The sequence below is a fragment of the Staurois parvus genome, unplaced genomic scaffold, assembly GCF_062004578.1.
Source record: "Staurois parvus isolate SC_StPar_1 unplaced genomic scaffold, SC_StPar_1.0 ptg000277l, whole genome shotgun sequence".
Taxonomy (NCBI): Eukaryota; Metazoa; Chordata; class Amphibia; order Anura; family Ranidae; genus Staurois; species Staurois parvus.
The window spans coordinates 1,558-73,646 of record NW_028318073.1 but is presented as its reverse complement, the minus strand read 5'-3'; the positions used below and the strand labels follow the sequence as shown (position 1 = coordinate 73,646).

Genomic DNA, 72,089 nt, shown 5'->3' with positions numbered 1-72,089 from the left:
AGAGAATAAATTCAATTCCTCTAATCTTTCCTCATAGCTGAGCTCCTCTATGCCTCTTATCAGTTTGGTTGCCCTTCTCTGCACTTTCTCCAGTTCCCCAATGTTCTTTTTGTGACTTGGTGCCCAAAACTGAACTGCATATTCCAGATGAGGTATTACTAATGATTTGTACAGGGGTAAAATGATATCTCTCTCTGGAGTCTTTACCTCTTTTAATACAAGAGAGGATTTTGCTCGCTTTAGAAACTGCAGCTTGATATTGCATGGCATTATTAGGCTTGTGATCTACCAGAACCCCCAGATCCTTCTCCACCAATGATTCCCCCAGTTGTATTCCCCCTAGTATGTATGATGCATGCATATTCTTAGTCCCCAAGTGCATAACCTTACCTTTATCAACATTAAACCTCATTTGCCACATAGTTGCCCAATTAAACAGTGCATTGAGGTCAGCTTATAGGGGCTCTGGTTTGAAGTGGTGTTAAACCACTTCAGCTCCAGAAGAATTTACCCCCTTCATGACTAGACCATTTTTGTTATTTTGCACTGTGCTACTTCAGCTGGCAATTGTACGGACATGCAACACTTGACCCATGCAACACTTGACCCACTTGACATTTATATCATTTTTTTTCACACAAATAGAGCTTTCTTTTGGTGATATTTGATCACCACTGGCTATACATATATATATATATATATATATATAGTGACAGTAGGCAGGTGAAATCACCTGGTTGCATCCAGGATGGCAGGTACATTTGTCTGAGATTCAGGCTCTATGTGGATTTGTTCCACTAGGGGGAAATGCTGAGCCCTTCAGCAGTGAGGTAATGAGCCCAGCTGAAGGTAGTGGGCTCCTTAGGGCCTCTATAAAACTTCCCAGCCTGCTTAGGGAGTTGCTCCATCCTGGAACCAGTTCTGTGCCTGAGTAGACTGGGGAGCTTCATATCTGTCTGTGCGGAGAGACAAACGTCTAAATAACAGGGAGATTGGGACTGCTGTTTTGCTGTGCCTGTTTTGTGTTGTGAACTCATCCAGGGGGTCACACACACCCACTGCCGAGCTAACCCCGTTAATATATATATATATATATATATATATATATATATATATATATATATATATATATATACAGTGGGGATCGAAAGTTTGGGCACCCCAGCTAAAAATTTGTATTATTGTGCATAAAGAAGCCAAGGAAAGATGGAAAAATCTTCAAAAGGCATCAAATTACAGATTAGACATTCTTATAATATGTCAACAAAAGTTAGATTTTATTTCCATCATTTACACTTTCAAAATAACAGAAAACAAAAAAATGGCATCTGCAAAAGTTTGGGCACCCTGCAGAGTTAATATCTTGTACTGCCCCCTTTGGCAAGTATCACAGCTTGTAAACGCTTTTTGTAGCCAGCCAAGAGTCTTTCAATTCTTGTTTGAGGTATCTTTGCCCATTCTTCCTTACAAAAGTCTTCCAGTTCTTTGAGATTTCTGGGCTGTCTGTCACGCACTGCTCTTTTAAGGTCTATCCATAGATTTTCAATTATGTTGAGGTCAGGAGATTGTGAAGGCCATGGCAAAACCTTCAGTTTACGCCTCTTGATGTAATCCCCCGTGGATTTTGAGGTGTGTTTAGGATCATTATCCATTTGTAGAAGCCATCCTCTCTTTAATTTCAGCTTTTTCACAGATGGCATCAAGTTACCATCCAAAATTTGCTGAAATTTTATTGAATCCATTTTTCCTTCTACTTGTGAGATGTTCCCAGTGCCACTGGCTGCAACACAACCACAAAGCATGATTGATCCAACCCCATGCTTAACAGTTGGACAGAGGTTCTTTTCATTAAATTCTGTGCCCCTTCTTCTCCAAACGTACCTTTGCTCATTCCGGCCAAAAAGTTCAATTTTAACCTCATCGGTCCACAGAACTTGTTTCCAAAATGCATCAGGCTTGTCTATATGTTCATTTGCAAAGTTCAAACGATGATTTTTGTGGTAAGGACGTAGAAGAGGTTTTCTTCTGATGACTCTTCCATGAAGACCATATTTGTACAAGTATCTCTTTATAGTGGAATAGTGTACCACAACTCCAGTGTCTGCCAGATCTTTCTGGAGGGATCGTGCAGTCAAACGTGGGTTTTGAATTGTTTTTCTCACGATCCTGCGAGCTGTTCTATCTGATATTTTTCTTGGTCTTCCAGATCTTGCTTTAACTTCCACTGTTCCTGATGACTGCCATTTCTTAATTACATTCCGAACAGAGGATATTGACATCTGAAAACGCTTTGCTATCTTCTTATAGCCTTCTCCAGCTTTGTGAGCGTCAACTATTTTCAGTTTCAGTTTTCTAGACAACTGCTTAGAAGAACCCATGGTGCTGATTGTTGGAGCAAGGTCAGATGAGTCTGGGCATTTAAAACCTTTGAGATTGACATCACCTGGTCTTCCCAGATGATGATTGAGAACAATCCATGACACTGGCAGGTCTCAGCTTGGCAAAGGGGGCAGTGCATGCTATAAATTCTGCAGGGTGCCCAAACTTTTGCAGATGCCAATTTTTAGTTTTCTGTTATTTTGAAAGTGTAAATGATGGAAATAAAATCTAACTTTTGTTGACATATTATAAGAATGTCTAATCTGTAATTTGATGCCTTTTGGAGATTTTTCCATCTTTCCTTGGCTTCTTTATGCACATTAATACAAATTTTTAGCTGGGGTGCCCAAACTTTCGATCCCCACTGTGTATATATATATATATATATAGGAATAACATTTTGAAAAAAAACACCATATTTTTTATTTTCTGACATCTCCGTGACACTAATACAGATATCAGTGCTGATACTATCCTGGAAACTATCACTATACTGACACTGGCTGGTCAGGGGTTAACATCTAAGGGCAATCAAATGGTTACCTGAGGGCCTAACAATGTTTACTGTGTGTACTGTGTGCTGTTTTTACTAAGCAACGTGCTGTTTTTTACTCCCTCTTTGCAGGGAGAAAACAAATGGCACATCGCTGCTGTCTCTAGAGAGCCCGATGTTGTTAAATAGCACAGATATTAATTTTCAGAAAGTCTGCAGCCTCAGTTTTTATGATGACAATTTGCATATACTCCAAAATGTTATGAAGAGTGATCAGATAAATTGCAAAGTCCCTTTTTGCCATGGAAATTAACTTAATACCCCCAAAAAAATTTCCATTGCATTTCAGCCCTGCCATAAAAAGACCAGCTGACATCATGTCATCTCTTTAACATAGGTGTAAGTGTTGACGAGGACAAGGCTGGAGATCACCCTGTCATGCTGATTGAATTAGAATAACAGACTGGAAGCTTTAGGGTGGTGCTTGAAATCATTGTTCTTACCCTGTTACCCATGGTTACCTGCAAAGAAACGTGTAGTCATGATTGCTTTGCATAAAAAGGGATTCACAGGCAAGGATATTGCTGCTACTAAGATTGAACTTAAGTCAACCATTTATCAGATCATCAAGAACTTCAAGGAGAGAGGTTAATTGTTGTGAAGAAGGCTTCAGGGCACCCAAGAAAGTCCATCAAGCGCCAGGACCTTCTCTTAAAGTTGACTCAGCTGTGGGATTGGGGCACTGCCAGTGCTGAGCTTGCTCTAGAATGGCAGCAAGCAGGTGTGGCTGCCTGTGCTGAGCTTGCTCTGGAAGCTACACGCCCAGTGAGACGAAGACTTTTGGAGGATGGCCTGGTGTCAAAAAGGGCAGCAAAGAAACAACTTTTCTCCAGGAAAAACATCAGGGACAGACTTATATTCTGCAAAAGGTACAGAGATTGGACTGCTGAAGACTTGGGTAAAGTAATTTTCTCTGATTAATCTCCTTTCCGATCTTTGGGGCATCTGGAAAAAACCCTGTCTGGAGAAGAAAAGGTGAGCACTACCATCAGTCCTGTTATGCTAACAGTAAAGCATCCTGAGACTATTCATGTGTGGGGTTGCTTCTCATCCAAGGGAGTGGGCTCACAATTTTGCCTAAGAACACAGCCATGAATAAAGAATAGTACAAAAACATCCTCCGAGAGTAACTTCTCCCAACCAGCCAAGAACAGTTTGGTGATGAACAATGCCTTTCCCAGCATGATGGAGCACCTTGCTCTAAGGCAAAAGTGATAACTAAGAGGCTTGGGGAAGAAAACATTGAAATTGTGGGTCCATGGCCAGGAAACTCCCGAGACCTTAATTCCAACTTGTGGTCAATCCTCAAGAGGTGGTTGAACAAAAACCCCCCACAAATTCAGACAAACTCCAAGCATTGATTATGCAAGAATGGGCTGCCATCAGTCAGGAAGTAGCCTAGATGTTGATTGACAACATGCCAGGGCGAATTGCAGAGGTCTTGAAAAGAAGGATCAACACTGCAAACAATTGACTCTTTGCATAAACGTAATATCAATAAAAGACTTTGACACTCATGAAATGCATGTAATTATACTTCAGTATGCCATAGTACCATCTGGCAAAAGATCTAAAAACACTAAAGCAGCTGACTTTGTGAACATTAATAATTGTGTCATTCTCAAAACGTTTGGCCTGGGTTGTATTTAAAGTCTAGCCTTCGTCTGTCAGAGTGGGCATACTTCACTGGGTTCCATAGTAACCAATATTTAACTGGTGAGGCTGGTTTCTACTCAAAGGAGAAGAGCCCTATCACCTACAGACACTAGCATAAAACTGTGAACTCATGGAGTGGGATAGGGTTATAAGTGAGGTGCCCCAGAGGGTGGCATGTCCTTAAATGCTTGCCGGTGGCCAATGACCTGATGGTACTTTGTCTATAACCCATGGTGTATGAATAAGTTGCCTGTGTCATGTACTGTATGATTAAGATAGTTTCTTGTTGATTAGTTTCTTAGTTTCTTAGTTGATTAAGATAGAATACTTCCAGTGCAAAACCCATGAAAGTTCAAAGAAGTCCATTGAATTTACCTGGCTCAAGGATTTACCTGGCCTCTCTCCAGTCAGAATGTCTGGGTAAAGTTAGTTTTACCTGGATGGAGAGATTCCCTAAATGGCTATCTACTTTATGCACTGACCTTTATTGTGCCTTATGTTAAAAGTTTGTTTAAAGCCTTTTTTTCTAACCTAAACAAATACTACCAGAGAGATTGAAAGATTTAACTTATATTACATGTTTTCATTTTGAGGCACCCTCCAGTGCTGATCACGTGATGAAAAACCTAACCATTTGTTCATGTGACCTGTGCTAAAGAGGCCAGAGCAGAAAAGGCAAGTAAATCTTTTTTTGGTTGGAATTCCACTTTAAAATACGATTGCTTTAAATCCTATCAGCATGCAGTATTGCTGCTTCACAGAGTTAAGATCACAACCTAAAAAGAAAGACAAAACGGGCCCCACGCATTTATGTATGTGTAAAAACTTTTATTGTTTTTAGACAATATCAGCACCATCTTGGAAGTTTCAAAACAGATATATATATTTATTCTAAACTAAAAAGTGCCTACAGAAATAACAATATATAAAGCAATATTTATTATTCTATGCCATTAATATTCAATAATTCTCGTAAAGAATGTTAGCGTTATAACAGTCCATTTGTTTTGCCACATTTGGGTTTAAAGACATTGCATGAAATTTTTGTTTACTAATGCCTAATCTTCTTGCTTCCATGTTACCCTTCTGAAAAATTGATTTGAAAGATATAAATAAAATGTCAATGGTCTCTATCGAGTCTTTAAAATTAGATTGGCATATACTCTGAATATTACTTTCTTTGTGCTTTGTTAATGTTTATTAAAAAGTTTTACAGAATACCTGTGCTGATAAAAATTGGTAAACTACCATTGCTGACTTCTCTCCTTAAAATGTCAGCTGCTTGGCTCTCCTGTTAATCTAGAATATGGGGACTTGACCTTAAACTAACTGGAGGAATGTTCAAAATTAATCTCAAAAAGTCCTATTTTACTGAAAGAGTAGTTGATGCTTGCAATAAACTTCCAGCAGAGGTAGTGAGCCAGTCAACGGTAAATAGCTTCAAACGTGTGGGACAAGCATAGATCAATACTCAGACAAAAAAGTTAATAAAAAAAAATTGGCAGACTCGATGGACCACTCGATCTTTTTCTGCCAGCGCTTTTCTATGTTTCTATGTTAGTTGGCATCAATAAAGCTGGCCATACACCAGCAGAATTAAATCTAAAACCTTTATTTTTTGAAATGCTAGTTTGATTTTCTAATAGATATTGTAATATTGTTTGACTTTATAATGGATCGTGTAATATTGTAATAAAACCTGTTTCATACATCTGGGATTCTGTTCAAATAACAGATCTAGATGAAATTTTAAGGGCTTTCGAATAAAATTAGTTGACTTAGTGATGGCAAGAAAGAATATTTTGGTGAACACTAACTATTTATGACCATCTCGATAATAATGGCAGCCAGATAACTAGGATTTTTTAGGAGATGGTGTTGGCAATGGCAGGTTACCAATTTTTCTTGGCACAGGTTTCCTCTAAGCGTTAGGTGACTAATTGGAAAGTAAGGCAAAAATTACTGTGCCTATGTGAAGATGTTAGGGAGGCCTAGTGACATGTATGGCAAGGCATTTCGCTCCTATGACCAAAGCTTACAAACAATCTTTTTTTCAGTTATTAGTGCTATTCTTATGGAATTCACAGAGAGGTTGCATGCCTTTGAGTCATAAGTCATGGCTCCTGCAACAATCATTTTACCAAATTCAACTGATGAATGGAGGTTGTAGATGTTCAAACAATGTTTGCTTGCTCTTCTTTACATAAAAAAAACTTTTGGTGCAATCACTGCTTTCAGTTATCGGGCACCTCTACATGTTTAAAGGGAAATAGTTTGTGTCAGTTATTTGATGTCTATATATATTTAAACTGTTTTATATGGGTTTTTTTTTTTACTATGTATATAAAATATGTACTTTTATAAATAAACATTTACAGGATACACACAATAGTTTTTGTTAGAAGATGTGTTTCTAAAGAAAAGAGCAACCAGAGCTGGGACAAGGGGCGGGGGGCAGGAGGGACAGCTACAGAATGTCTGCCAGCCCTGAGCCAAGCTTTGACAGCTGACAGGATGAGCTCTTAGCATGGCTTCTCATGTCTGTCTCATCTTCAGGTTTTTGGGGTAAGGTAACAAACAGTAGCTCTAGCTGTGAGTTGTGATTAGTGAACCAGTCATGTTCTGTATCTAGGTAAGTGTCTACATGAGAGAGCAAGATGCCCTGCATTTGTCTGCTCATTTGCTTCCACCCCAGGGTCTGTGCATCCTCAGGCTGTAATACAACCGCAATATATGCATTTCCTACAGCATGCTCTACAGTATGGGTATGGTAATGTACATTTAACATTAGCATTAACATACATTATACATTAACAATAACATATAAAGCCATTTACAACTCTGCCCCAAATTACATCACCAATCTTGTCTCCAAATATCACCCAAACTGCACTCTCCGCTCCTCACACGACCTCCTGCTCTCTAGCTTCCTTGTCTCCTCCTCTCATGCTCGTCTCCAGGACTTCTCCAGAGCTTCCCCCATCCTCTGGAACTCTCAACCCCAATTTATCAGACTATCGCCTACTCTGCCCACTTTTAGGTGATCTCTGAAAACTTATCTCTTCAGGGAAACCTATCCTGCCCTCAGCTAATAATGGAATCTTCTACTCCGTCTACTAGTCCATCCCCCACAGTTACTACCTTTTGTACCTCTAGCCCCTCCCTCTTAGATTGTAAGCTTCAAGGAGTAGGGCCCTCCTAACCCTCTTGTATTGTTACTGTATCGTCTCTCGTTATATTGTAAAGTGCTGAGCAAACTGTTGGTGCTATATAAAATCCTGAATAATAATAATAATTTACGCACATATGAACATTTGCAGGTGTAAGGGAGCTCTTGTGTAAAAGTCCAGTGTTGTCCCTTACCCCCAGAGCCCCAGGTTACAGTCAACCATATACAGTTGCAAGAAAAGGTATGTGAACCCCTTGGGATTACGTGGAGTTTTGCATGAATTGGGCATAAAATGTGCTCTGAACGTCATCTAAGTCACAACAATAGAAGAACACAGTCTGCTGAACATAATACTACATAAACATTAGATGTTGCCATGGTTTAATGCACATAACATGTAAACATTCACAGTGCAGGGAGGAAAAAGTATGTGAGGCCCTAGCTTCATGACTTCTCCCAGAGCTAATTGGAGCCAGGAGTGCGCCAACTTTGACTCCAATCAGTGTGACGATATTGGATGTGTTGCTGACAGCTGTCCTGCCCTTAAAAAACACACACCTGTTTTGGGTTTACTGGTTTCAAGAAGCACTGTCTGATGTGAACCATGCCTCGCAGAAAAGAGCTCTCAGAAGACCTACGATCAAGAATTGTTGACTTGCATGAAGCTGGAAAGGGTTTCAAAAGTATCTCCAAAAGCCTTGATGTTCATGTGTCCACGGTAAGACAGACTGTCTACAAATGGAGAAAGTTTAGCACTGTTGCTACTCTCCCTAGGCGTGGTCATCCTGTAAAAATGACTGCAAGAGCACAGCGCAGAATGCTGCATGAGGTAAAGAAGAATCCCAGAGTGTCAGCTAAAGACATACAGAAATCTCTGGCACATGCTAACATTTTCGTTGAAACATCTACAATAAGGAAAACATTAAACAAGAATGGAGTACATGGGAGGACACCACGGAGGAAGCCATTTGTGTCCAAAAAGAATATTGCAGCACGTTTGAAGTTTGCAAAAGAGCACCTGGATGTTCCACAGCACTACTGGCAAAATATACTGTGGACAGATGAAACCAAGATTGAGTTGTTTGGATAGAACACAGAACACTATGTGTGGAGAAAAAAAGGCACAGCACACCAACATCAAAACCTCATCCCCACTGTAAAACATGGCGGAGGGAGCATCATGGTTTGGAGCTGCTTTGCTGCCTCAGGGCCTGGACGGATTGTTGTCATTGATGGGAAAATGAATTCCAGAGTTTATCAAGACATTTTGCAGGAAAACATACGACCATCTGTCCGCCAACTGAAGCTCCGCAGAGGATGGGTGATGGAACAGGACAATGACCCAAAGCATACAAGTAATTCAACAAAACAATGGCTGCAACAGCACAGAATACGCCTTCTGGAGTGGCCCAGTCAGAGTCCTGACCTCAACCCGATTGAAATGCTGTGGCATGACATTAAGAGAGCGATTCACACCAGACATCCCAAGAATATTGCTACACTGAAACAGTTTTGTGAAGAGGAGTGGTCCAAAATTACTCCAGATTGTTGTGCAGGTCTGATCTGCAACTACAGGAAACATTTGGTTGAGATTATTGCTGCCAAAGGAGGGTCAACCAGTTATTAAGTCCAAAGGTTCACACACTTTTTCCTCCCTGCACTGTGAATGTTTACATGTTATGTGCAATTAAACCATGGCAACATCTAATGTTTGTGTAGTATTATGTTCAGCAGACTGTGTTCTTCTATTGTTGTGACTTAGATGACGTTCAGAGCACATTTTATGCCCAATTCATGCAAAACTCCACGTAATCCCAAGGGGTTCACATACTTTTTCTTGCAACTGTAAGTGCATGGAGGTATGTGCTTCTACTCGGATAAATGCTAATAGTCTTTTGCATCAGTGTTAACTGCTCATAGGTGTATGACGTGCTACCTGAATGTGGACGTTTAGAGTTTGGGAAAATATGCCGTATGCGCATTTGTGGGTAAACACTGATGCACCAGAGCATTTGTGTTTACATGAGTATAAGTGCATACACCCATTTACTTCTGTGGCTGGCTGTGCATGGTACCTGCGGATCTTGTTGCATCAGAAAATGCTGCTCCCTTGTGCCTGCAAATGTTCGTGTACATATATACACTTACAGTGGAATGGCGGTTTTCAGCAGTTTGGTTTCTACTGCTGTATCTGTCTTTGGTTGGTATGTCAACACTGCTGTGCAATGAAACATGTGAATGCAAATAGGACTGTTGCCAATTACATGCAGGGGACTCCCAGCTATTAGCTGCAGGTAACACCCCCATTGAAAGCAATGAGTGGTTGACCACTCTGACAGCTAATTGTGGCTGCTCATGTATAATCGTTTATGAAGTGATTACCTGCAATGTTTGTTTGGTCCTGGATGCAGAGGGGTTTATTTACTAAAGCTGGACAGTCCAAAATCAGACTTCCTTCTGCATAGAAACCAATCAGCTTCCAGGTTTCATTGCCAAAGCTTCATTGAACAAGCTGAGGTTAGAAGCTGATTGGTTTCTATGCAGAAGGGAGTCTGATTTTGGACTCTACAGCTTTAGTAAGTAAACCCCAGACTGTCTGTGTCCAGGGCCAACCATTGCAGGTATTCATTCCATATGCGATTGCATGAGAGCAGCCACAAATTAGCTGTCAGCCTTTCATTGCTTTCAATGGGGCAGCCACTCACAACTAATTGATGAAACCCTTGCTGGACCTCCTGCATTTACTTGGCAATGACCCCATTTGCAAGTGTGAATGGAGCCCAAAAGATATTTTAATGCATTTATAGCTGACATGTTGCACTAATCATTGGGCTGCTTCCTGTAATTGGCCTTGGGAAAAAACAATGAAATGTACATTGACTAACTGATAATGGGACTAGCGTGAATAAGTCCTAAGGTACTGACTGAATGCGGACAGGCTCTGCTTGTGGTGCTGGACAATGTTTATTGTTCAGTGCAAGCTTGCAGGTTGTAGCACCATGGTCTGGATACAGGCTACAAACCATGGTATTTATACTGGAATTTTTATTTGTTTATTTTTTAATCTTGCAATGGCAGTGATCAGCGACTTATAATGGGACTGTGATAGGCAATCTGACACTAACTGAGGCTGGGTGGGAACTGACTAAATGACACTGACATCTCCAGTAACACTAATACAGCGATCAGTGCTAATAATGTACACTGTTAGTGTACTAATAACACTGACTGGGAAGGGGCAATCAAAGAGTTAACTGTGTGCCTAACAATGTTAACTGTGTGCTGCTTTTACAAAGTAATGTGCCAGTTTTTACTCCCCGCCTTGGATAAAAAAAAAGACGACACAAGCTGCTATCTGTAGAGCCCTGTGCTGTTTACCAACATAGGGCTCTCTTCTGTCATTCGCTCAGCCGATCAGCGGGCTCCAGCCATAAATTACTGGCTGGGACCCGCTGATTGGCTTGTGCTCTAGTGAATAACAGCACAGCCAGGACGGCAGACACACCCCATACCAGGAAGAGCCAGATCATGTACATGTATGTGATCTGGTGCAGTGGGGCCAATCTGCACTGTGGTGCAGTTAATGTACCACAATGACCCACTTTAGTGTGAATAGGCCCAGACTCTTTCAAATGAATTGTAACAACTGCTAAATTATCATTTTAAAGCACTCCGTTTGGTTATATAATAAAAACTGTTAAAACGTGTGAGTGAGCTCTATGTTTTTAATATTCTGTTATCTTGAAAATACTGACTTGTGAAAAAAAAAGGGGGGGGGGAAGGGGTGTGTGCACAGTTTGGCAGCTTTGCCCTGGGCACTTGATGACCTTGTCCCAGCACTAAGTACAACGGTAGCTTTTCCTGACTAATCTCTCTGTAATTGAAACTCTGGATACCATCCTACAAAGTAGACAGAAGAGAGGGTGCGTATCAGTCACTCTGATTCATACAGCTGTGTGTGTAATCGGAGTGTCCCCTATTCAGCTATAAAAAAAAAAACAGGCTTTTTCACCATATCAGTTACAGATAAGTTGGTAAACTTGCAACAAGGAACCAAGAGCTCCACCTACTAATGGAATATTCTAAATATTTGCATGCATTATTCGATATTAGGCTAAAATTATTTGTTTTATTATTTTAGAAAGAAATGAAGAAAGGGCCAGTTCACATCACATGCAGTCCAGTGCATTTTTTCTACATCAAAAATGCATTGATAGTAGGTTACGCAGTTTCTAATGGCATAGTTCACACCAGTGCAGTCAGTTCCAGTTCCAGAAAAAAAAAGTAGAACATGCTGCATTTTTTTTCTGCACTGTACTGGAATGCAGTGAAATGCACCAGAAATCACCTAAATGTACCAAAAATGTACTGGAATGCACATGTCCTTATTTAAGTTGAAGAAAAAGAAAGCGGAAAAAATTAACCAGAACCCATCAAAAATGCAGTGGAACGCACCAAAAATGCGTAAAAAATGCACCTACAGAAATGCCATCGCATCTGGACTGCATTTCTATGGTGTGAACCAGCCCAAAGAAAGAATGAATGCAATAACATTAAATATTCCCAGTTCAATCAGTCATATCAATTGTTCTTCTTAGGCCATGTATGGCCAGCATCATGTTGACTCTAAGCATCATTATAAGTGATCAGTCAATCATATATTCAGTCATTTCAAGTGATCTTTTAAATGAAAATAACTGACACATCAAAGAACATTAGTTTGGTCAAATTCTTTTTTTTTTTCACCAAGACTAATTGTTCTCTTTTCTTTTCGAATAATTATTTATTGCTCAAAACATTTAGTACAATTGGTTTAGGAAAGATACATAATACTTTATTCAAAATGATAGTTATATCAAGTGACCACACCATTACATCCATATATAGCTGGCATTACTCATGTTACTAATTAAAACAGCTTTGCCCCACCTAGACTGCATTCGCATGGGTGTTTAGCCACACTGCAAATCCCAGCGGCAAGAATCAATCGGTTCCTCTAGCTGGGATTGACAGCTGTGTGCAGATATCTGTAAGCGTCGAGTCCGAATAATTCAATAACAGGCTGTTGGCAGCTGCAACTATTCATGACTGAGCCAGAGATGATCTGCGGTAAAATGATTTCAGGTATATGGGAAAAATATAGAACAAAGTATCTATGCTGTAGATGGTTTTTCTATATGTGTTTACTACTGTATATACACACAAATTGAAGGTTGTGTAATCCATAATTTGTCTGAATTGTTCTTTTACTTGTCAAACCAAGTGCAAATATACAAAACACATTTTTTGGCTGATGTCGACAAAAACTGTAGCTGCCGACTTTTAATAAAACACACACTCACCTGTCCCAGGATCCAGCAATATGCTCACCCACACCGTCCCCTCTCTACCTCTTCTCCCCCTGGCACTGGCATCTCAACTGTGGGTACCTGACTGTGACAGCTTGTGACTTCACAGCCGGGTATCCACTGTGCATGCACGAGATGTGCTGTGCCTCCTGAATGGTCCAGCAGTCTTCTGGGACCTGCGGGGGGAAGGAATGGGGCCTAATTTCCGGCTCAGTTCGCTGCGGCAAAGAGGTACCTGTCAAAACTGTGTACCCGCTCCCCACAAAAAAGTGCCAAATGTGGCATTGGAGGACGGGGGAGGAGGAAGACAAGCGGAGTTTCCTTTTTTGGGTGGAACTCCACTTTATGCAGTGGATGTACAGTGAGGAACAGAAATATTTGAACACCCTGCGATTTTGCAGGTTCTCCCACTTAGAAATCCTGGAGGAGTCTGATATTCACATTGAAGGTGCATTCCCACTCTGAGAGACAGAATTAAAAAAAAAAAAATCAGGAAATCACATTGTATGATTTTTAAAGAATTTCCTTGTCTTGCACTGCTGAACATAAATATTTGAACACCTAAGAAACAGCAAGAATTCTGGCTCTCAAAGACCTGTTACTGTGCCTTTAAAAAGTCCACCTCTACTCCACTCATTAGTCTTACTTAGTAGCACCTGTCTGAGCTCTTTAAAGACACCTGTCCACCCCACAGTCAGTCAGACGCCAACTACTACCATGAGACCAAAGACCTGTCAAAAGACACCAGAGACAAAATTGTGGACCTCCACAAGGCTGGAAAGGGCTACGGGGCATTTGCCAAGCAGCTTGGTGAAAATAGATCAACTGTTGGAGCAATTGTTAGAAAATGGAAGAGGCTAAAGACGACTGTCAGTCTCCCTCGGACTGGGGCTCCATGCAAGATCTCACCTTGTGGGGTATCACTGATGATAAGAAAGGTGAGGAATCAGCCCAGAACTACAAGGGAGGAGCTGGTCAATGACATCGAGAGCTTGGACCACAGTTTCAAAGGTCACTGTCGGTAGAACACTACGCCGTCATGGTTTCAAATCATGCATTGCACAGAAGGTTCCCCTGCTCAAGTCATCACATGTCCAGGCCCGTCTGAAGTTTGCCAATGACCATCTGGATGATCCAGAGGAGGCATGGGAGAAAGTCATCTGGTCAGAAGAGACCAAAGTAGAATTTTTTGGTCTGAACTTCACTCGTCGTGTTTGGAGGAAAAAGAAGGATGAGTTGCATCCCAAGAACACCATCCCTACTGTGAAGCATGGGGGTGGTAACATCATGCTTTGGGGGTGCTTTTCTGTGAAGGGGACAGGATGACTGCACTGTATTAAGGAGAGGATGAATGGGGCCATTTATTGTGAGATTTTGAGCAACAACCTCCTTCACTCAGTCAGAGCATTGAAGATGGGTCGTGGCTGGGTCTTCCAACATGACAACGACCCGAAGCACACAGCCAGGATTACCAAGGTGTGGCTCCATAAGAAGCATATCAAGGTTCTGGAGTGGCCTAGCCAGTCTCCAGACCTAAATCCAATAGAACATCTTTGGAGGGAGCTGAAACTCCGTGTTGCTCTGCGACAGCCCCGAAACCTGACAGATCTAGAGGAGATCTGTGTGGAGGAGTGGGCCAAATGCACCTACAATGTGAATTTCAGACCCCTCCATGATTTCAAAGTGGGAGAACTTGCAAAATTGCAGTTTGGTGTTCAAATACTTCTGTTCCTCACTGTATATGGCTTATATTTGAAGAATAAGGATATTGTTTAGTGTCATTTTAATGTTTCCCTCATCGCAGGTGACTTCAAAGTAGATCTCCAATCCAAACCTCCTGTTGGGAATAGGAGGTGTAAGCAAGTTTCCTGCTGACAGAGAAGAAAAACCTGAACATATATTTAATCTAATCCTTTGCATTTAGGGCTCCCATGGGCTGCTCGATTTATGAGAGAGAGGTAACTGACCCTTTAAATAAATCATGGTGCACCAAAATGCATGGCACTTTGTTACCATGCATTTTATCAAGATGGAGGTGCCATTAAGAATTGGGTTGCATGTTTTTATGCAGTTTGCGGGAAAGCGCACTATTTTGTACATATTCCCACAATGTACACATATGAATGTAGCCTAATTTGCTCCCTATTTTGATTTGCTAAATCTACTGTTTTTTTACATATGGGTGGTGTCAACAAGGCCACCCACAGCTCAAACTTTGGCTGATTCAACAGGAATGTGATAGATCTAATGTTTATTTCAAGATAAAATCTACCTAATACAATACAATTAAATTTTTAATTTGCGGTTTTAAGGTGTTTTGGTGAACCCTGTTTTAACATATAATTAACTTTCAAGACATCACAGTTTGGATTGGCAAAAGAGAATCTTACACTATATGAGGAAACTGATTTGCCACTGGCAAATTCATACAGAGGACATTAGCTTTATACACTGCTCAAAAAAATTAAAGGAACACTTTGAAAACACATAAGATCTCAATGGGGAAAATATCATGCTGGATATCTATACTGATATGGACTGGGTAATGTGTTAGGAATGTAAGGATGCTTGATCGTTTGATGGAAATTAAAATTACCATCCTACAGAAGACTGAATTCAAAGACACTCCAAAAAAAACAAAGTGAAAAAATTGTGCAGCAGGGCGCACTAGAGAATGTCGTGCCCTCAGGCCACCTTTATGAAGTCTGTTTCTGATTGTTTGGTCAGAGACATTCACACCAGTGGCCTGCTGGAGGTCATTTTGTAGGGCTCTGGCAGTGCTCATCCTGTTCCTCCTTGCATAAAGGAGCAGATTCCGGTCCTGCTGACGGGTTAAGGACCTTCTATGGCCCTGTCCAGCTCTCCTAGAGTATCTGCCTGTCTCCTCCATGTTCTTGAGACTGCTGAGAGACACAGCAAACCTTCTGGCAATGGCACGTGTTGATGTGCCATCCTGGAGGAGTTGGACTGCCTGTGCAAACTCTGTAGGATCTAGGTATCTCCTCTTGCTACCAGTAGTGACACCGACCCTAGCCAAATGAAAAACAGAAAAAAATGTCAGTGGCCTCCACCTGTAAAACCATTCCTGTTTTGGGGGTCATCTCATTGTTTCTCAGCTAGTGCACCTACCTTTCATTAACACCAAATTAGCTGAATCTGATTAACAACCCCCTCTGCCACTTAACTGACCAGATCAATATACCAGGAGTTTAATTGACTTGATGCTATACCAGCAATGGGCAAACTACGGCCCGCGAGCCGTATACAGCCCGGCGGACCTTTTAATCCGGCCCGCGGAGCTAGGCTCCCGCTAGGCTCCTCTCACAGTCCGCCCTGAAGACCGGTGTAGCATGAAAATCTGTCTCTTGAGGATCTGTCCCCTCGACGTATCTGCGCATGTGCCGGAGATCGCCGATCGGCTGCTAATGCCTGAAACTGGCACATGCGCAGATACGTCGAGGGGGACAGATCCTCATAGGAGACAGATTTTCATGCTACACCGGAACGGCGCGGGAACACGGCGAGAGGAACGCGCGGAGCAAAGGTAAGTGAATTGACACAGGGGGGACTTGGGGACTTAATATGGGGGATGAATTAATATGGGGAATGAATTACTATATGGGGGATGAATTACTATATGGGGGATTAATTACTCTATGGGGGATGAATTACTATATGGGGGATGAATTACTATTGGGGATGAATTACTATATGGGGGATTAATTACTATGCTTCCTATGGGGGAATATTACTATACTTACTATGGATGACACATACACATCATTCATCTACTCTTGGTCCAGCCCCCGGGTCCAATATATGAACCCATTGCGGCCCTCAAGTCAAAAAGTTTGCCCACCCCTGTGAATATACTCTGATTAAAAAGTATTCCTTTAATTTTTTGAGCAGTGTATTTTAAGGGTAAACTTTCCTATAGCTTTTAGACCTATTGTGGCTGGTACTCAGCCGGTCATTTCAGGTCTATTACTGCTGGATAGGTGTCACAGCCAAAGATACCTACAGAAGCCTTTTTTTTCAAGTTCCTGCATCAACCCCACTACTAAGACGAGGTTGCAAAACTTTTTTCTAACACTCACCTAACCACTTGCCCCCTGGACCCTATTCCATCGCAAATGCTACAGTCACCCTCTGGCTCTATCCTAAACTCTCTAACTCATACCTTCAATCTCTCCCTTTCTTCCGGCATCTTCCCCAATTCTTTAAAACATGCACTAGTCACCCCCATACGTAAAAAGCCCAAACTAGACCCCACCAATCTTAACAACCTACAACCCATCTCCTTGCTCCCCTTTTCCTCCAAACTCCTTGAACTCCTGGTATACAACCAGCTGAGCAACCACCTCACTGAGATTAACCTTCTTCATCCCCTTCTGCTTGGATTTCGCTCTCAGCACTCCACGGAAACTGCTCTCCTCAAACTTACAAATGATCTACTAACGGCTAAAACCAATGGATACGATTCTGTACACCTACTCCTAGACCTCTCTGCTGCCTTTAACACAGTGGACCACTCCCTCCTCCTCAAAAAACTCTACTCCTTGGGTCTCCATGACTGTGCTCTTTATTGGTTCTCATCCTACCTATCCCACCGTACCTTCCGTGTCACTTACAATACTACTTCCTCTTCTCCTCTGCCTTTTTCTGTTGGGGTTCCCCAAGGTTCTGTTCTGGGACCCCTCCTATTCTCAATCTATCTCTGGGTCAATTGTTTGCCTTCCATGGCTTTCAGTACCATTTCTATGCTGATGACACCCAACTCTATCTCTCTACCTCTCAGCTTTCTCCATCAGTCTCCAAACGTATCACTAATCTACTAACAGACATATCAGCCTGGATGTCACACCACTTCCTAAAAATTAATCTATCCAAAACTGAGCTCATAATATTTCCTCCCCTACGTGCCCCTTCCACTGACTTCTCTGTCAAAATCAACAGCTCAACCATCACCCGGTCCCCACATGCCAGGGTGCTAGGTGTAATCGTGGACTCTGAACTATCCTTTCGGCCCCACATCCAATTGCTGTCCAAAGCTTGCCGCCTCAACCTCTGCAACATCTCCAAGATACGCCCCTTCCTAACCAATGACACCAAAAAGCTTCTAACTCACTCCCTGGTTATCTCCCACCTTGACTTCTGCAACTCCCTCCTCACTGGCTTACCTTTGCATAGGCTATCCCCCCTCTAGTCTATCATGAATGCCGCTGCCAGACTTATCCACCCTACCAATGTTTCAGTATCTGCCACCCTTCTTTGCCATTCCCTCCACATAAAATTCAAGATACTTACAACAACTGTTAAAGCCATCCACAGCTCAGCCCCTGGCTACATTGCTAACCTGGTCTCAAAATACCAACCAATTCGTTCTCTTCATTCCTCTCAAGACCTCCAGCTCTCTAGCTCCCTTGTCACCTCCACCCATGCTTGCCACCAGGATTTTTACAGAGCCGCCCCCATCCTATGGAACTCTTTTCCCCAATGTCTCCCACTATCTCCATCTCTGTCCACATTTAAACGATCCCTGAAAACTCATCTCTTCAGAGAGGCCTATCCTGCCCCCACCTAACAACTGTACATGTATTTTGTCCATCAACCTATCCCCCACAGTCATCACCTTTTGTATCTCTTGACCCTCCGTCTTAGATTGTAAGCTCTAACGAGCAGGTCCCTTTGAATCCTCCTGTATTAATTTCTATTGGAATTGTACTGTCTGTCCTTACGTTGTAAAGCGCCGCGTAAACTGTGGGCGCTATATAAATCCTGTATAATAATAATATAGTTGAAATTAATCAATTTGGTGTTCTGCTGCTGTATTTAGATCAAGCTAAACATATGAGTAAAAAAAAATCAATTACAATTTCAAAATATATGATGCCAGAATACAGTGTTATTGACCCTACCTTTGAACATTGTAATATACAACTCAATCACATCTTTCAAGCATGCAATGTAAAATGTTGGTATTTTTCCCATATAGCCCTTGTGGACTGTATCCACTCACTTGAGTCTGCTCTCTGTGTCTTCATTGTGTATACTATAGCTTAGCAGGTGTTATAAACTTTTTAAGATAAAATATAGGGCATAGTGTTTTTCTTTACATATTATTCATTTACATTGACTACAACCTGATTTTTTTCTTACACAAGTGAATGAGTCAGAGCAGTGACCTCCTCAAACTCCTCCCTTCGGTGGTAGGGTGACCAGATGTTCCCTGAAATCTGTGTTACCTAATACTAACCTCTGCTTTCTGCATTACATTCTACTGAACTCTGAACTCTGCATTACTACAAACCCTTGCACTTTGTGCTACTTACTACTGGCCCCTGTACTTTGCATTGTTTACTATGACCCTTGCACTTTTACGTTAGTAGTGGCCTTTGCACTCTGTGTTTTTCCCTACCCCTGAATTATGTGTTATGGACCGCGGTCCTCTGCATTACTACTGACCTCTGCACTGTATGTTATATAATACTGACCTCTTACCTTTGCATTACTTTCTAATGCTCCCTGTAGTCTGCATCCCCACTGACCCTTGCACTTTTCCATTCTTACTACTGATTCCTGCACTTTGCATTACATACTAATGACCCTTGCACTCTGAGTTGCCTAATACTGACCTCTGTACTTTGCATTACTAATATTCCCCACACTCTGTGCTACTTACTGCTGATCTCTGTGCTCTGTGTTACTGCTGATGTCTGCACTCTACATTACTTACTACTGACCCCTGTACTTTGTATTACATACTACTGAATTTTAAACTTACTACAGACCCCAGCGCTCAAAGCCTGTTTACCTAACTGACCAGTCTATGGTGAGACTCCAGGGGTTATCAAACCCCCAATTTACCCTCTATAATTATTGTTACAATTGCCTGTTTGTTGTTCTATTGTCAGAGTTACCCATTTGGTGCCCATTTATTCTAACAATTGCTGTACTGCTATAAAAGTGACATATAGAAGGCAAGAACTGTGGATGCTTGTGGTGTTGTGACCCGGGGAAGTCACCAGTAAATGCAATGCCAAGGTCTGGTGAATATGATTCAGGGAGCGGAGGGGAAGTCTGTGCTGGGCTTGGTTTTGTGCTGGAGGGTGGGGGGTTGTTTTGGATGAAGATGCATGGGATCACACCTGACCCCTTAATTCTGGGCATTACATACTCCTGACCCCTTCACTCTGTGTATTATGCACTCCTGAGTTCTGCACTCTGTTATGCATTCCTGACCTACAGTCTATGCATTATGCACTACTAACTTCTGCATGCTTGACCCAGCACAAAGTAGGCTTAGTTTTTATTTAACCATACTCCTTTAGTCTCATCCCACTGTGCATGGCACAATTCATGTGCGCTGCTATTAGCTCTTTCCCTCTCCAGCCCCATTAAAGGTTGGTGTGGTCAGTAGGCCCTGGATTTAATTTTGAAAATCTGGTCATTTTAGTAATCTGGTCATTAAGTGAGCTTCTTTCGAATTTTTTGAGAGACAAAATGTCTGAAAAGAGGAATCTTCTGCGTGTCAGCACAAGTTTGATCATTGGAGGAGAGCAGACAGCAGCACAACTAGACCAGAACTGACCAGGCTGTGCTCTCCTGCCTGGCATGGTCCATTTTAAATAGGAAAGCAGAGGGAATGGCAGAATGAGGTATTTCACACAAAGGAAGCAATACAAAGAGAACATGACACTTTTTCATACCAGTACATGGTACAACAGGCACATATCAGGAATATGAAATGTTGCGTTTACAGATTCTTTAAGCCTTAAGGATAATCTTATCTACTTCTTTCCTACCCCTAGATCTTTACCAGAATCCTCCTTTTTACAAAAATTGAATAGCTTATTTTCTTTGATGAACAATAAAGCAGAACCTCTGTCTAAATGGTTTTGACTATCAATAAATACCAGACTAGATCACCACAATGTATCCCCACATGATTGCAAATGCTGATTCCATACAAAAAAGGCACTCTGCTACAGATTTTCTGTTAATTCCCAATTTGGACCCCATTGTTGCAAGGAATTACCAACATTTTCCTGTACATTTACTGGCAGATACTAAGAAACCCAATGTAATCCTACTGCACCTTACCCTTTTGTCCAAGGAAAGATCCATATTTTAAAATAGTAAATTGATGACATTGGAAACTTGCATAAGTGATGCTTTAGTAATTAAAATGTTTTATTTGTTTCAACCAACATTACGGCGTTTATTTTGTCATTATTTTCTATCCAAATTTATAAATCATAGTCTTAGTCCATAAAAGCAGGTCTCATGGTTTCTTAAGTCCTAATGAAAGGGACCCCTGAAGCAAGTTGGTTTTTCCACTCTGTATAAGTTTTAGATTGAAACCTTACTGTGGACTCTATTTTGTGGTGCTTAGATTTATGAATTTATATACAATCTATATTTTATTGGCAGCCAAATCCTGCAACTATACTGAGCCAAAGCCTCCAACTATGGAGCAATGGTTCATGAGGATAAATGATGAAATGCTGGTGGAAAACCTCACAGCTGCCCTCAGAGACAGAATGGAGAAAAATTACCAGAGTCAACAGACTATGCACTATGCAGTCAACATAGTTAGCGCCTCAACACAGTAACTGCCAGAACACAGATTCTGTAGATCTTTATATGAAAAAGACCCTCATTCACCTCATCTCGTACACTCACTTACTCCCCCCTTTTATTTTTCTTTGTTTCTCTATACCTCGATCATCTCCTTAATCTCACTTCTTTCACCTTGCGCACTCCACCTCTGCCCAAGTTGCCTTCTCCATCCATCTCTATTCCCCTCTCTTGTGCATTGGAATATTTCTCTCATCCACACTTTCCTAACGGTCCTTGCACTATCAAAAGAGAAAGCTCTCCTGAATGTTAACTTGTTTGATTTTAAAGCGAGCACACGAACAATAAGAAAAACCAGGCCCATAAGCTGACTGCTCTTGTAAATTGTCTTTGCAAATGTATTAATATTCCAATATTATTTTGTGATGTACAGTATTTTTACAGACTATGGAGCTGATTTACTAAAACTGCAGAATGCAAAATCTGGTGCCGCTGTGACTGGTAGCCAAACAACTTCTAACTTCAGCTTGTTCAATTAAGCGTTGACAAAAAAGCCCGAATTGGTTTCTAAGCACACAGATTTTGCCCACTCCACTTTTAGTAAATCTACCCTTATGCTTGACTTTTTTGTTGACTGAATATTGTGGATATAACTAATTCCTGGGATGTCCATGGCGTAGCACTATGGTGGGGAGTCACACAACCATTCGAACTTGAGCATGTTCTGACATGTTCTAACTTGTATGGGTCACAGACAGTCGATTCAGTCTTTGTGGAATAATAGGAGAAATAATACGAGTGCATTGCACTGTTGGCGGAAAATGAGAGACAAGTATCAAGCAACGGATTAACATCAAATTTTGCATTAAATTTGGCAAAAGTGCAAGTGAAACGATAGCTCTTTTAAGGAGGGGCAAGAAGATGTTCATAATGACCCAAGAAGTGGACAGCCAAAAACGCAAAGGAGGGATGCAAATGTAGAAAGAGTACATACCCTTGTATGCTTGAATCAAAGATTGAGTATGTGAATGATGGTAGAAGAATTGAACATGAACAGACCAGGGAAAAAGTGCAGTGGATTGTAACTGAGGATTTGGGAATGAGAACGGTTTTCCTCAAATATGGTGCCTCGAATCTAGACAGAAGATCATAATGAACATAGTCTTCAAATTTCATCCAATCTTTTGAAGAATGCAGAGGTGTTATTACATATTGGCGAGTGGAAATAACGTGGGGGCAAGTGTGGAGCCCAGCCCAATGTTCCAGGACCTCCTGAGTCTCCCACATCCCTCATGTGCACAGAGTCCTGGTGAAGCAGAGTCCTGCACAGCCCTACGGAGGACACTGCAGCCCCGCCCCCACCACACAGCTTCCCTCCCTGGAGAGCCCATAGAGCAGGGAACGTGGCCTCCTGCACCGACCGCCCCATCCACAACATGGACAAGTGCTCAGAGGGTGGCCAGCCACACCCCAGAGCCCATCAAATCCACCTTCGACTGTGGTGGCGCTCCCCACCAGAGGACTGAAGTCATTGGGACCACCAAGTTCCACCACCTGTGTGACAGCAGACAGCCCCACCTCTGACATAGTGCTGACCCTCCCCTACCGACCACAACAACCAGGTGAATCCAAGACTCTGGCACCAGATCCTATCCACTGACACCATCTGGAGGAGTTGCTGCTGGACAGGTGAGAGCTGTGATGCTGCCCCACCTATCCCACTGCCCCCCTCCTGTGATGTTGCCCCCCACCTATCCCACTGCCCCCTCCTGTGACACTGCCCCCACCTGACCCGCTGCCCCCACTCCTGTGACACTGCCCCTCACTTATCCTGCTGCCCCCCCTCATGTGACGCTGCCCCTCACCTATCCTCCTGCCCCCCTTCCTGTGATGCTGACCCCCCACCTATCCTGCTGCCCCCCTTCTGTGATGGTGCCCCCCACCTGTTCCCCCTCCTGTCCCACTGCCCCCCTCCTGTGATGCTGTCCCCCCACCTGTCCTACTTCCCCCCTCCTGTGACACTGCCCCCCACCTCTCTCGCTGCCCCCCTTCTGTAGGGGATTTTACTCGGGACAGACTGACCTGGGGGAGGGGAATTTACTGGGAAAAGACTGACCTGGCAGGGATTTTACTATGGACAGACTGACCTGGGGGGGGGGGTATTTACTGGGGACAGACTGACCCTGGGGGTGGATCTGCTTTTAACAGTGTAATTTTATGAGATAATTTACAAGGGTGTGTTTAGGGGTGGTGCAGGGTAGGTGTTGGGAGGGGCAACATGTAGCAAGTAACTCTTAAGGCCTGGCTAGTAGCTCAGGACTTGACATTTTGAGCCACATATTCACTATATTGCCAAAAGTATTGGAACACCCCTCCAAATCATTGGAGTTCCAATCACCTCCATGGCCACAGGCTTATAAAATCAGGCACCTAGGCATGCAGACTGCTTCCACAAACATTTGTGAAAGAATGGGTCACTCTTCGGAGCTTAGTGAATTCAAGCGTGGTACTGTGATAGGTTGCCACCTGTGCAAAAAGTCCATCCGTGAAATCTCCTTGCTACTAAATATTCCACGGTCAACTGTTAGTGGTATTATAACAAAGTGGAAGCAACTGGAAACAACAACAACTCAGCCACGGAGTGGTAGGCCATGTAAAATGACAAAGCAGGGTCAGACCATGCTGAAGCGCACAGTGCACATAAGTCGGCAACTGTCCACAGAGTCAATAGCTATAGACCTCCAAACTTCATGTGGCCTTCAGAATAGCACAACAACAGTGCATAGAGAGCTTCATGGAATGGGTTTCCATGGCCAAGCAGCTGCATCCAAGCCTTACATCACCAAGTGCAATGCAAAGCATTGGATGCAGTGCTGTAAAGCATGCCTCCACTGGACTCTAGAGCAGTGGAGATGTGTTCTCCGGAGTGACAAATCATGCTTCTCTGTCTGGCAATCCAATGAATGTGTCTGGGTTTGGCAGTTGCCAGGAAAACAGTACTCGCTTGACTGCATTTTGCCAAGTGTAAAGTTTGGTGGAGGGGGGATTGTGGTGTGGGGTTGTTTTTCAGGGGTTGGGATTGGCCCCTTAGTTCCAGTGAAGGGAACTCTTAAGGCATAACTATAGCTAGACATTTCGGACAATTTCATGCTGCCAACTTTGTGGGAACAGTTTGGGGATGGCCTCTTCCTGTTCCAACATGACTGCGCACCAGTGCACAAAGCAAGGTCCATAAAGCCATGGATGAGCAAGTTTGGGGTGGAAGAACTTGACTGACCTGCACAGAGTCCTGACCTCAACCCAATAGAACACCTTTGGAATGAATTAGAGTGGAAACTGTGAGCCAGGCCTTCTCATCCGACATCAATGCCTGACCTCACAAATGCATTTCTGGAAGAATGGTCAAACATTCTCAAAGACACACTCCTAAACCTTGTGGACAGCCTTCCCAGAAGAGCTGAAGCTGTTAGAGCTGCAAAGGGTGGGCCAACTCAATATTGAACCCTACGGACTAAGATTGGGATGCCATCAAAATTCATGTGTGTGTAAAGAAAGGTTTCCTAATGCTTTGGCAATATAGTGTGTACATACTGTGTGTGTACAGAACTTGGAAAGGGAATAGGACATGGGTACATGGGATGCCCCAAACTGAAGAAATATTGCCAACTATTTACAAACAGTTGAGGACCTGCTAAAATCTCTGACTGTTGTCGGCAGCTTCAAATTGAGTTGCCCACCAGTGGGAATGATGACACAGCGTGTAGAATGAACAAAAACTCAAAGTTGTAGATACAGTACCTGGCAGTAATGCACTGCACCTGGCTGTTCTCGATCTAAGCTAGAGACAATGATAGGTACTTGTACTGCACTCAAGCTGTCCCTTAACTCTCAGACATGTACGGTATTGCACTACACTGTCTTCTCTAAGATGTTGGGTTTGTTGGCTGGTAGGTACTCACTCAGTCTCTATAAATGACTTCTTGAGCCCTGCGAGCTGCTGCACGGGCCTTGCTGCGCTACAGGCTGATTCTGGCTTGGAGTCCCCAGCTACGCCTAGCTTGAACTGTGGCTGAGTGAAGTCCTGGAGCCTTCTTCTCCCCTGTCTCTCTCCTGCTGCTCTTTCTCTTCCTTCCACCCCAGGGGCCAGTACAGATGACTGGACCCTGGATTCTTCTTCCCCAGACTACCAGGCTTCTGAGTATTAATGGGCTGTATCCACCCCTTCTGGGTCCTGCCTCCTCAGGGATTGGTGGAAACTCCCTAAATATTCAAGCTGCAGCCCTGTCCCTCCACCCTCTCTCTCTATATACTGTATATATATATATATATATATATATCACACTATTGTGGGAATGCCTCATGTTGTATGTTAACATGTACTGTAGTAGCACACCACAAATTACTTTATACCACACCTGCCTCTTTTGTTTTCAGCACCGCCCCAAAGCACAGATGGTTCACTTCTGATAGCAATTCCGGCAGACCGCCAGTTGATCACAAAACAGGGTTTTAGATCATCTTGGTGTCAATTCACTTCCAAGCCTTTAACATGAATACTGTAGCTGTAGATGTTGAAGGCTGGGAAGTGAATTGACACGATGATCGAAAACCCTGTTTTGTTATCGATTTGTGGTCTGCCAGAATTGCTATCAGAAGTGAGGTCTATTGTTGTCTCTTAGTGGATCTTTTATCTGACCTACCAAACTTACATATTGTGCACATGGTTGGGGTTTGGAATTTTAGGGGACCCCGTAGGGGGTCATCATATTTTTTTATCTAGGATATGATGCATGAGCATTAGCAAGAGATACACTGTTGTGATAAGAGAGGGGACAGGTGGGTAATTAATACATCTGACTGTGTGGTCTGAATGAGAGTATACTCATTGGTCCATAGGCCAAAGTCCAAGCTTTCCAAAATGCCTAGGGGCCTCTACAGAGTTTAATCTGGCACTGCCTACAGGCATACCTGTCCTTAATTTACCCACTGTTATAAATGCTCCATCTTGAGGACTCTCCAATTTAAGAGTTAGAACCACACTTTACAGAGGAGCCTTGGTGGCTTCCACATATATTTGCAAATGTGTGCAACAAAAATCTCTGTTTTTAACGTAAATTGTTAAACTTTGGGTTTCTTTTTTTTTTTTTTCTTCAACCTCCCACTCCCATCATGCAGTTTAGTGGCAAGCAATGGTAGAAGTGAATCTTGAGAACAGAGAGGTGGGACCTGTGTTTTGTAATGTACTCCAAGAAAACAATTTTACAGATAAGACAAAATCCATATTTTCTAACTGGTGCATTAGAAGACATAGGATGAAGTATTCTGGAAGACCCCCTAAAAGCAGTACAATAGCAAACACTTAACTAACAGAGCCTCAACGAACAAACCAACATGTTACCTGGGGAAGATCAAGGTAACCTACTACATTATCTGAAGAACCCTACAACCAAAGCTGGCAGTAGCTGAGGCCTAATTGTCAACCTGGTAAAACTCAACAAAATGTTTGAACAGAAGACTAGGTGGCAATCCTGAAAATCTGAGTAACTTCAAGTAAATTCTTAGCTTTCAAGAGCACAGGGTTAACTGAATCAAGTAGGTTCCTATCCCTTTAAGACCTGGGCTTCAATGGCCAAGCCATTAAAGCTAGTGACCAGGCATGGGTGTAAATTGATCCTTGGGACAGAAGATGTCTCCTAGATTGTAAGCTCGAAAGAGCAGGGCCTTCCAACCCCTCGTGTATTGTTTCTGTCTTGTCTCATGTTCTGTCCCACTTGCTATTGTACAGCGCTGAGCAAACCCTTTGGCGCTATATAAATACTGTATAATAATATTAATAATAATGTGGATGATATGGGAATGCTCACAAAGAATTTATCACAAGCCAGATGAGGTCCGAGTACCACCGCCACCTGAGGCAGTTTGGTGCAAGGAGAATTACATAGATGCCTTCTATCTCAATCCTGCAAAGCACATAAGGAAGGAGCTTTATTTTAAGTATGGCATAAATCATAGATGCTATGGTGTCACCAGAGTCTATTGTGTGTCAGAGGATCCCTGGAATGGGAAATAAACCTGTACAGTTTCTTGGTAAACCTAAAAGCCAGAAGGTTCCATGTTCCCACCTTTGACATAGTTCTAGAAACACCGTGGGGTGAAGAGGCCATCCTCTAAAGTCCAGGCATTGATGACTGAGAAAGTTCCCTTTCCAAAAGTGGAGGGTTACCTGGCTACAAGCATGGGTGTAGAGAGTCTGGAGTTTTTCCTGTGGAAGGAAGACCTTGGACTGAGCTACATCCAGGACCAGGCCCAAATACTCCAAGTAATGAGATGGTTCCAGTGCTGATTTTTGGTGATTTTGGATCCATCCAAACCTCTGTAGAATTTGGAAGTTGGTTTAAGGAGCCTGCACTTGCTGTTCTTGGAGAAAACATTAGTCCAGGTATCCCACAATGGTTATACCCTAAGAGCGAGGCAGAGCAAGAACAGTGGACAGCACCTTAATAAGGGTGCATTGGACAGGCCAGAGGTAGTAACACAAATTGGTAATGTCTTGTGCCCACAGCAAACTGCAGGTAGCACTGATGAACAAAAAGATGAAGATCTTTGAGGTCTACAGAGGCCAGGAAATTTCCGAGCTAGAGGGAAGCAATGACTGACTAGGTAGATTCTATACAACCTTTTTTTTTAGTTTTTATTGAATAGTTATGTAATATAACAGATATTTTCAAGGTTTACATATAGTTCAAGAGAAAAAAATCTGACATATCTTGTTATAAGTTGAAATTCAGTGAATTCTAAACATGTTTCAATAGAATATCAAAAATATGAGAAAAACAGCACATATCTGACAAAAGGAAAAATGTCCCAAAAGAGCATAAATAGGGATAGAAGTGGGGAAAGAAAGAGAAGATCCAAAGGGGGAGAGGAGACTTATAGAAAAGTTCATCTGAGGAAGGGATGTAAAAGTAGAGGGGTAAGACAACCGGGTCCATGGTCACAAGTCTGTTAAAGGCCTAGGAGGCTAGCATTGTTTCTTGTAGGAAGACAATGTGTGGACCAAAGATATCAATCATGTACTTTTCCATGTCAGATAGCCTTGCCTCTATTTTTTCACTGAGCATAATCCGAAGAAATCTGATCAGAATTTTGATCATATCTAGGGGCAGATGTCTCCTTTCACTTTGGGGGCATTGAACAGGTTGGAAAAAAACTCAGAAAAATGTCACTTTTTCATTAGTGGAGCAAGCTGTACCTCTAATGGTTATCATCCTTGGTCTAGATCGTTGCTGTGCACTGTAAAATTCATAGTTTCTTTAAAACTGGAAAATAAATCCAGCATACATCCAGCGCTGCAGCTGAGAGCATAAGCTATCATACAGTGTTTACACTTTTATTGCACTCCCCTTGTCTATTCACAAAATGCCTTGTATTCTGTTCGCAGAATACAAGACATTCTGTAAATGGACAAGCAGAGAGCCTGTCATATAACAGCCTCTCCTCTCCCCTTGTCCATTCACAGAATGCTTTGTATTCTGTGAACAGAGCACAAGGTATTTTATGAATGGACAAAGGAGGAGAAAAGGGTGGGCAAACAAAAAAATCTCTTTGCTGTATGAGAGCTACAGCCCCATACCTGTAAATATTATTTTTACCATACACAATCCAGACCTAGGATAAATCATCATTAAAGATAACTTGCTTGACTTGTGGTATGTACAAAAACACTTTCCATGAGATCTAAAAGTGCCATTAAACCCATATTACCAATTACACATGGATCATCATAAAATACAATAGTTTAATCAAGCATATATAGCACACATGAAAATAAGTACCGAAAAAAAATTTTTTGTCTGTTTCATATACCAGGGTCACATGACATCTGTTACTTGCTCTATGCTGCACTGTGCAATATGGGGAGGAGCAAGGAAGAATCTTCTGATGAAGCTACATGTGTCACTCCCACAAATGTAATTTGATTTCCTGTGCTTGGACAGAGCTGATTGGCTAGAAGGGAAGACACCCCATCAATCATCTCTGCTAGAACTGCCTACAAGGAGACACAAAAATCATGTGGGGCGGAGAGGAGGGGAAAAGGGAGGACGTCATTCAGTGGGTTGGAGCCACCACCCAAGTGAAGAAAGAGTCACGTGAAGAGGCCTCCTGGGGTAAAATAATAAGAAGTGAACCACTTCCTCTAAGTATATTTGCTGAGAGTGGCACTGCAGCAGCCACAGAACCAGGTCATTTACAATAAGGAAGCAATGAAAATGGCAAAATCAACCAGGTATTTATGAGTCTGGACACCTTGGATGAAAGAAAACTTCTATAATCCGGTACAGAACATACACATAGAAAAAAATTGGCTTTAATGACACTTGACACAATTCTTTGGCAAACTCCTGCAAAATTGTGAATTGATGTTACCGTAGTAACACAATGAAAACCTGTATTCAGATAATACAGGGCCCAGTATTTCAAAACTGGAAGAAGTAGGTGAAAATTGTAGTCAGATTTCATCTCTCATTTGAAACTAAGAACAGTTCACTACGGTGCAGGACTTCACTTGTTTGTGCCCAGTTTTCATAAATGAGCCCTACAATACTGTGCATAACAACATCCAATAATGTATAGAATAGGAGTATATGGGTATAGTTAATGCCTATTTTCTCCATAAGAATGGCCCAATAAGTGCACATATTGGAAAGTTAGAATCAGTTAGAGACAGTTTGTATAAAGTTGATAAAGAGTAGGATCTATATCGCTATCCATTCATAGTGCCTGGATTTAATTTTTACATGAATCCAAATATATTTATCAGAATACACTTCTGGAGCTAATACATATAGGCTTGCGCTGGCCATACATGGACTGATTGCCCTACAAATCATGGTGACATTAAAACTTTATGGTTCTTGAACTCTTTGCAACTATAATGAAACAAGATATAAATACCAGTAATTGTGTTACATTCAAAAGATGTAGCTGTAAACTCTACAAAGAGTTATAAGTGGCTTAATACTAAAGTTAATTCTATATAATGCTTTACACTTCCTAACTGTTCTTGTGTGAATGTGGTAAAAGTGTTCTTGCACTATAATATTCAGCAGCTTTGTTTTTGAAATACAAAGAGTGACAAGATACCAAAAACCGTTTTGGCTCTGCATATTCTCACAGCTTCTTACTATACAGCTGTTCCACGGTCAAGCTCATTGATAAGAGCAGAGTGAACTCTGAAGATCTCCTGCCTTGTTGGAGACTGGTCTATAGATGATTTCTCACTTGTCTTCTCCTTGCCGTCTACTCCACAGTACCTAAAATCTCAGAGCACAGTAAGGAATACCAGTTATTTTTTCACTCATTGTCTTTTCATTTAGGTCATCAAGAATTATTTTCACCTTAAAGTGGTTGCAAACCTCTTGAATGAAAAATGAACAAAGCATTTCATTCTATAGTATGTACTTGCCTCACTCCAAAGCACTTAATTTGATTTTGTCTACTATCTCCTTCCTCTGCTATCTGCAAGAGACACATCTGATAGGTTATGCTGACTCCAAGGATTGCAATGGAAAAGGGAATACAGCTTCAGCACACAGCCTGTGATTGACAGCCTCAGTTGTGCATATTTCCCTTTGAGACTGTGTAGAGGGGGTGTGTCCATTCCCTCAGTTCAGGTCTCAGATTACACTCAGTTCTCTGATCAATGCTGTGCAGTGTGTGACATCAAATGCCTGCCTTCTGAAAATCAGAAATGCTGTGTAAACTGTACACTTTGAATTGCTGTGGATAAGAGATGGCTACAGATAAACAGCTACAACGTATGTAGGAGGATTTGTATCATCTCTGTGTATCACCTGTGGCTAATCACTTCAGTGGGTATATGTAAGGGTTTACAGCCACTTTAAGGCTCATGTCACACTGGTCATTCTGTTGTTGGCAACAAGTTTCCAGTAACAGAATTGCTTGAGAGGGCAAAAAAAAAACCTGTTTCAGTCATTTCCTCAATGACTAAACTACTACATAATTTGACCAGCTACTTTCCCCAGGGAAGAAGTAACACTGTATAAGTGAGTGAGTTGAGTGAGTTGTTTTTTTCTTACCTTCTCTAGTGACCTTGTTGCTTGTTTTTGCTGGTTCAGCACTGGGCCAGTCAGCATTATGACATGGGGAATCAATAGTCCTGCGTAAGCTACTATTCCAATGACTCATAGCTTACACATGTCTTTACTTTCGCTCCTGGCAACTGACTGGAGCAGCATGGGAGCAAATATAAGATAAGTATGTGCTGTAAAGTGATGTATTAAATTGAACCTTTTGCTTTTTCATGTATGGGCAAACCACAGGTTCACCAAAGGTTTATGCAAGAAGCAAGGAGTAAACTGCAAGCTAAAAATGGTAGACCTAGAAGAGCGAAGTGATGTAGATATAAGTAGCAGATCTGTGAATGAATATTACCAGTACTGTTTGAATGATGCATATCTGCTAACATGTAGCTTTTTAAAACAAATCACCACCTAAGCATATTACTTCATTTTGATAGATTGGGGGCCATTATCCACCCCTGGGGGTGCAGGGAGGACATCTTCCTACCAGAATGTCTGAGATCTTTGACAGTTTTAAGATGAACAATCTTGATTCTCAATATTTTTTGTTTGTTTGGCCTTCAAGGGTGGAGGTGGATAACTTTTTCTGGGATATTACATGGGTTTTTTGTGCTGTGTATTTTAATATAGTTGATTCTCAATATATTTCTATGAAAAATCCAGTATCAGGCAATAGACACCAGTGCGCCCCCTCCCTAGTGAAATCTCAGTAGAGCTATACTGTGAATCCACTCTAGCAACTGATACTATAAGTTAAGTTTAAAGATACCAAAGGTCCACCATGGCTGTACAGGTGATGGAGGAATTAGGTTTCCATATATGATGACAAAGACTTTAATGACCTAGCAGGGGATAAAACTAATGGAATCCACCATCTCCTCAATAATTCACTTTGAGTGGAGATCTGATACAAATTTAATCATAGGAGTGTCTTGACAATTCTTTAAAAGATCAGATACAGCCACACAAAAATCTGGCCAAATTCTTAGTCTACTGATCTATATGATATTTTAGGCTGTTGTTTTGTCCTTGTTTTCTTGGAATACAAAACATATTATAGAAAGTTATATATATCAAGCCTACAGCGTATAGGACTCTTTCAGAAAATTGGCTTTCTTTTTCAACTCACTTCTTTTTAAACAGCTTACGGAAGGAGCTTCGGAAACCTCCCTTTTGATCTGACCTGGGATGGTGATCACTGAATGATGTTTGCTCAGTTTCATCTTTTTGATAGAATTTTGCATTTCCGTCCATATGAATTTCCTATGACAAGAGCAATAATAATATTACATAAAATAAAGCATCTCTCATTTTACAAGCTTTTCACCTGACTTTATATAGCAGTTAAACATGCGGGCACAATCTACCCTTCAGACGATCCTATAAAAATGGTTGTGCATGTTTAGGCCTATGGAAGAGAAAATGGGTTACACTGGCTAGACACTCCATGCACCAGTTTAGGAGGATAACATTAGTAACTAGACAGAAAAATCCCAGAAAATTGATGCTTCCTCCAATAAAGTTTACCTAGTGTGTCTAGCTGAAATTTACTGGATGAAGGAGTAGGGTGTCTGGCAGCGTAAAGGGCTCCTTATAGAAATATGGTTGTTGTCCAAATCCCCAATAACCAGCTAGATAGACACATTTTAGATTATGCATGCATGTCCTTAGATTTTTCAGCAATTACAGCTTAAGTGCACTCTGAACATCAGTTTATATATGATATGGGGTCTATTTATTAGGCATTCACCGAGAATTTTGCCCAGGTAAACCTTTACTAGAATTCATCCAAGTGAGACTCAATGGCATTCACCTGGCATTTCACTAACAAATTCACCCTATTTTTCACAGGATAAATGTGCACGAGGCAAATGCAGCAGCTAGGAAACAGCTGTTCAATCTCATATATTCAATAAATGCAAAGGCATTTTGTAACCTGCAGGCATATGTGCCCAAAGAAGGTCTCCATGGTGTTGAAACTATTTATACAGTTTTAACACCAGAAGAGCAAAATTTTTTTTTACATTTTATTTTTACAAAAAAACAGCATGTTTCCCCCATCCCACGGCTAACCTGCTTGGCATGCCAAGATATACAGTATTCCCATAGAAAAGGAAAGGTGAGTGAGCTGATACCAGCTTGCATGTCCTATGCTGATAAGTGCTTATGTATCACACTACCTGACACCCATTGGAGTAAACTAGATGGTCGTTCCCTTCTTCACAAACTGGTTTCCTTGGACCATTAACAAATTCTTGGTATGTGTGGTATGAAGTTGTAAGTAAACAAACACATCAGACAGGTTTTAAAATCATTTATTCACATTTTTACTGAAATGTTCAGGTTCCAGGTTCCCAATGTGTCTTATCAAGTGCTGAATGAAGAACAACAGGTCTTCAGTTGTCACTTCAGAAACTCATGTTTGAACACTGAGGGAGTTCCCGTCACTGGCATGACTTTAAATGCACATGCACAGGAAGTTCTGGGGAAGATATTTCCAGTGACTTCATTGCCCATATTTGGTATTAGTCCAAATATGGGCAGTGACATCATGAAGAATCCCTGCTTTCCTGGAGTTCCCTGGGCACTTAAATTGATGGTAGTGGTAGGAACTCCCTCAGTGATCATGGAGGGAAAGTAGGTGGCCCACAAGCACCCCTTGTCACCCTCCATCTCCAGGCAAAGACCATTAGCATAACATACTGGTGGTTTGAGAGGAAGTTTTGGGGGGAACCCCTTTTAAAGCCCTCCTAAATCCTGAAGGACAAGGATGCTGGTGTCAGCATAGCAGGGGGGTTGCATGTTCTCTCTCTTGGTATGGCATGGGCATATATATCTGGTGTTCCAGGTTCTGGGAAGGATAAAGTTCTAGGGAGAATGTTTAATTTAAGAGCTTTTCCTACTGAAGAACAGATATTACCAAATGTCAGGAAATGCTATTTTCTCAGGGCAAATTCTTGGTGAATTCCCACTCATTTTTGGTGAATGTGAATCAGAGTTTGGGACAAATGTTGGCTGCATTGCCCATCAACTTATATATATACCCTAATATCTTGCAATATTATAGATTATATAACATTATATATAATAAATTACTAACAACATTCCATCTTTGCAGCAGTTTTGCTTAAGTAACCCCCTGTCTTAGAGAATAGAATAGTATGCTAGTAGCAGGGGCGGACTGACCATTTGGAAACTTGGGCGCTGCCTGAGGGCTGGGGGTCAGTAGGGGGCCCCATGAGATGCCCCTGGTACCTTTTTCATAGGCTTTTTTGAGTTTGGGCATGGACACAGGGGCCCCATGATCCCCTATTGCCCGGGGACCCCATGAAGTGTCAGTCCGCCCCTGGCTAGTAGTTAGCAAAGGTAGCTCAGTGAACTATATACTTTCTTTTTAATACACAAAAAGACATTTAAAATAAACACTGGTTATGAATATACATTAATCTGTAAAATGTATTTGCATTTTATAGCAGTTAATTTCTTACTTCTTACCTCCAACAGGGATCTACTATCTACATGAGGCCTCTGTGGATTATAAAAGTGCCTGTGGGGAATGCGGGATGAGGCTAATAGAGGATGGTACTGGGTGCTTCGATCCTGCTTGAACTGCATCCTATTAGCATTGGTGCTTCTAGTGCTGTATAATCTGGTAGCCACTGCCTCTTGATTGCGAGGGAACTCCTTAAGAGATCGACTCAAAGGTTTGTTTTTCACATGGATTCCTTCATGGCGATAGCTACTGTTACTCACAGGGGAAATGCAACTTCTTGCCAAGGGCTGCTGAGAACGATCAGTTTTGTTGGATTCAAGTGTGAAGTTGATAGGCTTCAAAAAGCAAATATCAAGGCTAGATTCAGATGAACCTGCAGAACATGACTCAAAGAGAGGTCTGTTATGAAATGTCTCTTCTTCATATGGGGTGGACACACCTATAATTTCATCACCATACTCAAATTGTTCATAATTGGTTGTAAAAGTACCATCAGGTAGAATGTTTGATGAAGTTCTTATGGATCTTTCTATATCAAGCACTGAAGGATTACTTTCATATTCCATCTCTGGAATAGATTGTAGTGGGGCCACTAGTGAACTAACTTCTTGGTCTGTCCTGCTGAAGGAAGCTGGCGCTGATAAGTTCTCTGACCTGTCATGTTTTTTTCCTTCAGCTTCCCATTCTGATGTCTTTAATGGCTGTATAGCTTCTATGGGAGTTTGTCTGCTCTTTTTCACATGTGGAACCAGATGCCTTGAAAATAATTTACAGAAAAGAACATGGTTAATCCATAAACTGCATTTATGTTTACTTCCAGAGACTATTTAATATGCAACTGCAGCCAAAACTTGTTTTTCTGGCTTTAGATAGAATAGAGCAGATTTCTGCTCACTTTCTGTCCTGGAGATAGTGTTATAACTATACAGCAAAAGGAAATTACCAAACTCTTTAACGGTAATATGGAATGGAAGTTCAATCTTTTCCTCCCTAAGCAACACTAAAACAAAATTAAGTTTTTCCTGGAGTTGCACTTTAAAGGAATACAGTCAATTCCTTAGGGACTGCATACAAGTTTACAAGTGTTTGGCAAGCTGGGAAAAAAAATATTGGGCAGGCCAACAAACTTTATTTAGCAGTTAAATCTAGCTATATACACTTTTTGGGTGACATACAAGTTAAAGGAAAGGCATAGCTAGCATTGCTAGTATGAAGTTGGAGGATCAATTTTTGGTAAATATGAGTTTTAAAAAAGCATACACTTTTGTGGACTCCTGCAGAAAGATATCCTTGCCTGCTAGGTCTGACATTACAAACAAGTAAAATTTTTCTATTAACCAAAATGACCCAACTTGATTATGTGACTAATATAGGACCTCAAATTATGCAAAATTTGCCCAAATAGCTTTCTCTAGGCTGGATTCCCCTGCAATTGAGGGTCTTGTCTACCATGTCTCATGAAAGTTTTGTTTATCCAAAATGTATTACTAGCTGTTAAGAAATACTATATACGATGACATTGTGGACATTTTAAACTTTCATACATATTTAACACAAGGCTAGACATTTTGCTGCACAGTGTTCTTTTATCTGGGGGCTAATTGTTTGGTCACTTACATTTTTCAATGTACAATGTCAGTGTATCATTTTGTGTGATAATATGTACATGTCAAAAATATAGTTTACAACTGTGTATATATTTCATTTTGACATCCTGTAGTAGTCCCATAATCAGGTTGGGTCTTGTGGTTTAATGATCACATAGTTGTTTCTTATAGTCACTTTTAATGTTTGAATGACTACTTATATTACATTACAGATAACAGCAGAAGTAATACTCCTGCTAGATAAAAGTAGCCAGTTGGTAATTCAGTTGACCTGCATCTACCTTTAACCTAAAAAAAAGCAATTTGCCCTATATTGAGACTTTAAAACAAACTAAATCATAGTTTATTTTGTTTTGATTATACAGAAGTATTTTGTTGGCTTTATCAAGTTGTATAGTGTATTCAAGGGGGCTTTTAAAATTATATGTGGCCAAAAAGGATATGGAGTTATGTGTACCAATTATGGATGTGACCAACTTGTGATTGTATCAGTTTGCTGAAAACAAAAATTACCATTATAATTAACGATTGTTTGTTTTTTTTTTTTCTTTTAGAAAAAGAAGGTGAAAAAAGGGGGGAGCCGAGGGAATCCAGGGAGTCCACTGGATTTCAAGAAAAAATACTGAGGTGCATCTAGAACAATCTGGACAGATGCTACCTAAAGCATATAATATAAAAACCAAATAAAAAAGAAACTAGGTTACACACCTAAAAGGCTAACCTCAAAAATGTATTTATTTGTAGAAAACATACAAAGTAAAAACACATTGCTTCAGGGACCTGGTGATCACTCCCAATCTTGAAAGCCACCCACCCATGGAATGGAGGAAACCTCCCACAATAGACACTCACAGATGGTACCAAAGATGTCCCCTGTGTGCACACAGCATCTGCACCTCCCCAAAATGGAGACCCAGCTAACCCCCCACCACCCCCAGAAACCTGAATCACTCCTCAACAATTCATGGCCATGTGGATCTTTCTGTTGGAGTCTATAGCTCCTAAGGGACTCAATAGTGAGTTTTCTTTACCTGTTTCTTATGAGCCAGTTGGGCTCTGTTAGACTCCTCTCACTAGATCTTGGAATTTAAAGTGAGGTATTGGGCCATCATACATGGTCCGATTGTTAGCTCATTGGACCCTATGCCCTATAATATTAGGGTCTTGTCGGTATTGTCAGTTAGGTATTACCTAGGATATAGTTTCTCATACATATACCTTTGTTCCCTACCCCCTTGTCCTTCAGTCAAATAGATTTGGGAGGTTTTATGGTCATTATGGCTAGCCCTCCAGAGATGATACAAATATGTATATAGCCATTGGGCTGAATTGATGCGGATGATGCAGGCAGCCTCTTTGCCTCCTCCCCCTCCCCCCTTTATGGTATTGTGGTGTGAACTATATGCTTTCTTTCCTCCCCTCCCCGATCCAATTGTGGTCCGTTCATGCCTGGCCATCAGCCTGTTTCTACTAGTGCAGGCTGTTTGTGGAACATCTGATTTAGTGCCTATTCATGGTCTACAAGTGGAAATATTCTGTTGGGTATTATTACAGACATATCCTTTTCCTTTGGATTGGCCAAACCAAACTACACAATTTTCTAGTGCACTAGTTACCTGATTGTTCAAGTGGACTTTAAAGGCTATAGCCCTTCATACTCAATAATTTCTTTCAGGTTCTCACTGGTTCATTATATTTCTCATGTATTGAGGTTGATTTTTACTGCAGGTTATCATTATCCATAGGAATACTACATTGTCCTGTTATAGGTGTGTTGGGGGATGGGATATTCGATTTAGCTGGGTCTGGGGGGTAGAGTTGGTGTTATACCTCAGCTTCCTTCTTTCTCTTCTGAGGGAGGAGGGTGGTTGGTTGGGTGGGTCTGGGGGGGCTTACTGTGGGAGGTGCATTGGGGTACCTTGGGAGGTGCTCTCGAGGGGTTTTTTTTGGTTTTGTTTTGGTTGGGGGTTGGAGGAATTGTTGAGGGGTGGTTGGGGTTTCTGGGGGTGGTGGGGGGTGAGCTGGGTCCCCATTTTGGGAAGGTGCAGGTGCCGTGTGCACACAAGGGACATCTTTGGTACCATCTTTGAGTGTCTATTGTGGGAGGTTTACTCCATGCCGGGGGTGAGTGGCTTTCAAGATTGGGAGTGATCACCAGGTCCCCAATGCAGTGTGTTTTTACTTTGTATGTTTATTCGTATAAATACGTTAGCCTTTTAGGTGTGTAGCCTATTTTCTTTGTTTTTTTATGTTTTTTTTCCACAGCAAATACTACTCATAACTTGTTTTAACTAATATTTATATTTTTATTAGGTTTGCAATTTAATATGTATTTATAGGTGACGTCTTTTGTGTAACTAATAGGAAGCATTTGTGTCCATTCATGCATTTATTAAATCACATGAACACAATTTCTTTATTTTAAAAAAGGAGCATTTGAAAAAAACTCTTCAATAAGCTTCCTGGAATAAAAGGTTGTATTTCTTCAGGCAGCTTACATGACTGGTGTGTTGGAGTCTGGTGCCGATGCGTAAGTCTGTAGTGTCTCATTAGACTGGGCTGGATTTTCCTTAACATTTGTAGAATTAGTCAAACCATGAGGAACATCTTGGCTTGTGGCAGTGCAGTGAGATGCCAGACCTTTGTACAGTTTAATCAATGAGGACCTATAAAAGCAGAGCAGCATTTAGTAAAATGTTGCAGGCAGCAATATTTCTAGCAAGGAATAGAAAAACTCTGGCTAAGATCTGTAACTACAAAGCACTGGAGTCCTTGATTTGATGTACAGGTGTCTTCATACCTATTTATCCTCCATGTGCTTTGATTTACTCTTAACTTTATATTTACTGTATAAAAGCTTCGTTGTGAGGACAGACTCCAGGTGTGAAACTGACAGGTATAGCTGCTGCTTCTATTTACTACTAGGTTATCTAGGCCCATCTTGTGGCTATACCCCTACATGTACAGCATGACCCTCAGATCCTGGATAATCACCCCAAGAGACCCAGCTCCTTGCAGTGTCATATTCAGATCAGTGTTTGTGCAAGAACATAGTTACATAGTTAGTCTGGCTGAAAAAAGACAAAAGTCCATACAGTTCAACCAATAAAAAAAGAAAAAAAGTTATAATCCTACACCCGCAGATGATCCAGAGGAAGCAAGAAAACTCAGCAAAGCATGATCAAATTTGCTCCTGCAGGGAAAAACATTCCTTCCTGATCCCCTGAGAGGCAATCGGATATTCCCTGGATCAACTTTACCTAGAAATGTTAGTATCCAGTTATATTCTGTGTATCTAAGAAAGAATCCTGGCCTTTTTTAAAGCAATCCACGGAGCTGTTCAGAACCAACTCTTGAGGGAGTCTATTCCACATTTTCACAGCTCTATGAAGAAACCTTTCTGTGTTTGGAGATTACATTTTTTTTCCTCCAGACGTAAAGAGTGCCCCCTTGTCCTCTGTGAAGACCTCAGGGTGAATAACTCTACACTGAGTTCACTATATGAACCACTGATGTATTTTTACATTTTGATCATATCCCCCTTAATCTCCTCTTCTCAAGAGAGAATAAATTCAGTTCCTCTAATCTTTCCTCATAGCTGAGCTCCTCCATGCCTCTTATCACTTTGGTTGCCCTTTCTCCAGTTCCCAATTGTTCAGGATCCTGCTACACTGCACCATCCTGCCCCCACACAGCCCACACTCCTCTCTGTCCCCTGTCCTCCATCCTGGTGCAGTGTAGCAGGGTCCTACTGAGGAAAGAGGTACTTCATCTTGGATGGATTTGTGACTGGTGGTAGGAAGTGGGCAGATACGTTCCAAGGAGTCATTTCTATACAATGTTGGCTTACTTTTTACTTCTGGTGAGTGCATAATGGTGGAGGAGTATCACAGATGTCACATATGTATAAATACATATGTGGTCCATATAGTGAACTAGAGTTATTCACCGTAAGGTCATCACAGAGGACTCTTCACGTCTGGAGGAAAGGAGATTCTTTTCTAAATACACATAATATAACTGGATATTAACATTTATAGATATATAGTTCATATAGTCAACTAGAGTTATTCACTGTAAGGTCATCACAGAGGACTCTTCACGTCTGGAGGAAAGGAGATTCTTTTCTAAATACACATAATATAACTGGATACTAACATTTATAGATAAAGTTGATCCAGGTAATATCTGATTGCCTATTGTGGGATCAGGAAGGAATTTTTCCACTGCTGGGGCAAATTGGATCATGCTTTGCTGTTTTTTTTTGTCTTCGTCTGGATCAACTGTGAGTATAGGATTGTGTACATGGGAATGCATAATTTTTTTTCCTTCTTATTGGTTGTACTAGATGGACTCGTGGCTTTTGTCAACCAGACTAACTATGTAACTATATTTAAGTGTCATACGACGTCCCCAAAAAAACAACAACAACAATTGCCACCATTACCAGTTCCTTCCACCTTTCTTGATCTATTCTGGTGTTCTGGCTGTTTTTCACAGCTTCCTTAGCTGAATCATTTATAAAGTTTGCTGTAGGGTGAATGCTGCATTGTATCTCAAATTTTGTAGCATATTCTGGTGCTCCACAACTGTAAAGATGCCTCAAAATGTGTTTGAAGATTGAACTCTGCTGCAACTCTTCTAATGTTTGCTGCAGGGTACATTCTGTTTTGCACCTCGGAGTTTATTTAAAAATAAAACTTGGCTCATTTCTGCCTCTACAGTATATTGTGGCCTTACTTAGCTGCTTACATACTGTCTATATACTGTGCATTATTTGTGGCTATTGTCTCTCAGGTGCTTGTGTACTGTCCTAATGGTGGACAATTTCTACCAAACATATACCTGAAGTCTATATTTTAACTATTTTGGGAATTATTGGGGCTAGGTGGGAGGTAGATGGTCCAGGGAATGTAGGGTTGTGGTTTTAGAGTGTTTTTGTGTTTCTGCACTCTGCTTTGACATTTTATTGACTTTTAAGACAATGCAGAGTGGTACTGCAAAAAAGAAACTTACAAACTATACTATTAAATTGTTGTTGAACTAGCCAATTAGGGTTTTAGCTTTTTTGTTTTCAAGAGGAAACCTTCGTATAGCTTTTGGATCTGTTGTGACTGTTACTTTTACTGGTCAATTCAGGCTTATTACAGCTTGATAAAAAAAAAATAGGTGTTGCAGCCAAACCAACTAAAAAGGCTGTGGCTAACACAAATACACTTTGTACTAGGCTCTGAGGTGTAATCACACATATTCCAATCACTAGCCACTTAGGTGAAAATATACATTTGCTGGAGACTGATCATGTAGGGGTTAAAACTCATACACTGGACATCAATCATTTAGGGATTAATGTACATTTGCTGAGGAATAATCACTGTGGGTTAATGCATATATGCTAGAGACTTGTCACTGAGGAATGAATGCACATCCACCTCTAATGTGAAAATGGGCTAGTGTGCTTTGTGCACTCGATGGGATACTGCAAAGTCAGGCCCGTGTACTGAGGGAAGGATTCAAGGGAAAGATAGATGTGACTACTAGGAATGGGATTTTAATGGTAGAATATGCTCTGTTCAGCTAAGTTAAAGTCTAAAGGTAAAATCCCATAGGGATGAAGCTAAAGCACTACTTAGGGCTCATCACACTTGGGCAGAAACCCAGTATTTTTCTTCCCTAGAAGAACATTGGTCTCTACAAGGGTACACAGAAAATTATTGTTTTCTATGTGCCCTGTTCATACTAGACTGCTGGTGGCAGGTGAGGAGCATTGCTGTTTGGAAATCTGTAGCATGTCTGCATTTTTCCACTGTGCACTGAAGCTGAGCAAAGCTACAGTTGCAAGAAAAAGTATGTGAACCCCTTGGGATTACGTGGCGTTTTGCATGAATTGGGCATAAAATGTGCTCTGAACGTCATCTAAGTCACAACAATAGAAAAACACAGTCTGCTGAACATAATACTACACAAACATTAGATGTTGCCATGGTTTAATTGCACATAACATGTAAACATTCACAGTGCAGGGAGGAAAAAGTATGTGAACCTTTGGACTTAATAACTGGTTGACCCTCCTTTGGCAGCAATGACCTCAACCAAACGTTTCCTGTAGTTGCAGATCAGACCTGCACAACGATCTGGAGTAATTTTGGACCACTCCTCTTCACAAAACTGTTTCAGTGTAGCAATATTCTTGGGATGTCTGGTGTGAATCGCTCTCTTAAGGTCATGCCACAGCATTTCAATCGGGTTGAGATCAGGACTCTGACTGGGCCACTCCAGAAGGCGTATTCTGTGCTGTTGCAGCCATTGTTTTGTTGAATTACTTGTATGCTTTGGGTCATTGTCCTGTTGCATCACCCATCCTCTGTGGAGCTTCATTTGGCGGACAGATGGTCGTACATTTTCCTGCAAAATGTCTTGATAAACTCTGGAATTCATTTTCCCATCAATGACAACAATCTGTCCAAGCCCTGAGACAGCAAAGCAGCCCCAAACCATGATGCTCCCTCCGCCATGTTTTACAGTGGGGATGAGGTTTTGATGTTAGTGTGCTGTGCCTTTTCTTCACCACACATAGTGTTGTGTGTTCTTCCCAAACAACTCAATCTTGGTTTCATCTGTCCACAGTATATTTTGCCAGTAGTGCTGTGGAACATCCAGGTGCTCTTTTGCAAACTTCAAACGTGCTGCAATAGTCTTTTTGGACAGAAATGGCTTCCTCCGTGGTGTCCTCCCATGTACTCCATTCTTGTTTGCATGTGCCAGAGATTTCTGTAGGTCTTTAGCTGACACTCTGGGATTCTTCTTTACCTCATGCAGCATTCTGTGCTGTGCTCTTGCAGTCATTTTTACAGGACGACCACGCCTAGGGAGAGTAGCAACAGTGATAAACTTTCTCCATTTGTAGACAGTCTGTCTTACCGTGGACAAATGAACATCAAGGCTTTTGGAGATACTTTTTTAACCCTTTCCAGCTTCATGCAAGTCAAAAATTCTTGATCGTAGGTCTTCTGAGAGCTCTTTTCTGCAAGGCATGGTTCACATCAGACAGTGCTTCTTGAAACCAGTAAACCCAAAGCAGGTGTGTGTTTTTTAAGGGCAGGACAGCTGTCAGCAACACATCCAATATCATCACACTGATTGGAGTCAAGGTTGGCTCACTCCTGGCTCCAATTAGCTCTGGGAGAAGTCATTAAGCTAGGGCCTCACACACTTTTTCCTCCCTGCACTGTGAATGTTTACATGTTATGTGCAATTAAACCATGGCAACATCTAATGTTTGTGTAGTATTATGTTCAGCAGACTGTGTTCTTCTATTGTTGTGAATTAGATGACGTTCAGAGCACATTTTATGCCCAATTCATGCAAAACTCCACGTAATCCCAAGGGGTTCACATACTTTTTCTTGCAATGGTATATAGAAATGTATGTCAATTTTGACATTTCAATAAAGTTAAGAAAAAGGCTAATTTTCTCGTGTGGGTAGTGTGAATGAGTTTAACTGGTTTAATACTATAATATAGGATAATGAATAGAATTTAAAATAACTTTAGTTTTACGTTTTACACAAATAAAATGTTTTAGCAGTAAACATCATATTTTATACAAGTTTAAGAACATACTTCTTCAGTTTTCTCCTCTTCTGTATAAGTAGGTCCTCGTTATACTGGAACAGAACACTATAGTGAGAGATAAAAACACGTAGACGCTGGACACACACCAACAGCAAGTAATAGTCTGGGTGGTCCTTCTCGGTGTACTTTAGAATATTCTGAAAAAAAAAATAATTCAAAATTTACTGTAAATATTTGACTCATCCTCATAGCTTCAACTACAACACAACTGTCCAACTGACCTATCATGGAAATTTTTGTTCCATATAACTGGATTTTATTAGACACCCATGCTCTAAGATTGTAAATAATAACATTATAATGTAATGATGTGTAGTAGAATAATACACTTAGCAAAATAGGTTTTTAAAAAAATCCATGCCAGACCCTCCTTCAAGCATGCAGCCTGAGGGATGAACCTACTGCAACCCCCCCTAAATCATACCAGGCCCATGCCCTCCATATGGGAGGATACCTTAACAGAGGGAACCCCCACAAAGCCCAAGCCCAAGGTCCCTTGTTGATGAGGACAAGGGCTAATTCCCCACATCCCTGACCCCGTGGTTTTGAGGGTCTAAATGGTAGGGGTTTATCAGAATCTGGAAACTCTCTTTAAAAATAAAGAGGCTCTAGATACTGCCTCCATGTGAAAGAATAGGATACTTTAGGGTGTCATTTTATTTATTTTTTATTTCTTTGTGGGATCCCCCATTAACTGGGATAAGGGTTTGGTATAGATGCAGGGGAATCCTTGGCTGTTTATTTGCAAACAGAAGGAAGTAGTTAGGAGCTGTTATTTATCAGTAATGTAAACTGAATTTTTTTGCTTTGTAAATGTCAGTTTTTCTGTGGTAAGTTGTATACATTCTATAAATGCTCCACTTCACAGGTAGGTTCACGGCATGTTATTTAAAGGAATTCTGCATTTCTAATGTTTCTCTTTAAGCCTTGTAAACTTGCGCTCCGCCAAACAGAATTTAAAAATTGTTTGCTTTGGTACATTTGCCCCATGGTAGTAGTGCCCAGCTCCCCATGCCATTCTTTGACAATCCCATTAACCTAGAAAATGGCCAGTACTGATTTTAAGATTCAGCTACCATTGACTTCTATGGGGTTTGGATTTGACGTCTGAACTTCAGTAAAGTTCACCAAAAACGCCCTGAACCACACCCAGGTACATAGTCATCACCAAGGGCTAGTTATGCCTGTAGAGGCTTTTGAAGTGTCCATTGTTATCCTGAAAATGTCAAGGATTTACTAAAAGCCAAATAGAACATTCAAAAACTACCATACAACTGGCTTCAAAAACCAATTTGTATTCAACATCCAAATGTACTACATTCTTCAGATAAAAAAAACCTGATCAAGATTTTGATGCCCTCTACATGCTGTATACTTGGATATTCAATATCAATTGATATTTTAAGCCAGTGGTGTGCTTTATCACATTATTCAGTCATATGGAATATTATATAATTGTAGTACATTTCCCTTTATTAAACAACATCCATACAGCAACATAAACCTTATTGCATACAAGTATAAGTTTGTGTCAAAACATGTGAAGGCATAAAGAGTTAGATGATGGTCATAGGGAAATTGCATATTACATATTTCCTTATTAATGTTGGCCTAGCAAATGTTTAAGAATGTCTCCAAGGCTTGGTTAAAGGGCTATGCGAGGACAAGCTCTGATTACCTTAAATAACAAAGGAATTTGACTATTTGGGCAACCCAGACCACTGATCTCCTTTCAGGAATGTGCTACCTTCCTTAGAAGGTCATCATGTTGTTTGCATGGGGGGGGCGGGTTGTCATTGTTTACACACAAGTTCAGTACATAACACACAGCTAGACTGAAAATATTTGTCTCGTATAATAAAAAGGGAAGGGAAGGAATGGAAAAGCTGGGAAATCCACAACAGGGGTGGACTGACAACTCATGGGGCCCCCGGGCAATAGGGGATCATGGGGCCCCTGTGTCCTTGCCCAAACTCAAAAAAGCCTATGAAAAAGGTACCAGGGGCATCTCATGGGGCCCCCTACTGACCCCGGGCCCTCGGGCAGTGCCCGAGTTTCCAAATGGTCAGTCCGCCCCTGGTCCACAATAATCCGCAAGGGGATATGAAAGAGGTGCCACCAGAATGTCTGGAAGGATGCTACCTAAACCATATAGCAAAAACAAAGAAAAAGAAAATAGACTGCACACCTAAAAGGCTAACCTCAAAAAATGTTTATTGATGAATGACATTCACAGTAAAAATGTTGCATCGGAGATCCGGCATACATACCCAATCACAAGGGCCCCCAGTCCCCAAATAGAAGAGCTTCCCATGTCAGACACTGACCGATGGTAAAAACATGTCCACTGGGTGTATGCCTCCCCGATGGAAACTCAGCCCCCCCACAAACCCAACCACCCCCTATCCTCCCAAACAAACCCAACCACCTAAACCCCACAACTCCTCCAGACCCCCAATGCTCCTCCCACAATAACCCCCCAGAAAAGGAACCCACCCACCCAACCACCCCCCTCTCTATGGGGCAGAGAAGGGAGCTGAGGAAAAGACACCAGCCCACTGACATCCCCAACCCCCCAGACCCCGCTAGATAAGTAGCTCACCCAACAACACAGCAAAAGCCCCATGAGATACACATGAAAATAAAGCTATGCATGCAAAACCTATTGCATATTATAGGTGGTAAACCAGACAGAAATGTGTGAAGTAAAAAAAAAAGTAAAGTGCCACAGCCTCAGAGTCCAATCTAATATATGGTATTAGAAAAATATAGACTCTGGTATATCCACGCCAGATGAAAAAGGCAGATGTATCTATAATATAATCCACTGGAAAGGATCCACTGTAGTCTTGGATACTGAAAAATATATAACACAGGCAGCCTGCTGAGGTGGACCGGCTGGTGGCCAAGTAAGAACATACTTGCCAATCAACATATGAGCAGTAGTCAACGGATAAATTTCAGCCTCAATATGAGAATGTCACATCAATGTGTATGACCAGTCCAGCCTGTGCAAGCCTGCACAGCTGATGTGACTAAGGTAAAAACACAGGGTTGCCAGTACTCACAATACGATGGGACCACCAAGGTCCTGTGCATAAAGCAGTGGCTAGGGTCCCGGTAGAATACTCATGTCCTGTGGAGGCTCTTTTCCACATGGACACATTATCTGGTAAACAACGAAGCTAGTGGAGCAGTTGAGAAAAGAGCGTATCTGATATTTCTGAGTTTTATTAAAGTTTTCAAAGACTTTAGTTTTAACAACATGTTTGAAAATACTGCAGTGTCCACATGGACACATTCCCGTTATTGGCTTGTTAAAAGGTAAATTAATATTTATTTCTTTTGTAGGAGTGTATTCACTGTGAACCAAAATATCTCCAATGGTTGGAGCTCTTTTGACAATCAGATTAGGTCGAAGGCCTAAAATTTCCTTTAATCTATCATCCAGTAATAGTGTATGCCAATGTCTATCCAACACTGATCGCAAGCGATCCCAGACCACTGCTCTCTTTTCAGGAATGTGCTACCTTCCTTAGAAGGTCATCCTGTTTGCATGGGGGGTGGGTTGTCATTGCTTACACACAAGTTCAGTATATAGCACACACTGGAAATATTTGTCTCTAGTCAGAGCTGAAATATGCATGCGTCTGTGGTCACCTGTGTGCCATGCGATATAATGGAGGACCCATGGTGGAAACAACATCTTTAGGTAAGTATTCTTGTTATATTTTCTTTATCTTTATCTGTAATTACTTGTATTAAATGTTTTACTTATAACTATTTGTGTAATCTCTCTTTGCACATATTGAATACAACCCCAAAACATTAACGAAACAGATGATATTTTATAAACTTGATTGTCAGGTTTAGAGTGGAGCTAGGCAGGGTTCAGTCCCCACCTACATGTCTCCAGACTTCCCCTGTCTTCAAACAGTTGTGACAAGCTGAGTTTGCCTTTTCATATGGTATTCCACTTTAAACTTTATCAGCCATTTTAAATCTTTATAACACAGATGACTGCTATAATATTACCAATTTCAATTTGTTATGATGTGGGTGAAATCATAGCTCCCAACTGTCCCTGATTTCAAGGGACTGCCCCTCATTTTGGTCTGATCTAAACTGTATATAAAATGTACTTTTTTTCTTTCAAAAACGTGTTTCCCAGTGCTAAACCTTTCATCTAGTTTCTAAATTGCTGCATTTGCAAATTTCAAAAGCCAGTATAAAGGAATAGTAGTGGTAGAAAAAGCACTTGTGGGTTTAACTAATCATTTTTTGTATCATTCTCCTTTAGGGGGCTTTTCCTATGCGTACATAATAGGTGTCCCTCGTTCCCATCTCAAAAAGTTGGAAGGTATATGTGAGATTACTGACTTCAGTCCTGCAATCGGACAGAGGATTAGAATATTGAAACCAGAGACACATAGAGGTAATAACAGTTATATTTTGATGTTCTTAAGTAGGATACATTTAAATCGAATGACTAGTTGTAAAAGAACACATAGGGTGCTGTGCTAAATTCCTACTGAAAGGCAGCTCAGATTTCCCAGTTGTCTATGCTTCATGCCACGACAGATATCCCGTTATGAGTACTCTTGGAATTACCCAACTGTGCTCCGCTTTCCTTAACTGCATTGCTTTGGCTCCCGCCTAAGTTACGCCCTCCAGATTTGAGCCCTATTATGTTTCACAGTTTACGAACCTGGGATTCTGTAAAATATTCGGGTAATTTGATTTAATCATTTCTACCTCTTTTGCCGATCACGCATAATCCTTTATTTCCGCCAGGCCTAGAACATCCCCCTGCTTTGTCTTGGTGGACCTCCCATGGCTTTGTTATTGTACATGATTTTCTGAACGCTCGTACATTTCCTTCATGGGAGTCTCTTCGAGAATCAAAGGGGGTCCCGCCACGGGAATATTATCAGTATTTGCAATTGTGCCACCGGATCCTATCCCTCTGTTATACTTCTACATACCCTTACCACAAAACATCCTTTGAACACGTTTGACAGCACTCCCTAGGGTCCCCTGGTCTCATTTCTGTAATTTATGCCTCCCTTAACAGTAGGTCCTCCTCACCATCCCTGTCTTATGTCTCTCAATGGGAGCGAGATCTGGGTGGCTCGATTGCAGCGGAGGATTGGCATAAGTCCTGGGGGATGGTGGCGAAATGTTCATTCAATACAGTCACTCTTGAGGCAGCCTACAAAGTTCTCCTGCGGTGGTACTGGGTCCCGGCTTGGATTGCTCACTTTAATCCGACTGGCGGAGATAGATGTTTCCGGAACTGTGGTCTACACGGGGACGTCTTACACATTTGGTGGTCGTGCCCGCGATTGACAGGCTTCTGGTCTAGGTTTTTTGGTCTGCTACAAATGCTATTTCACATTACGGTCCGTAGGGATGCAAGGGTGGCCCTTCTGCACTGCACAATTTTGAGTCTGTCTAGATCTCAGCAGAAATTGGCATCCTACCTATTTATCTCGGCCATAGCTCAGGCTTGGAGAACCCCTTTGGTTGTCTTCCAAGGGGTGAAGACCCGGATGAATGATATGTTGATCAATGAACAGATGTCTAGCATTCTTCATGATTCTCATCCGAGATTCCTTAAGGTTTGGGAACCTTGGATAAGATATTCCTTGCCATCCCTGCCCCCTACTAGTTATGGCCTCTTGTAGTTGCTGCCTGTGCTAGCCCTGGATCCGTGATTCTCCTAGTCTCCCTTTCCTTTATGTTTTCTGATTCCTTCTTTTTTTTTTTTTCCTTCCTTCTAACCTTTCTTCTTTCCTCCTCTCTTTATGGTATTATGTTGGACTACTGCTGATAATATTTGGTTCAGCTTTTTGCCGTTCTTCCTTGCTGTCATTGGACATTTTGTTATTTGGCTAATACAAGTCAGCAGGATGTATCTGTTTCTGTGTTATTGTTATGCTCGGCCTCTGCATGGGCGTATATTGAGCTTGTTGTGTTCCTAAAACAAAACTTTCTTAATAAAAATATTGAAACAGAAATTCCTACTGAAAATGCTACTTGTCTGTCTGTTATGTTGATCCTTCGACTTCAGTAGTTTCTTTATGGGCCTGGAACAGGTTTGCAGCTGATAAAGCCAGTCTAAAGTCAGAACTCCTGTCTGCAGTATTAAATAATGACCAGTGATCACTGTCTTGGAAAGATATTTCATTAGACAGGCAAGTAGCATTTTTAAGAGCAGGTCAGCAATATTTTGACAATTTTTTTCTCACATTCTAGTGTTCATTATTATAATGTGTGATTCCATGTATAGGTTATTTAAATATTAACATCTTAATATTTTTACGGCATAACTTGAAAATTTAAATTAAATATCAATTAGTATTACCTGCAGGAGAATAAAATATTCTGGGATACGCTGGACGACATGAAAAAGAAGGATATACAGATCTGACTTTATGTCTTCTTCAGCCTAAAGAGCAAACAATTAAAGATAATGTAATAAGTGTTTTTGTCGGTGAACAAAATATACACTGTTTTTTGACACAAGTAAAAAAACTAATTAGAAGCTCTTTTTTATTTTGTTCCTATTAATATCCAGTCTGGCTATATTTGGACCATGTTGTCCAAGACTCACCTAGGCACAATTTCCAAGACTTCTGGATTATTTCTTAGACACTCATTCACAAACAGTAATGTCAAAATACTGATAAAATTCCAGATCTACAGATCTGATAACACTTATCTGAAAAAAATTAATTCATATGAACATTCTATTTAAGGTTGGCCACATACATCAGACCATGTAGTCTGAGTGCCATGCCCTTGTTTACCAACAACTTTTTACAAGCATTATTTTTACCTTATAGAATACTGTCAAATGTGTATGTGTTGGGAACCCATAGAAACAATTTATTATTGATATTATTATACAGGATTTATAGAGCGCCAACAGCTTATGCAGCAATTTACAAAATAAGTGAGGCAGAACAGTTGCAATACAGTTCAATGCAAAGAGGTTCTTGGAAGCTTACAATCTAAGAGAGGAGAGGAAATTGATACAAAATTTGATGACTGTGGGGGGATGAGTTGATGGATACAGTAAAGTTCCAGTTAGTAGGTAGAGTTTGGATAGGCTTGTGAGATGTGTTTCAAGGATCACCTGAAGGCAGAGTGGGAGATAACCAGATGGATTGGGTGTATGGACAGAGGTGTAGCTTGAAGCTTGTGGTCCCCAATGAAAAAGTTGACTTGGGTCCCCCACTTGCCCCGTCACCCTGTGTAGGTGAAACCAAAACTCAGAGGGCCAAAGCCCCCCTAAAGTTTACTGAATTACCTATGCCAGGTGACACAGTGTAAAACCTAAGACAGCCCATTCATTAAGCAATTGCTCAATTTCCCCATCAACACTGTGTGACTCCTGTGAAAATTTTGTATTCTGCCGGTGTGGGAAGCACATAAGGCATATATCAGGGGAATTTTGATAGCTATTGGAGTGGAAAAAAAGAATGAACAGCAAAAGAAAATAAACACGCTAATAAGGGAACTATATGAACTAGAACAATCACACAAAAAGAGAATAGTAAAAGATATACAGCAGAAAATAATAAAAAAAAAAGGAGATGAATGAAATAACTTAATGGAGCAAGAAATGAGGAGAATATTTAACATGATGGCAAGAGAAAGATATCAGTGGTGGAATAGACCCAGTAAATATTTAATGAGAACACTGAGAAATAAGAAATCGAGGAACTATATAGAGAAAATGAAAGATGATAATGGAGAAATGGTATATTCAACCACTGACATCGCTAATGTATTTAAAAAATATTACAGGATGTTATACGATGTAAACTCAAAAAATCTAAAAGAAGGGGAAGCAGAAAGAACTAGAAAAAGACAGATGTATTTAAAAGAGGCGGGATTACCGAGACTGGGAGAGGAACGTCTAGCATTCTTATAAAAACCAATAACACAGGAGGAAATCCAGGAGGCACTGAAGGGCACAGGGAGGAGCCCTGGGCCAGATGGGTATACAGTGAGATATTACAAGAAAATTAAACAACAATTAGTCCCTAAACTGAGTGTATATATGAATGCACTAGGAGATGAAATGGAAATGAGGAAGCACACATTACAATCATACCGAAAGAGGGGAAAGATAGGACCCAATGCGCTAGCTATAGGCCTATATCACTGTTAAATATTGATATGCAAAAGTTCTGGCAACTAGGTTGAAAAACGTAATGCCAGAATGGATTAATTTAGATCAAGTGGGATTCATCCCTGCGAGGGTGGGAAGAGATAATGGCTTAAGATCATTGCTCCTACAAAAAAGTAAAGTTCTATCAATAGATGCCAAGAAAGCTTTTGATAGAGTAGACTGGGGATTCATGATGGATACATTAGAGGTTCTGGTAATTGGACCCAAAATGAGAAAGTGGATAGGAAAGCTTTATAGTCAACCTTCAGCAGTGGTAAAGGTTAACGGATTGTTATCCAAGTTTTTTAAAATGTATAATGGGATAAGACAGGGGTGTCTGCTTTCGGTCCTGTTGTTTGTCTTATCTTTAGAGCCCCTTCTGGAGACAGTACGAAAAAATCTGGATGTAAAAGGGATATAGGTAGGAGAGATAGAACACAAAGTTGCAGCATATGCCATGACATGCTATTCTATGTGGTAAACCCTAGCCTAACACTACCCAAACTAATGAGAGCAATGTAATGTCCCGATAATAGAAAAAAAGGCTTTACAGAGAGAATTGACCTTGTCCTTTAAGAACTTATATAAAATAAACTACATTCCATTAATAAATGGGATAAAAGACAAATTGAGGAGAATCTCTATAGGATCATTCTTCTGGATAGGATGAATAAATCTGGTAAGGATGATAATAGTCCCAAAAATCCTAAATATATTTCACATGTTACCTATATATCTATTTGAAAATAATAAAAAAAAATGATGCTGAGGTATATTTGGGGAAATAAAAAAATGAGAATAAGTTATAAAGTGTAGCGCAGAGACAAAGAAAATGGGGGTTTAAATGTACCGGACTTTAAGAAATATTATTACTCCGTATTAATGTCATGTATCTTTGATGGACATATAATGCACTAGGGAAAAGTTGGGTTAATATAGAAAACACATTAAGTGAGACACAGTTAGATAGGATTGTGTGGTTGCCACATCAGTATGGTTGGCTAAAAGCATGAGCACATACACACGAAATGTAATTAGGATATGGGAGGTAATTCACAAACAAATGTGATGGGAGTATAACTCACTGTTAATATCGCTGGTGGGAACAGATTTCTTCCAGTCAGGGAATAAGAACATTTTTGGTAAATGGATAAAAAAAGGGAATACACAGTTAAAAAATATAATGAAAAAAGGAGAAATATGCTCCTTCTAGGAGTTAAAAAACAAATAGGAGGTATTTTTTATGTTAGATGAATGGTGATATCTTCAATTAAGACACTTTGTTGCAATGCTCCCAAAATCACTGAGAACAATGGAGGATTTGAATCCATTTGAACAATTGTTTAGTGCAAGTAAGATACGGAAACATGGTACTTCCCGTGTTTATAAAATCCTTACTGCAACAGTAGGATCCACTCCCCTGCCGTATATGGAGAAGTGGGAAATGGAACTTGGAATATTATTTAATGAGCAGCAAAAAAAGAAAATATTTAGATTAACACACGGGGCGGTAGATATGCAGGTGGTGGAAATGAATTATAAATGTTTAGCTAGGTGGTATATTACACAGAGTGTGGCACATATGCAACAAGCAGAGAAATCATCTATGTGTTGGAGGGGCTGTGGGATTAAGGGGACAATGGCACATATATGGTGGGAATGCCCTAAAATACTGGAGTATTGGGAAGAAATAACTCAACAAATACAGGAGATCCTGGGGACTAATATCTCCAAGGACCCCTGTGTATGCTTATTTAATAAAACTGAGATTACAGTAGAAAAATACAAGAATATGATGATATTTCACTTAATAAATGCAGCAAAGGGATTGATACCAAAATTCTGGGAGGCACAGGAGGCACCAAAAATAAAGGACTGGATAAATAGGGTAGATTATATATATATAGGAAGAACTTTACCAAATTGTAGAAGATAAAATGGAGAGTTTAAAAAAAAAGATGGGAAAAATGGGAGTAGTTTAAAAGATCAAATAGGTATGTTGAACTCGTAGGAATAGAGAATGATGAGAAGATAGAATAGGTCTAAAAATGGTAGAGATATGAGAGGAAGGAGGAGAAGGAAGTTCCAAAGAGTAATGAAGGGAGAGGAGGAACAGGGATATAAGGGGAAAAGAAATGGGAGTTGACAGAGCAGGCATGGATGGGGGATGGGGGGGTTTGGGAGGGACGGTATTGGGGAAAATGTGAATAGGAAAATGTTTTTTCTTGTACTGATGAGTAATGTAATAATTTATTTTTGTAATGTTGAAACCAATTAAAAAAAATATATATATATATAATAATATATATAAAACAATTAAGAATTATTCCCTAAAAAGATTTTTCTAACAAAAACTTTAATGTTCAACAAATTATTTATATTGAATATTAACAGACCTACAGTGCCATAAAAAAATCCCCTTTCATAAATGCAACTATTTATAGGAGGTTATATAGTATAATATTTATACAATATATGTATTTTCATTTGACTTACTTCTTTAAGAACCACAATATGTATCACAGAAATACTTTCTGGCAGGTCTTTCAAGCAAGAAACATAATAATCCAAGAAGTTGTTCTTAAAAGAAAAAAAAAACTGTTAACATATTAAAATAAAATGATCTTGAGGAATAATTGTAAAATAGGACACTAATATGCAGCTGTCTCTTACATACAGTCAAAGAAGAAGAAACTTTGCTAATATTTACCTGTCAGCTTCCCACAATTGTATAACCATGGCATTAGATGGGAACCAGTTCCTAATTAAATGATGGGATGTATTCCCTGGAATAGCTATTTCCAGTCATGTTCAAATTTAAAAAAAAATCCATATCAAATACAGTATGAGTGAAACCACTATTATTAATAGGCCACAGAATAGAAATAGCTTTGATCCACTATGAAGGTATGGATACTTGGAATTCTGTAAACGAAAGGACTGTTAAAACTGTACCTACAGCTAAAAGTGGTTGTGCAGCACCCCACAATACTTACCTGAGCCTGATCTTTATCCAGCAATGTATATAAGAGCCGATACTCTCCCGGGTCCCTCTTTCCTCATTGGCTGAGACACAGCAGCAGGAGCCATTGGCCCCTGCTGCCTGCCTCCTATCACAGTCAGTGAGGAGGGAGCAGGGGGCGGGACTGAGCCATGCTGTCCCATAGACACACAGAGATGGCTTGGGGGTGAGCAAGCATAAGTGCCCCCAGAGCAAGCAGCTTACTCTGGGGGCACTTAGCAGGGGGGAGGGGCCAGAAGCACCGGTGGGGGACCCAAGAAGAGGAAGATTGGGGCTGCTATGTGCAAAACCATTGCACAGAGCTGGTAAGTATGATGTGTTTATTATTTTAAAGAAGAAAAAAAAACGTTATAACCACTTTAAAGCCTTATTAAACTTTCAGCTAAATTGTCAAAATACATTCCAGATGCATCAAAACAAAAAGTTGTGCAAAGTCAGCCACAGTCTAAGCAGAAAACCCTTTCTCCTTACAGCATGCCACAGAGTTGGACCCATGCTCTCTATGGAGGAGCAGTGATCTCCTTGCAGAGGTTTGACAAGACTCCTGCTAACTCTACAGGTCTGTAGAAGGAGCTAGAGGCTCCGAGCGCTTAGTCTGTGATTACTGCTATCCCCTTCCGGTCGTCTGTATTCCTCCGGTGACGTCACATCCGCCCGTGTGTTCCATTCTGGTCAGCTGGGTGGGTTCCTGCTCTACTTCAGATTGCCTCCCTGGACCTACTTCCAATACTATTATCTGACTCTTTCCACTGGTGGTTCCTGTGGGATGGAGAGGAGAGACACCCTCCCCCCCTTGGATATGCAAATATGCCTGTCTTTTATATACCCCTGTGAGTGCATTCTTACCGTGTGTCAATAAAGTTTAACCCAGCACTGCACTTATTGGCACCTCCTTTTCCCTCTCTTATTGCAATAAGATACTGTTTTTCCCTATTCATTAACATACATTGGTCATACAGTATATTTAATCCTTAATAAGATCACCTTTCATTATAGTGGAACTGAACATCTTGACGTTACTGGGGAAAACATTTCTTCTTATCTCAAGCATATACAAAACTACAAAAAGTAGAGTTATGCCGTCTAAATCAGGAAATGCTGAATCATATTAAAGTTAAATAAGATGGAACCTGTTCACTCAGCTGGTTGAACAGAATGCTAAAGCGTTTTGAAAGAAAAGAGTAAATGTTTTCTGATAGGATCCTCCCTTTTAAAAAATGTCATAGATTCCAAATGCCAAAAGAAATCATCAGAGCCATCAAACTATACTGGAAGGAATAGGTTCTGTGGAATGGATTGGCACATTTTTGGATGTAGCTTGGGTGCTCTTTAAAATAACTTTTCCATGCATGCAGGCAGGAGGATGTGCTTAGCTGAGAAAACCACTCCTCCCCTCCTGAAGGCACCCGGGATGTTTGATGTTATTTGCCTAGGCCTGGAAACCAGGAAATAACTGAAGAAGTGCAAAAGGAAGTTTGAAACAAGTAAATATTATATACTTTCCTATCTATTAACTAATATTAGGAGCATAATGATTAAAAATAATGTTGACAGAGAGTGAAGTTCCACTTTAAGTACCTGAATTTGACCCAGTTTTAGATTCTTGCAGTCCCAAGTACAGCAGAGCTCAGGTTGGGGAAAGGAGAAGCAGCACAAGTAACCACTGAGTTGTGTAGCAGTGTAAGGAGCAAGCTAATAGGAGGAGAAGGCAAACTGACAGTTTGCTGCCTCTCCTGTCACTGTCCAGTCGCAGGGTGGGGGAAGGTCAAGACTGGTATGTGTTACTCAAGTCCAAAAACACATATGTATTATTTTGCAGTTTACAGTTCTTAGATGTGGTGGCTGCATTCGTTTTCTTTTTCAGCTTTATTTCTCCCATTTTCACCTGGTGATTCTGCCAGTAAGTCTGCTAATATTCAATTTCCTTTAACAGACCAAGCTGTCCAGTAAAAGTGGCAGTTGGAGGGTTGAGACAAATCATTTAACACTGACAGGGGTGCATACAGTTGTCAGCTTGTAAACATTTCCTTTTTTCTGAAAGGAGGAAAAAACTGTTGCTGTAACTGCTTATCCACTTGCACTCCAGAGGATTTACACCCCTTCTTGACCAGGCCATTTTTTGTTACACGGCGCTGTGTTACTTTAACTGACAATTGCACGATCATGCAATACTGCACCCAAATGAAATGTATGTCCTTTTTTCCCCACAAATAGAGCTTTCTTTTGGTGGTAGTTGATCGCCTCTGTTTTTTTTTGCACTATAAACAAAAAAAGACTGACAATTTTGAAAAAAAACAGTATTTTTTACTTTTGCTATAAAACATATCCAGTAAAACAAAATTAAAAAAATCTAATTTCGTCATAAATTTAGGCCAAAAAGTATTCTGGTACATGTCGTTGCTAAAAAAACAATCCCAACATGTAAATTAATTGGTTTACGCGAAAGTTATAACATCTACAAATGGCAGTGTATATACTGGAATTTTGTTTTCATACTAGTAATGGCGGTGATCAGCAACTTATAGCGGGATTGTGGTGGGCATTCTGACACTGGGGGGGGGGGGGACTGACTAACTTCCACTGACATCCCCACTGACCAGTGCCAATAAAAAGCACTGACACTGTACTAATGACACTGGACAGGAAGGGGTTAACATCTGGGGTGATCAAAGGGTTAACTTTGTGCTGTGTTTTACTGTGTGCTGTGTTGTGCTGTGTTTTACTAGGGAAACATGCTACTGTGTATTTCTCTGCTGTGCAGAGAAGTACACAGCAGCATGTTACTCCTGGCAGGAGAGAGACCTGTGTTGTTTATACACAGGTCTCAGCCCTGTCACTGTTCCTCACTGATCACCGTGTGTCGGCGGGATATCTCTGGCCGGAACCCAGTGATCGACATCTGTAGCCGCCAATGGTGGCACAGGTAGGGTGGCACACGCACCCCCTAACCAGAAATGCAAGATCACGTATGTATATGTGATTTTGCACAGCCCTGCCGCTACTCTAGCAGTAGTCCTGCTATTGGGCGGTGGGGAAGTGGTTAAAAGGTGTTGGAATGCTGACCTCCAGGTACATAGTTACATAGTTAGTCTGGCTGAAATAAGACTATACCCACAGTTGATCCAGAGGAAGGCAAAAAAACCCAGCAAAGAATGATCCAATTTGCTCCTGCAGGGAAAAACAATTCCTTCCTGATCTCCCGAGAGGCAATCGGATATTCCCTGGATTAACTTTACCTATAAATGTTAGTAACCAGTTATATTCTGTGTATCAAAGAAAGAATCCAGGCCTTTTTTAAAGCAATCCACTGAGCTGGCCAGAACCAACTCTTGAGAGAGTCTATTCCACATTTTCACAGCTCTTACTGTGAAGAAACCTTTCCGTAATTGGAGATTAAATCTCTTCTCCTCTAAACGTAAAGAGTGCCCCCCTAGTCCTCTGTAATGACCTCAGGGTGAATAGCTCTACACTGAGTTCACTATATGAACCACTGATGTATTTATACATGTTGATCATATCCCCCCTTAATTTCCTCTTCTCAAGAGAGAATAAATTCAGTTCCTCTAATCTTTCCTCATAGCTGATCTCATCCATGCCTCTTATGAGTTTGGTTGCCCTTCTCTGTACTTTCTGCAGTTCCCCAATGTTCATTTTGTGAGTTGGTGCTCAGAACTGAACTGCATATTCCAGATGAGGTCTTACTAATGATTTGTACAGGGGTAAAATGATATCTCTCTCTCTGGAGTCTATACCTCTTTTAATACAAGAGAGTATTTTGCTCACTTTAGAAACCGCAGCTTGGCATTGCATGTCATTATTAAGCTTGTGATCGACCAGAACTTCCAGATCCTTCTCCACCATTGATTCCCCCAATTGTACCCCCTAGTATGTATGATGCATGCATATTCTTAGCCCCCAAGTGCATAACCTTACATTTATCAACATTAAACCTCATTTGCCACATAGTTGCCCAATTACACAGTGCATTGAGGTCAGCTTGTAAGTTGAAGATATCCTGTAAGGACTTTATTCCACTGCACAGCTTGGTGTCATCTGCAAAGACTGAAATGGTATTTTTAATCCCAGACCCTATATTATTTATATATACTGTATATTAAAAAGTAAGGGTCCCAACACTGAACCTTGGGGTACACCACTGACAACCCTAGACCATTCAGAGTATGAATCATTAACCAATACTCTTTGAATACAATCTTTTAGCCAGTTTTCTATCCATTTACATACGTATTTTTCCAAGCCTGTAGATTTTACCTTACACATTAGCCGTGTGTGGGGAACTGTGTCAAACGCTTTTGCAAAATCCAAGTATACCATGTCCACCGCCACCCCACTGTCCAAGGTTTTGCTCACCTCCTCATAAAAAGTAATCAGATTTGTTAGACAACTTCTGTTTTTCATGAATCCATGCTGTCTGTTGCTTAAAATATTTTTTTCCAGCAAGAACTCATTTATTTGGTCTTTTATTAAACTCTCCATTATCTTTCCAACTATAGAATTTAAACTAACAGGTCTATAATTACTTGCTAAAGATTTTGACCCCTTTTTAAATATTGGCACCACATTGGCCTTACGCCAGTCCAGTGGTACTGTGCCAGTCATTAGAGTCCCTAAAAATTAGAAACAATGTCTTTGAAATGACAGAGCTCAAATTCTTTAAGGACCCGTGGGTGTATGCCATCCGGTCCAGGTGCTTTATTCACCTTTATTCTGTCTACATTTTTGGATCATATCAATTGTGAGCCAATGTGGATCATCTGGAGCTGTGTTAATATCATGCCCATTATGAACAAGAGCTCCCCCATGCTCCTTTGTATAAACAGAGCTAAAGAAGGTATTTAATAAATTTGCCTTCTTTTTGTCCCCAGTCACCCACTCTAGATAATTTTTTAAAGGGCCTAGATGCTCGGACCTGACCTTTTTACTATTATTATATTTGAAGAATTTTTTGGGGTTGGCCCTGCTATCTTTTGCAATCTGTCATTCTGTTTCTTAGTTAGGTCCATCTAAATCTGCTAGGGCATCTAACACTATGCTCTCCCCATATTGACAATGCCCGTTCAAAACTCTCTCTGTTGCACCTCCATCCAGAATAGAGATGCCCAAGGACAGGTAGTATATTACTGGCTAAATCATTAGCTGAAAATAAAGAAAAAAAGACAAAAAAAAACTAATGCAGCCATTATGTTTAAGGATTAGTAAACTGCAATATAATTTTTTTGTTTTCAGTTTATTACTGCTTTAATTGCAGGAGAATAAAATCAAGTCTTCTGGCAGGCAGGGATGTGCTGTGTGGTACAGCTGTGTGAATCTCAGGACTATAAGGACAGAAATACAAATCATTTGCCAAGTAAAACAACTTTCTTAGTAGTTCATCTGTGTGTTTAGTTGGTTTCCTGGAATTAAACTTTATATGGATGCCTCAAGCATGGCATTCAAGGAGGGAGTATTTAAACAAAACGATACACATGCGCAGTAGTATCATTAGTAGAGATGAGCGAATCGAAGTATCCGAAGTGGAATTCGAGTCGAATATCGGAAAAATTTCGATTCGTGCCGAATCCGAAAAATAGCCTAATTCGGACGCGCGAATCGAAATTTTTCAGAAAATGGCGGCTGACATGTGCGGCGACGGAGCGGGGATGTCTGGGAAGGCGCGCAGACAAGGCGCGCTGACCCATAATGCATTCCTCAACTACATGTGATCGCATCAGCCTATCAGCAGCCAGCCAGCCAGCACTGTGTAATGGTCGAGCTATAAATAGCGGCCATTTTGGAATTCTTCATTTGCCTGCAGTTATTGAACAGAGGCAGACCGCTCTGTACTAGGGACAGGGACAGAGTTAGGGCCACAGAAACGATAATTGGGGACAGAGAAAAGTTACTTAGGGACAGAGAACCATTACTCAGGGACACAGACTTGTTAATGAGGGCCACAGAATCGTTATTTAGGGACAAAGAAACGCTAGTTAGGGCCACAGAATTCATAATCAGGGACAGACAGAATTGTTACTCAGTGCCAGAGAATTGTTACTTAGGGCCACAGAAACGTTATTAGGGCCACAGAATTGTTACTCAGGGACAGACAGAATTGTTACTGAGTGCCAGAGAATTGTTACTCAGGGACAGACAGAATTGTTACTGAGTGCCAGAGAATTGTTACTTAGGGCCACAGAAACTTTAATTAGGGCCACAGAATTTTTACTCAGGGACAGACAGAATTGTTACTCAGTGCCAGAGAATTGTTACTCAGGGACAGACAGAATTGTTACTGAGTGCCAGAGAATTGTTACTTAGGGCCCCAGAAACTTTACTTAGGGCCACAGAATTTTTACTCAGGGACAGACAGAATTGTTACTGAGTGCCAGAGAATTGTTACTCAGGGACAGACAGAATTGTTACTGAGTGCCAGAGAATTGTTACTTAGGGCCACAGAAACTTTACTTAGGGCCACAGAATTGTTACTCGCACAGACACAGAATTGTTACTCGCACAGACACAGAATTGTTACTGAAGGCCACAGAACTGTTACTTAGGGCCACAGAATTGTTACTCGCACAGACACAGAATTGTTACTCGCACAGACACAGAACTGTTACTGAGGGCCACAGAACTGTTACTTAGGGCCACAGAATTGTTACTCGCACAGACACAGAATTGTTACTCAGGGCCACAGAACTGTTACTTAGGGACAAAGAAACGCTAGTTAGGGCCACAGAATTCATACTCAGGGACAGACAGAATTGTTACGGAGTGCCAGAGAATTGTTACTCTGGGCCACAGAAACTTTACTTAGGGCCACAGAATTTTTACTCAGGGACAGACAGAATTGTTACTGAGTGCCAGAGAATTGTTACTCAGGGACAGACAGAATTGTTACGGAGTGCCAGAGAATTGTTACTCAGGGCCACAGAAACTTTACTTAGGGCCACAGAATTTTTACTCAGGGACAGACAGAATTGTTACTGAGTGCCAGAGAATTGTTACTCAGGGACAGACAGAATTGTTACGGAGTGCCAGAGAATTGTTACTTAGGGCCACAGAAACTTTACTTAGGGCCACAGAATTGTTACTCACACAGACACAGAATTGTTACTCGCACAGACACAGAACTGTTACTGAGGGCCACAGAAACTTTACTTAGGGACAAAGAAACGCTAGTTAGGGCCACGGAATTCATACTCAGGGACAGACAGAATTGTTACGGAGTGCCAGAGAATTGTTACTCAGGGCCACAGAAACTTTACTTAGGGCCACAGAATTTTTACTCAGGGACAGACAGAATTGTTACTGAGTGCCAGAGAATTGTTACTCAGGGACAGACAGAATTGTTACGGAGTGTCAGAGAATTGTTACTCAGGGACAGACAGAATTGTTACTGAGTGCCAGAGAATTGTTACTTAGGGCCACAGAAACTTTAATTAGGGCCACAGAATTTTTACTCAGGGACAGACAGAATTGTTACTGAGTGCCAGAGAATTGTTACTCAGGGACAGACAGAATTGTTACTGAGTGCCAGAGAATTGTTACTTAGGGCCACAGAAACTTTACTTAGGGCCACAGAATTTTTACTCAGGGACAGACAGAATTGTTACTGAGTGCCAGAGAATTGTTACTCAGGGACAGACAGAATTGTTACTGAGTGCCAGAGAATTGTTACTCAGGGCCCCAGAAACTTTACTTAGGGCCACAGAATTTTTACTCAGGGACAGACAGAATTGTTACTGAGTGCCAGAGAATTGTTACTCAGGGACAGACAGAATTGTTACTGAGTGCCAGAGAATTGTTACTCAGGGACAGACAGAATTGTTACTGAGTGCCAGAGAATTGTTACTTAGGGCCACAGAAACTTTACTTAGGGCCACAGAATTGTTACTCGCACAGACACAGAATTGTTACTCGCACAGACACAGAATTGTTACTGAAGGCCACAGAACTGTTACTTAGGGCCACAGAATTGTTACTCGCACAGACACAGAATTGTTACTCGCACAGACACAGAACTGTTACTGAGGGCCACAGAACTGTTACTTAGGGCCACAGAATTGTTACTCGCACAGACACAGAATTGTTACTCAGGGCCACAGAACTGTTACTTAGGGACAAAGAAACGCTAGTTAGGGCCACAGAATTCATACTCAGGGACAGACAGAATTGTTACGGAGTGCCAGAGAATTGTTACTCTGGGCCACAGAAACTTTACTTAGGGCCACAGAATTTTTACTCAGGGACAGACAGAATTGTTACTGAGTGCCAGAGAATTGTTACTCAGGGACAGACAGAATTGTTACGGAGTGCCAGAGAATTGTTACTCAGGGCCACAGAAACTTTACTTAGGGCCACAGAATTTTTACTCAGGGACAGACAGAATTGTTACTGAGTGCCAGAGAATTGTTACTCAGGGACAGACAGAATTGTTACGGAGTGCCAGAGAATTGTTACTTAGGGCCACAGAAACTTTACTTAGGGCCACAGAATTGTTACTCGCACAGACACAGAATTGTTACTCGCACAGACACAGAACTGTTACTGAGGGCCACAGAAACTTTACTTAGGGACAAAGAAACGCTAGTTAGGGCCACGGAATTCATACTCAGGGACAGACAGAATTGTTACGGAGTGCCAGAGAATTGTTACTCAGGGCCACAGAAACTTTACTTAGGGCCACAGAATTTTTACTCAGGGACAGACAGAATTGTTACTGAGTGCCAGAGAATTGTTACTCAGGGACAGACAGAATTGTTACGGAGTGCCAGAGAATTGTTACTCAGGGACAGACAGAATTGTTACTGAGTGCCAGAGAATTGTTACTTAGGGCCACAGAAACTTTAATTAGGGCCACAGAATTTTTACTCAGGGACAGACAGAATTGTTACTGAGTGCCAGAGAATTGTTACTCAGGGACAGACAGAATTGTTACGGAGTGCCAGAGAATTGTTACTCAGGGCCACAGAAACTTTACTTAGGGCCAGAGAATTTTTACTCAGGGACAGACAGAATTGTTACTGAGTGCCAGAGAATTGTTACTCAGGGACAGACAGAATTGTTACTGAGTGCCAGATAATTGTTACTCAGGGCCCCAGAAACTTTACTTAGGGCCACAGAATTTTTACTCAGGGACAGACAGAATTGTTACTGAGTGCCAGAGAATTGTTACTCAGGGACAGACAGAATTGTTACTGAGTGCCAGAGAATTGTTACTTAGGGCCACAGAAACTTTACTTAGGGCCACAGAATTGTTACTCGCACAGACACAGAATTGTTACTCGCACAGACACAGAATTGTTACTGAGGGCCACAGAACTGTTACTTGGGGCCACAGAAACGTTAATCAGGGACACAGAATTGTTACTGAGGGCCACAGAACTGTTACTTAGGGCCACAGAATTGTTACTCGCACAGACACAGAATTGTTACTCAGGGACACAGAATTGTTACTCAGGGACACATAATCGTTTAATTAAAGAGTATGTCAGACAACATGCAGAGGAGTGGCAGAGGAGGCAATGTTTTAGGAGCGAGCAGACGTGGCAGCAGAGGAAGGGGTCGAGGCAGCACTATTCGCAGCCAGAGGCCAGTGCTCCCGGTGTCATCCAGCGGTCGTGTCTCCACCGACAACCCTGCCGTCATCGATTGGTTGGCTCGGTCGTCTTCCTCTTCCCAGGTCACCTCTGACACCTACAGCCAACGGTCGGTGGGTACGTCAGACACAACCGTTAGTTGGCATGGCCCGGGACCAAGCCCACTGAAATCACGTGTCCTCTACCTGCCCCTGTCCTTTGGTGTTCCCTCACCAAGCGAAGTATCGCATGCTGTGGGCTCAGCCCCACTGTACAGTGAGGAAGAGCTAACAGAGGGCGGTCAGGAACGGGGGGAGACATCCGCCTTTTCAGCAGCTAGGCGAAGAAGTAGTGGCGAGGAGAGTGGCCCGATAGCCGGTCTAGAGACAGGTCTGTCTCCTGACCCAGACGCAGCCGAGGGGGCTAGTAGTGAGGCGGAGACCCTACTTGATGATGAGGAGGTTGATCGCACTTGGCAGCCTCGTCGTCATCAGGCAATTTCTTCCGCATCATCAGGAGAAGAGGGTGGCAGCTTGGCAGTGAGCGAAACAGTCGGTGGGTTGCCCAGGAGACAGCAGCAGGGTCGCAGCAGTGTCAGTGGAAGCAGTGTCAGTGGAGCCAAACGGCCACGGAGTAGAGCACCAGCTCCACTGCAGCCTACCACCACGGCCAGTAGTGGTGCCGGTGTGCACGGAGGAAGCAGCAGTCAGCCAGTGAGGAGTATCGGGGGCAAAGTTTCCTACTCGGCGGTGTGGCAATTTTTCGTCAAGCCGCCCGAGGAAGTAAACGTAGCCGTATGTCGACTATGTGGCCAGAAAGTCAAGCGTGGCCAGGGGGCCCATGTTGGGACTATTTGGGCCATGTTGGGACAATGGGAGACCTCCCATTGCTGCTGTCTCCATCGCCACACTCTGCCATGTGCCACTTTCAGGTCTCACACACTGCTGGTGTGTAGAATTTTTTGACATAGGGTGCTGGCAGATTACGGGCCTCCCATAGCTGCTGCCAGGCCCCTAATCTGCCATAGGCCCCTATATACCGCCTCCTCATGCTGCTGCCAGGTCCAGAGTCTGTCATGGGTCCCTGTACGGCCTCCCATTGCTGCTGTCTCCATCGCCACACTCTGCCATGTGCCACTTTCAGGTCTCCTCACACACTGCTGGTGTGTAGAATTTTTTGACATAGGGTGCTGGCAGATTATGGGCCTCCCATAGCTGCTGCCAGGCCCCTAATCTGCCATGGGCCCCTATATACCGCCTCCTCATGCTGCTGCCAGGTCCACAGTGTCTCATGCCATGTGCCACTTTCAGGTCTCCTCACACTGCTGGTGTGTAGAATTTTTTGACATAGGGTGCTGGCAGATTACGGGCCTCCCATTGCTGCTGCCAGGCCCCTAATCTGCCATGGGCCCCTATACCGCCTCCTCATGCTGCTGCCAAGTCCAGAGTGTGTCATGGGTCCCTGTACGGCCTCCCATTGCTGCTGTCTCCATAGCCACACTCTGCCATGTGCCACTTTCAGGTCTCCTCACACTGCTGGTGTGTTGAATTTTTTGACATAGGGTGCTGGCAGATTATGGGCCTCCCATAGCTGCTGCCAGGCCCCTAATCTGCCATAGGCCCCTATATACCGCCTCCTCATGCTGCTGCCAGGTCCACAGTGTCTCATGCCATGTGCCACTTTCAGGTCTCCTCACACTGCTGGTGTGTTGAATTTTTTGACATAGGGTGCTGGCAGATTATGGGCCTCCTATAGCTGCTGCCAGGCCCCTAATCTGCCATAGGCCCCTATATACCGCTTCCTCATGCTGCTGCCAGGTCCAGAGTCTCTCATGGGTCCCTGTACGGCCTCCCATTGCTGCTGTCTCCATCGCCACACTCTGCCATGTGCCACTTTCAGGTCTCCTCACACACTGCTGGTGTGTAGAATTTTTTGACATAGGGTGTTGGCAGATTACGGGCCTCCCATTGCTGCTGCCAGGCCCCTAATCTGCCATAGGCCCCTATATACCGCTTCCTCATGCTGCTGCCAGGTCCAGAGTCTGTCATGGGTCCCTGTACGGCCTCCCATTGCTGCTGTCTCCATCGCCACACTCTGCCATGTGCCACTTTCAGGTCTCCTCACACACTGCTGGTGTGTAGAATTTTTTGACATAGGGTGCTGGCAGATTATGGGCCTCCCATAGCTGCTGCCAGGCCCCTAATCTGCCATGGGCCCCTATATACCGCCTCCTCATGCTGCTGCCAGGTCCACAGTGTCTCATGCCATGTGCCACTTTCAGGTCTCCTCACACTGCTGGTGTGTTGAATTTTTTGACATAGGGTGCTGGCAGATTATGGGCCTCCTATAGCTGCTGCCAGGCCCCTAATCTGCCATAGGCCCCTATATACCGCTTCCTCATGCTGCTGCCAGGTCCAGAGTCTCTCATGGGTCCCTGTACGGCCTCCCATTGCTGCTGTCTCCATCGCCACACTCTGCCATGTGCCACTTTCAGGTCTCACACACTGCTGGTGTGTAGAATTTTTTGACATAGGGTGCTGGCAGATTACGGGCCTCCCATAGCTGCTGCCAGGCCCCTAATCTGCCATAGGCCCCTATATACCGCCTCCTCATGCTGCTGCCAGGTCCAGAGTCTGTCATGGGTCCCTGTACGGCCTCCCATTGCTGCTGTCTCCATCGCCACACTCTGCCATGTGCCACTTTCAGGTCTCCTCACACACTGCTGGTGTGTAGAATTTTTTGACATAGGGTGTTGGCAGATTACGGGCCTCCCATTGCTGCTGCCAGGCCCCTAATCTGCCAGGGGCCCCTATATACCGCCTCCTCATGCTGCTGCCAGGTCCAGAGTCTGTCATGGGTCCCTGTACGGCCTCCCATTGCTGCTGTCTCCATCGCCACACTCTGCCATGTGCCACTTTCAGGTCTCCTCACACACTGCTGGTGTGTAGAATTTTTTGACATAGGGTGCTGGCAGATTATGGGCCTCCCATAGCTGCTGCCAGGCCCCTAATCTGCCATAGGCCCCTATATACCGCCTCCTCATGCTGCTGCCAGGTCCAGAGTCTGTCATGGGTCCCTGTACGGCCTCCCATTGCTGCTGTCTCCATCGCCACACTCTGCCATGTGCCACTTTCAGGTCTCCTCACACTGCTGGTGTGTAGAATTTTTTGACATAGGGTGCTGGCAGATTACGGGCCTCCCATTGCTGCTGCCAGGCCCCTAATCTGCCATGGGCCCCTATACCGCCTCCTCATGCTGCTGCCAAGTCCAGAGTGTGTCATGGGTCCCTGTACGGCCTCCCATTGCTGCTGTCTCCATAGCCACACTCTGCCATGTGCCACTTTCAGGTCTCCTCACACTGCTGGTGTGTTGAATTTTTTGACATAGGGTGCTGGCAGATTATGGGCCTCCCATAGCTGCTGCCAGGCCCCTAATCTGCCATGGGCCCCTATATACCGCCTCCTCATGCTGCTGCCAGGTCCACAGTGTCTCATGCCATGTGCCACTTTCAGGTCTCCTCACACTGCTGGTGTGTTGAATTTTTTGACATAGGGTGCTGGCAGATTATGGGCCTCCTATAGCTGCTGCCAGGCCCCTAATCTGCCATAGGCCCCTATATACCGCTTCCTCATGCTGCTGCCAGGTCCAGAGTCTCTCATGGGTCCCTGTACGGCCTCCCATTGCTGCTGTCTCCATCGCCACACTCTGCCATGTGCCACTTTCAGGTCTCACACACTGCTGGTGTGTAGAATTTTTTGACATAGGGTGCTGGCAGATTACGGGCCTCCCATAGCTGCTGCCAGGCCCCTAATCTGCCATAGGCCCCTATATACCGCCTCCTCATGCTGCTGCCAGGTCCAGAGTCTGTCATGGGTCCCTGTACGGCCTCCCATTGCTGCTGTCTCCATCGCCACACTCTGCCATGTGCCACTTTCAGGTCTCCTCACACACTGCTGGTGTGTAGAATTTTTTGACATAGGGTGTTGGCAGATTATGGGCCTCCCATTGCTGCTGCCAGGCCCCTAATCTGCCATAGGCCCCTATATACCGCTTCCTCATGCTGCTGCCAGGTCCAGAGTCTGTCATGGGTCCCTGTACGGCCTCCCATTGCTGCTGTCTCCATCGCCACACTCTGCCATGTGCCACTTTCAGGTCTCCTCACACACTGCTGGTGTGTAGAATTTTTTGACATAGGGTGTTGGCAGATTACGGGCCTCCCATTGCTGCTGCCAGGCCCCTAATCTGCCATGGGCCCCTATATACCGCCTCCTCATGCTGCTGCCAGGTCCAGAGTCTGTCATGGGTCCCTGTACGGCCTCCCATTGCTGCTGTCTCCATCGCCACACTCTGCCATGTGCCACTTTCAGGTCTCCTCACACACTGCTGGTGTGTAGAATTTTTTGACATAGGGTGCTGGCAGATTATGGGCCTCCCATAGCTGCTGCCAGGCCCCTAATCTGCCATGGGCCCCTATATACCGCCTCCTCATGCTGCTGCCAGGTCCACAGTGTCTCATGCCATGTGCCACTTTCAGGTCTCCTCACACTGCTGGTGTGTTGAATTTTTTGACATAGGGTGCTGGCAGATTATGGGCCTCCTATAGCTGCTGCCAGGCCCCTAATCTGCCATAGGCCCCTATATACCGCCTCCTCATGCTGCTGCCAGGTCCAGAGTCTCTCATGGGTCCCTGTACGGCCTCCCATTGCTGCTGTCTCCATCGCCACACTCTGCCATGTGCCACTTTCAGGTCTCACACACTGCTGGTGTGTAGAATTTTTTGACATAGGGTGCTGGCAGATTACGGGCCTCCCATAGCTGCTGCCAGGCCCCTAATCTGCCATAGGCCCCTATATACCGCCTCCTCATGCTGCTGCCAGGTCCAGAGTCTGTCATGGGTCCCTGTACGGCCTCCCATTGCTGCTGTCTCCATTGCCACACTCTGCCATGTGCCACTTTCAGGTCTCCTCACACACTGCTGGTGTGTAGAATATTTTGACATAGGGTGTTGGCAGATTACGGGCCTCCCATTGCTGCTGCCAGGCCCCTAATCTGCCATGGGCCCCTATATACCGCCTCCTCATGCTGCTGCCAGGTCCAGAGTCTGTCATGGGTCCCTGTACGGCCTCCCATTGCTGCTGTCTCCATCGCCACACTCTGCCATGTGCCACTTTCAGGTCTCCTCACACACTGCTGGTGTGTAGAATTTTTTGACATAGGGTGCTGGCAGATTATGGGCCTCCCATAGCTGCTGCCAGGCCCCTAATCTGCCATAGGCCCCTATATACCGCCTCCTCATGCTGCTGCCAGGTCCAGAGTCTGTCATGGGTCCCTGTACGGCCTCCCATTGCTGCTGTCTCCATCGCCACACTCTGCCATGTGCCACTTTCAGGTCTCCTCACACTGCTGGTGTGTAGAATTTTTTGACATAGGGTGCTGGCAGATTACGGGCCTCCCATTGCTGCTGCCAGGCCCCTAATCTGCCATGGGCCCCTATACCGCCTCCTCATGCTGCTGCCAAGTCCAGAGTGTGTCATGGGTCCCTGTACGGCCTCCCATTGCTGCTGTCTCCATAGCCACACTCTGCCATGTGCCACTTTCAGGTCTCCTCACACTGCTGGTGTGTTGAATTTTTTGACATAGGGTGCTGGCAGATTACGGGCCTCCCATTGCTGCTGCCAGGCACGTAATCTGCCATGGGCCCCCGTACCGACTCCTCATGCTGTGACGTTGCAACAAGGTGGAATTCAACCCTACATATGTTAGACCGCCTTTACGAACAGCGAAAGGCCATCACCGATTTCCTGATGTTAAAAGCGGATAAAGGTACTCCCTGTGTAACTTAGATGTCAGCCATTGGCAGCTCATGCGTGACACCTGCGCTTGCTCAGGCCCTTTGAGGAGGCCACTCTATTCGTGAGTCGGCAGGACTATGGGATGAACGACGTCATTCCTCTGTTGCACGTCCTGGAACAAATGCTGTTAACAATGGCTGGTCAGGGTGCGGTAGACGTGGCGCACAGATCTCAACGCCACATGACCCCTGTGGGGGCAGGACAGGAAGAAGAGGAGGAGGTAGAGGAGGACATTGGTGCTCAGGAATTATTGAGTGAAATGGGTGGTTTTTCCACTCAGCGGACAGGAGTGGAGGAGCAGGAGCATCTGGTAGAGGAGGAGGAGGAGGAGGAGACAGAGGACCCAGACGCACCGTGGCAGTATGCTGTGGAGATGGAGGCAGGGAGTCCCTCGCATTCCTTGGCACAAATGGCCCATAGCATGCTCGGTTGCTTGCGTAGCGACAGCCGAATAATAACCATCAGACAGAGGGATGACTTTTGGCTGTCCACCTTGTTGGACCCTCGCTACCGTTCAAAAATGGTGGCCTTTTTCACACCTGCTGAGAGGGAGGCCAAAATAACGTACTATAAAAACCACCTATGTAGTCAGCTGGTCTCTGCCTGTCTGCGCCAACGTCCATCCTCAGACACTGTGGGCCCTGTGCGCTCGCGTTCCGCTGCCATGGCAGCAGGGGAGGGGTGGGGTGGTAGGAGCAGTGGCAGCTCCACCAGCAGCGGCTGCCTCAGTCTGCAGTCGATGATGAGTAGCTTTCTTCACCAGCGCAGTGAGGAAACTACTAACCAGCCGCAGCAGCAGCAGCAGCAGCAGCAGCAGCATCAGGTGGACCTGGAGCAGGACCTCAAACAACAGGCTTAGGCCTACTTGGACAGCACCCTGCCAACCGAGGTAGACAATCCCCTTGACTACTGGGCAACGAAACTTGACCTTTG

General features: G+C 42.5%; 1 protein-coding gene across 1 annotated transcript; it reads right to left on the bottom strand.

Annotated features, from left to right (window-relative positions):
- Nucleotides 1-28,350: 28,350 nt before the first annotated feature.
- ARHGEF33 (Rho guanine nucleotide exchange factor 33) lies at nt 28,351-55,284 on the bottom strand (the record flags this gene model as incomplete). The annotated part of the gene is made up of 7 exons (XM_089681751.1): nt 28,351-30,999; nt 32,918-33,051; nt 35,284-36,037; nt 39,387-39,554; nt 44,511-44,659; nt 50,890-50,973; nt 55,201-55,284. Coding segments are annotated over 7 exons (1,503 nt in total), but the record flags the coding sequence as incomplete, so codon positions are not given.
- Between the last annotated feature and the right edge of the window lie 16,805 nt (nt 55,285-72,089).